General features: G+C 39.6%; 1 protein-coding gene across 4 annotated transcripts; it reads right to left on the reverse strand.

Moving 5' to 3' along the window:
• Window positions 1-18,099: 18,099 nt before the first annotated feature.
• Window positions 18,100-47,399, reverse strand: LOC104590678 (uncharacterized). 4 transcript variants are annotated; one of them, XM_010249401.3, is made up of 6 exons: window positions 47,073-47,399; window positions 19,697-20,981; window positions 19,462-19,512; window positions 19,286-19,384; window positions 18,907-19,065; window positions 18,100-18,518 (listed from the first exon to the last, which is right to left on the reverse strand). In XM_010249401.3, exons 2-6 carry the CDS (start codon window positions 20,957-20,959, stop codon window positions 18,387-18,389), a joined length of 1,704 nt encoding a protein of 567 aa, XP_010247703.1. In that variant the 5' UTR covers window positions 20,960-20,981; window positions 47,073-47,399; the 3' UTR covers window positions 18,100-18,386. The 4 variants fall into 4 exon arrangements, with proteins under 4 accessions (XP_010247703.1, XP_010247704.1, XP_088749140.1 ...); XM_010249402.3 differs by lacking the exon at window positions 47,073-47,399 and adding an exon at window positions 46,559-47,065; XM_088893014.1 differs by lacking the exon at window positions 47,073-47,399 and adding an exon at window positions 45,755-45,904.
• Window positions 47,400-72,089: the final 24,690 nt, after the last annotated feature.

A 72,089-nucleotide genomic window follows, 5' to 3' on the forward strand; every position in this document is an offset into this window, starting at 1 on the left:
AGAGTTCAGGGGTTAGGGGGAGATGTCCTACAAGCTCCAGAGATTAACCAACCTAGGAGATCTACCCAGGTATCTAGGCCTCCAGTTCATTACGGCTATGACCAAGAAAGTTACTTTGCAGAAGCCATGACCAATGAGGAGGATCCCGTGACTTATACGGAAACTATGTTAGACATAGATTCCTTGAAGTGAGTAGATGTCATGAGAGCTGAGATGGACTCAATGGAGACCAATGGAGTTTGGACTCTAGTAGATCCACCCCTTGGGGTAAAAGCAATTGGTTGCAAATGGATCTATAAGAGGAAGAAGGGCCCTGATGGTAAGGTTGAGACCTACAACCTTAGGGTTATACCTGATGGGCTTAGAGGTTGAGACCTACAATCTATAAGAGGAAGAAGGTCCTCTCTTGTCGGGCAGTGTTTGATCATTATGGGCTTAGAGGTTGAGTGTAAGGACATTTAGGGTTATACCTGATGGGATAATCTTGCATCTACCCACAGTCCCTGGGTTTTTATAAGATGGCTTGGCCCGGGGACCACTTAGTGTAAGTGTTGGGCCCATAGAGTCCATGTGATGGGCTCAAGGGGTTCACTGGGTTTTCTAGTAAATTCAACTAAGCCTTATAACAGAGGCTGGGCTGAACCCATGTGGCTGATGTGTAGATCAATGCTTGGGTCCCACGCCATACAAAGAAGCCCAATTGGGCAGCAGTTTGGAAGCCTATTGAGCACATAATATATATTGGGCTTAAAGCCCATTTCGAACTGGGCTGATTTGATCAGTCACTTAAAGGGGCGGATCTGAGATTAGGTTAAGCCAAAAGGATTGGGTCTTAACCCTATGCACTCATGGAGACAAAATTCAAATTAGGATTTGAATCTGGTAACCTCCTGATAAGATCAAGAGTGGGCAGATCTAATCTGCAGATAGGATTAAGAAGACTCCTTAGCCAAATACAGATTTGGATTAGGATAACTCCTAATGAGATTAGGAGGTTTCTTAATCACTAAGAAAAGAGGGGAGAAACCCTAATTCAAATTACAAGAATTCAAATAATAAGGGAATTTGTAGATTAGACTACATTCTTCAGATAAGATCTCAGAAACCCAAGAGAAGAAAAGTAGTTCGCCATCTTCTTCTCTAGTCTTCTCCTCCAGCAGCCGCCGCCATCTACTGCTAGTTCGAGTTCTCTGTGAAGGAAGATCAAGAAAAGTTCTTGATTGTGTGTGGTGCTCACTGTTTCCATCGAGTTCTTCAGAAGAACCTAGTTCATGGGACGAACACTGCTTGTTCTGTTCCATCATCACTGTGTCATTTTCAGTGGGAGCAGTTCTTGGGATTTTCTTTTGGCGTGAACACCAACGTTGGGAGATATTGCTTCTCTGGATTAGGTATATCCTTTCCCTTCTCTTTTGGTTCAGAACTGGTTCGGTTTTGATTGAAGATAAATCCTCGAAAATTCAGGGAATATGATTCCCAGTTGGAAGAATGACAAGAAATTTTTGAAATTCGCCCACCCATTCCGCAACCTTTTTGGCGTCCATATGATGGATCTTACCATTCTTTCAGTGGTATCAGAGCCACAGGTTTGAATCTTGAATCAAATAAAATCATATCTGAACTTGCACAAATGGGCAGAAGGTGTTCTACCTAGATTTGCACAGATTGTTTTTATTTCCAGAAAATTGTTTCTGGTTGTGGGGCGATTGATCTGAAATTAATTTTATAAATCTGAAATTAATTTTGAATTGTTCTTTATTTATTTCTTGATTTATTGGGTTGTTCGTATCTGGGGATTGAGATGCAGATTTAGCGCAGAATGTCTGCGCATTCTTTTAGCAATTTCTATTCATTCGGTCTGTAAATATTTTTTTTTTCTAGACTAAATGTATAAGATTCAATCAAGTTGTAATTAATTAATAGAAATTAGGTTTTTTGTTTTTTTTTTTATTTCTTGATTGAAGTTGGCGGCGGTGCTGGAGGTTCGCAAATATCGCTATCGCAATCTGCGTTTTGCAATTTATGAAACTGCAACCCTGCGTTCTAATCTCTGTTTTGCAAGTGGATTTAGTACGAAGAGCCCCTTGTCTGATTTGTGAATGTCTATAATCAGAATTATTAATTTTTTGAATTGATTCTTGAATTGAAAATTAGTTCCGGATCATTTCGAACCAGATTGGACCAAAACTGTTTGGACCGAATCTAGGGTTCGAAGGAGACTGTTTTCAGTCCCGTTTTCTCCCTCTTTCAGGTCTAAAACTAATGTTCAATTGTATAAGTCAATTCTGCCCAACCTATAAAGCCCAGTTTTAAAGAGTTAAAACTGCAAAAGCCCACTTTTGCGTGAAAGCTATATGGGCCGAACCGCTAACTGGCATTCAGCACATATAACTAGATAATGTTAATTGCTAACATTATGGACTTTTAATGGGCTTGTTAATGGGCTTTACAACAATTGATTGATTGGATCAATTCTTCCATTTCATGTGATGTGTGGATGTTTGATGTGTTGCGACCAAGGGCCAAAAGCACTTGGCCCGTGATGATACGATAGTGGCTCTTGCGCACACCATGGCTGAATCCATATCATTGCCATGGTGCCCCTTGCGGTCATTGGATGACCCCTCCCTTCAAGGTGGGACCCACAACCCTGAAAGGGGTCGCGAGCGGAAACCCTAGCTGAATTGGGCCACCAGAAATCTGACTTTATGAAAGTCAGTGGGAGCCACTTTATGAAAGTCGTGTGGAAGAAAAAGTTCCTTCACGAATTAGGAGTGGTTCCGTCTAGCACATCACCAATCCCGTTGTTGTGTGACAACAATGGAGCGATCATCCAGGCTAAGGCCTTGATCCCACTCGAAGTCAAAGCACATCGAGAGGAAGTACCATGAACTGCGGGAAATTGTTGGCAGAGGGGACGTCCTAATTCAGAAGGTAGCATCAGCGGATAATGTGGCAAACCCATTGACTAAGCCACTCACACAAAAAGTGTTTGAGAAACACGTGGAAAGCATGGGACTCCGTCTTGTACCAGATTGGACCTAAGTGCAAGTGGGAGTTGTTAGACAGTTTTGTATGCCCTTAGCTCCAATCAGTTTTGATGTACTTTTGACATTTAATGTAAATGAACAAAGTGCATGTTTTATTCATGTTGTGTGGTATGTTTCTGTGTAAGACCCTTAAACTAGACACTTAATGAAACTCGTGTTAGTTTAGAATGTTTACAGCCGTTGGATAAGTCTAGGGAGATTTATCCTGACAAGGCTGACACTGGTGTGCTGCCAAATATTGGGGTGGCCTGTCTCAGCCGCCAAGGTGAGACCCAAGGCACATGCAATGTAGGATTACTTGAATCTTTGAACTGGACCAGATTTTCAGTATTTCCCTAGACCTTGGAGATTGATGGGCAAAACTAGAAAGTTACACTGACCCCTAGACTCAATTATGATACAACACTAGGTGGTGGATTGGGTTGTCTTTCATGTTAGACAGTTTTGTATGCCCTTAGCTCCAATCAGTTTGATGTACTTATGACATTTATTGTAAATGAATAAAGTACATATTTGATTCACATTCCTGTGGTGTGTTTCTGTGTAATACCCTTAAACCAAACACTTATGAGACTTGTGTTGGTTTAGAACGTTCACAGTCAGTGGGTCAGTCTGGGGAGACCTATCCTAATAAGGTTGACACTGATGTGCCACCAAGTCGGTTGGGGTGGCCTGTCTCTGCCACCAGGGTGAGACCCGAGGTACATGCAGTGTAGGATTAATTGAATCTGTGAACTGGACCAGATTTCCAGTATTGCCCTGGACCTTGAAGATTGATAGGCAAAACTGGAAACTTACACCTGACCCCTACACTCAATTATGATACTTCACTAGGTGTCGGATTGGGCTGTCTTTGATATGCCAATCAGTGATATCCTTAGCGGGGTCAAAACCTGGGTATGTTGGGACAGTTTGAGAATTCATCTGAGTGGGTGATCAGAGTGACAGGATCAGCCCCTTTGTCGGACAAAGGTAATGATCGGGGATGCACTCTCTTTGATGGAAACCAAGACTGCCGGCAGCCGATTTCAATCGTTGAGATTTGTTTTACAATATATATATATATATATATAACGTTTGCAAAAGGTTTTAATTCCCGGGATCCATGTGAGTAGAGAGTCCAGCACAATTCCTTGCAGCCGAGGGAGAGGACCTCTCTTGTCGGGCAGTGTTTGATCATTAAGGGCTGAGAGGCTAAGTGTAAGACCATTGAGGGTAATGCCTGATGGGCTAATCTTGCATCTGCCCACAGTCCCTGGGTGTTACAAGGTGGCTTGGCCCAGGGACCACTTAGGGTAAGTGTTGGGCCCATAGAGCCCATGTGATGGGTTTCAGGGGGTGCACTATCCATAACAATGTATTCGGCCAGGCCTTGTAATAAAGGCTGGGCTGAACCCATGTGGCTGATGTGTAGATCAATGTTTGGGTCCCACACCATACAAGGAAGCCCAACTGGGCAGCAGTTTGGAAGGCTAAGTGAGGACATAACCTTATTGGGCCTAAAGCCCATTTCGAACTAGGCTGATTTGATTAGTTAAATAAGGGGCGAATTCTGAGATTTGATTAGCAGATAGGATTGAATCTCAACCCTACCCACTCAGAGAGTCCAGATCTGAATGTGATTCAGATATGGAAACCTCCTAATGGGATTAGGAAGGTGTTGATCTAATTTGCAGATAAGATAAGGGTTTACCCTTATCACTTAAAGGGAATTCTGATCCAAATATGATTTGGATTAGCAACTCCTAATGGGATTAGGAGCTGATCCCTTTAATCTTATAAAAGGAGGAGGGGGCGGTAGCCTTTAGTAGATACACATATTCACATCCTCTTCAGAGCTGAAATTACAGAAGAAAGAATTCAGTACCTCTGCGCAAATTCTTTCTTGCCGCCTCCTTCCTGCCGCCGCCACATCTACCAGTTCGATCTCCTCTTGTCAGTAGGAGTGATCAAGATTAGATCTTGATATCAGTCATTTGTGAAAGGGCTGATTAGAAGTAGTGCTCACGTGCCATCCAGCTGATTCTTGCGAAGGATTTGGTTCTTGTGAAGAACGCTGCTGATTCTGCTCCATCCAGCATTGCGCCATCTTCAGTGGGAGCATTATTTTGTTCCTTCCATGGGCGTGAACACCTTCATTGGGAGATACTATTTCTCCGTATCAGGTATATCCCTTTCCTACTGCTTCTGTTCAGATCTGGTTCGGTTCATGGTTCAAGATTGATCCTTGAAAAATATGATTTTTCTAAAATGAGGATTATGATTCCCAATAGGATGGAAAGAAATTTTTGAAATTCGCCCATTCTATTCCGCAAGATTCGGGCATCCATACGACGGATATCTCATCCCTTCATTGGTATCAGAGCCATGGTTCAAATCTTGAACCGAATTGGATCAAATCTGAACCTGCGCAAATGGGCAGAAGGCGTTCTACCCGATTTGCGTTGATATAAGGTTTTTCTGGAAAATTTGTTTCTAGTTGATGGGCGATTAATCTGAAATTAAATTTTATAAATCTGATTATTATTTAGAATTGTTCTTTATGATTTTCTTGATTTATGGGATGTTCGTACACATGGAGATCGAAATCTTGATTGGTGCAAGGAACTTGCGATTTTGCAATTTCTTGTTTATTTTATTACATTTCGTCTGTAAAATAATTTTTTATTTTTATTTTTTAGACTGAATGTATAGGCATTCGATCTGATGTAATTATAATAGAAATTAGTTTTCTATTTATTTTTATTTTGGATCGAAGATGGCGGCGCAAGGAAGGAGATTTCGTAGATGGAAAAATCGCTATCTGCGATTTACAGTTTATGAAACTGCAAACTGTGATCTAACCTCTGTTTTGTAGGATGGATTGCGCGAACAGCCCTATCTGAATGATTCTTGATTTTCTTTTATCAGTATTTAATTTTAGATTAATTTCTTGAATTAAATCTTTAATTAAAGATCAAACCCTAGACCCATTCGAACTAGATTGGTCAAAACTGGTTGGACCAAATCTAGGGTTCGATCAAGGCTGAATGTCAGCCCTAATTCTCCCACTAATGGGCCTAAGGATTCATAATTAATTGAATATTTAATTCGGCCTAACCTGAAAAATCCGGTTTTAATTTGTTAAAACTGCTAAAAGCCCACTTCGCAGATAAAGCTATATGATTCGATAGTGGCTCTTGTGCAAACCATGGCAGAATGCACATCATTGCCATGGTGTCCCTGTTGGTCATTGGATGACCTCCCTCAGTGGTGGGCCCCACACCTCCTGAAGAGGATACGTGCGGAACCCTACCCAATTTTGGCCCACCGAAATCTGGCTTTATGAAAGTCAGTGGGAGCCACTTTGGTTTGACCTAAATCAATCTAGGGCGTAATTTTTTCGTTCCCTTCTGCATATATGAGTGCATGTGATAGGGAGATTCATGTGATGAACTCTCTAAAGGCCTTCCATCATTAGCATGAGGATGGGTCCTTCAGTAATGAGGAAGCGCACCAGAAAATGGGTTGTTATCCATTTGCTGTTGGGCTTGTCTGAGTGTTTCATAAGATGATAGGGGCATCATAGACCAATGTGGGAGGGGCTTCACTAGAAAATGGAAACTCTCTCACGGTACCTTGGCGTTCACAAATATGATGGGTGAACACTCACTGGACAGGAAGGTTTACCTGAAAATGGCTCTGAACCTTGTCTGATAGAGGCCAAAGGGAAAACTCATATGATGAGTGGATATGATCCTTCACAGAAAGGTGGTGGGGTTTTGTAGCTTAAACAATTGGCCCCATGCACCCTATGTGATTTCCCACATTTCTAGAGACAAGTCGTTGTCTTCGTCACTGAGATAGGAGGGAAATCTTAGAGATGAACAAATGGGAATGGAACATAGATTAAAAGCCATATCTATGTAATGAACTTGAATCAAATTAGATTATGGACTAATGTTTGCTATTTTTACCAGAAAATGGCTAACGGACAATTCGCCAAGCTTCTTGATGACAACAAACTTAAGGGCCCTAATTATGCTGACTGGTACCGTAACCTCATGCTGGTACTGACTTCTGAAAAACTGGATAAAGTCGCCAAAAACCCCACCCCGGAGCGTCTAGGTGATCGAGCTTCTGAGGCCCGTAGAAGGGACTACCTGGAGTGGGAGGAGAAGAACTCTCTGGCCCGCTGCTATATCATAGATTCTCTGGACAATCCAATACAGAGGCAGTTCGATCAGATCGAACTGGCCAAGGACATATTGAACAGTCTAAAAACTATGTACGAAGAGAAGAATCATTCTACTCGGCAGAAGGTCTTGAAGCAGTTCATAACCGCTCAAATGACCAAGGGACAGCAAGTGCATGACCATTGTCTTTGGATGATGGGATACATAAACGAGCTGGAAGCCCTAGAGTCCATATCACCAAGGTAGACGCCATTCTGAATTCTTTTCCTCCGTCCTACAATCAGTTTGTCATGAATTATAACATGAATAAGCTGAACGTCAGCTTACAAGAGCTTAGCAATATGTTGCAACGAGCTGAGGAACTGATTCATAAGGATGAGCCCGTCGCCATGCTTATGGAAGTAGGCAAGCGTGGCAAGAAGAGATCTAAGAAGAGACCCCAGAAAAAAGGAAACAAATCCAAGAAACAGAAGAATGACAAGGCATCCGATGCCTGTCACCATTGTCACCAGACCGGCCACTGGAGAAGGAATTGTCCTGCCTACCTGGAATCCAAGAAAGGTAATCCCGAATCCTATGTCATAGAAACCAATTTGTTGGTTACTTCTGCATCCTGGTGTATTGATTCTAGGGCTTCGACTCATGCATGTAATACATTGCAGGGTTTCAGAATAAGCAGAAGACTGAGTGAGGGAGAGGTGACGCTCTTCTTGGGAACTTCTGCAAGCGTTGCAGCTATGGCCATCGGTAGTGTAGAATTGTTTTCTAGACAATGATCACTTGTACTTAAAGATTGTCTTTATGTACAGAATTTAAGAAGAAATTTGATTTCTGTCTCAAAATTGTGTGCTGATGGATATTCTGTTGTCTATAGTAATATGATTACTATTAAAAGAAACAACAAATTCATCGCATGCGGGGAATTCTCTATGGGCTATCTATTCTATGACCCAGGAGAACAGAAGGTGCTCTTTAGTCAGAATGCCCATTTCTTGGAGGAGGATTACATCCTAAACAATCATCATCAGGAAGTTGTTCTTGATTTGGAGAGCTCGGATGTAGTGGGAGGTGTCCCACAAGTTCCAGGTAGTAACCAACCTAGAAGATCTACCCGGGTTTCTAGGCCTCCAATTCGTTTCGGCTATGACCAGGATAGGTACCTGGGGGAAGCTACGACAAGTGAAGAAGATCCCGTGACTTATACGGAAGCTATGTTGGACATAGATTCCTTGAAGTGGGTAGATGGCATGAGAGATGAGATGGACTCAATGGAGGCCAATGGAGTCTGGATTCTAGTAGATCCGCCCCCCGGGGTAAAAGCAATTGGTTGCAAATGGACCTATAAGAGGAAAAAGGGCCCCGATGGTAAGGTTGAGACCTACAAGGCTTGTTTGGTAGCGAAAGGGTATACTCAGAAAAAGGGCATCGATTATGAGGAAACCTTTTCGCCGGTGGCCATGCTTAAATCTATTACGATCCTGCTAGTTGTAGCAGCATATCATGACTACGTGATTTGGCAAATGGATGTCAAAACTGCATTCCTGAATGGAGATCTTACTGAAGATATCCAAGTAGCAGCCGCAAGGCTTCATAGCTGCGGGTCAGGAACACATGGTATGTAAACTAAATAGATCCATATATGGACTTAAGCAAACTTCTAGGATTTGGAACATCCGATTTGACTCTACTGTCAAAACATTTGACTTTGAGCAGAATCCAGATGAGCCCTGTGTTTACAGGAAGACCAGGGGGGATAAGGTTACATTCTTGGTTCTGTATGTGGACGATATCCTACTCATTGGGAATGATGTGGGAATGTTGACCTCGGTCAAAATATGGCTCTCACAGCAATTCTCCACGAAAGATCTTGGAGAAGCGTCTTATATACTAGGTCTTCGACTCTATAGAGATAGATCGAAGCGGATAATAGGATTATCCCAATCTGCTTACATTGACAAAATCGTTAAAAGGTACAACAAGGAAAACTCCAAGAAGGGAAACATTCCTTTCAGGCACGGAGTTGCTCTCTCCAAGAAGATGTCTTTCAAGACATCTGAGGAGATCGAGGACATGAAGAATGTTCCCTATGCCTCTGTTGTGGGGAGCATCATGTATGCCATGTTGTGCACTCGCCCCGATATTGCTCACGCGGTGAGTGTAGTAAGCAGATTTTAGGCTAACCCAGGGAAAGAGCATTGGACCATTGTGAAATGCATACTTAAGTACTTTCGAATGACAAAAGAGTTTTGTCTAATATTCGATAGTGCATCACTACAGATCCATGGGTATACTGATGCCGAGTTCTGGTGCGTTTCCTCATTACTGAAGGACCCATCCTCATGTTAATGATGGAAGGCCTTTAGAGAGTTCATCATATGAATCTCTCTATCACATGCACTCATATGAGCTGGAGGAAACAATCAATTACGCCCTAGTTTGATCTAGGTCAAACCCAAGTGGCTCCCAATGACTTTCATAAAGTCAGATTTTGGTGGGCCCAAATCGGCTAGGGTCCCGCACGTAACCTCTCCATGAGGTGTGGGGCCCACCATTGAGGGAGGTCATCCAATGACAAAAAGGGACACCATGGCAATGATGTGCATTCAGCCATGGTGTGCGCAAGAGCCACTGTCGATTGAGCATGGACCAAGCACTTATAGCCCATGTACGTAGCACATCACACATCCATACATCACATGCAAGGAAAAATTGATCCAATCAATTAAATATCTGTAAGGCCCATTTGAAGCCCATTTTAAATCCATAATATTAACCATTAATATTACCTAGGTATATGGGCTGAATTAGGGTTGTTGGGTTCGACCCATATAGCTTTATCCGCAAAGTGGGCTTTTAGCAGTTTTAACCATTTAAAACTAGGCCTTTACAGGTTGGGCCGAATTAACCATTTAATTAAATATCAATCCTCATGCCCATTAGTGGGAAAATTAGGGCTGACTTTCAGCCTTGATCGAACCCTAGATTCGGTCCAAACAATTTGAACCAATCTTGGTTCGAATGGGTCTAGGGTTTGATCTTTAATTAAATCTTTAATTCAAGAAAATAATCTAAAATTAAATACTGATAAAAGAAAAGAAATAATCAGTCTCATAGGGCTGTTCGCACACTCCTTCCTGCAAAACAGAGGTTAGATCACAGGTTGCAGTTTCATAAACTACAAATCACAGATTGGGTAGAAATCCTAATTTATATTAATAATTACATCAGATCGAATACCTATACATTTAGTCTAAAAATAAAAAAAAAAATTTACAAACCAAATGTAACAAAATAATCCATAATCTGCAAAATCGCAGGTTCCCTGCGCAAATCAAGATTTTGATCTCCTCTTGTACGAACAGCCCAGAAATCAAGAAAAACATAAAGAACAATTCTAAACAATAATCAAATTTATATAAAAATTAATTTTAGGTTATTCGCCCATAATTTTGGGAACAAATTTCCCAAAACACATATCTGCGCAAATTGGGTAGAATGCCTTCTGCCCATTTGCACAGGTTCAGATCTGAAACAAATTGGTTCAAGATTTGAACCATGGCTCTGATACCACTGAAGGGATGAGAGATCCATCGTATGGACGGCCAACTTGCGGAATAAAGGGGCGAATTTCAAAAAAAATTTCTCTCCCTTTCAACTAGGAATCCCATTCCCTATTTAGAGAATCATATTTTCAATGATCAATCTTGAACCATAAACTGAACCAGATCTGAACCAAAAGGAGTAGGAGAAGATTATACCTGATACGGAGAAAAAGTATCACCCAACGAAGGTGTTCACGCCCAAGGAAGGATCCAAAGACTGCTCCCACTAAAGATGGCGCAGTGCGGGATGGAGCAGAATCAGCAGTATTCTTCTCCAAGAATTTTGTCCTTCGCAAGAAACAACAGGATGGCACGTGAGCACAGCTTCCTATCAATTCTTTCTCAAAGAACTGATATCAAGATCGAATCTTGACTTCTCCCACAACTGGAGATCGAACTCTATGTCTAGCGGCTGCAAGAAGGAGGTGGCAAGAAAGATCTTTGCAGGGATTGCAGAAATCTTTCTTCTGTAATTTCAGCTCTGAAGAGGATCTAATTATGTCATTCTTCTAAAGGCTGCCGCCTCCTCCTCCTTTTGTAACCCTAAGAGATCAGCTCCTAATCCAATTAGGAGCTACTGATCCAAATCATATTTGGATCAGACCTCTCTTTAGGTAATAAGGATAAGCCCTTATCTTATCTGTAGATTAGATCAGCCTTCTCCTAATCTCATTAGGAGGTTTCTAGATCTGAATCATATTCAGATCTGGACTCTCTGAGTGGATAGGGTTAAGACCCTATCCTATCTGCTAATCCATCTCAGAATTCGCCCATATTTAACTTATTAAATAAGTCCAGTTCGAAATGGACTTTAGGCCCATTAAGCATATGTGCTCACTTAACCTTCCTAACTGCTGCCCAGTTGGGCTTCCTTGTATGGCGTGGGACCCAAACATTGATCTACACATCAGCCACATGGGTTAGGCCCAGCCTTTGTTACAAGGCCTGGCCGAAAACACTGTTATGGACTGTGCACCCCCTAAAACCCATCAAATGGGCTCTATGGGCCTAACACTTACCCTAAGTGGTCCCTGGGCCAAGCCACCTTGTAACACCCAGGGACTGTGGGCAGATGCAAGATTAGCCCATTAGGTATTATCCTCAATGGTCTTACACTTAACCTCTCAGCCCATAATGATCATACACTGCCCGACAAGAGAGGACCTCTCCCTCGGCTGCAAGGAACAGTGTTGCACTCTCTACTTATATGGATCCCGGGAATTAAAACCTTTTTGCAAACATTTTAAAAACCATAATATATATACTTTCATATCTCATATAAAATATATTTTGCAAAACAAATCTCAACGTTTAAAATCGGCTGTCGGCAGTCTTGGTTTCCATCAGTGAGAGTGCATCCCCGATCATTACCTTTATCCGACAAAAGAGCTGATCCTGTCACTATGATCACCCACTCCAATGAATTCTCAAACTGTCCCAACATACCCAAGTTTTGACCCCCGCTAAGGATCTCACTGATTGATACATTAAAGACAGCCCAATCTGACACCTAGTGCAGTATCATAATCGAGTCTAGGGGTCGGGTGTAACTTTCCAGTTTTGCCCATCAATCTCCAAGGTCTAGGGCAATACTAGAAATCTGGTCCAGTTCAAAGATTTAATTAATCCTACACTGTATGTGCCTAGGGTCTCACCCTGGCAGCTGAGACAGGCCACCCCAACCGACTTGGTGGCACAACAGTGTCAGCCTTATCGAGTTCTCTGTGAAGGAAGATCAAGAAAAGTTCTTGATTGTGTGTGGTGCTCACTGCTTCCATCGAGTTCTTCAGAAGAACCTGGTTCGTGGGACGAACACTGCTGGTTTTGTTCCATCATCACTGTGTCATCTTCAGTGGGAGTAGTTCTTGGGATTTTCTTTGGGCGTGAACACCGACGTTGGGAGATACTACTTCTCCGGATCAGGTATATCCCTTCCCTTCTCTTTTGGTTCAGAACTGGTTCGGTTTTGATTCAAGATAAATCCTGGAAAATTCAGGATATATGATTACCAAATGGAAGAATGGCAAGAAATTTTTGAAATTCGCCCACCCATTCCGCAACCTTTTTGGCATCCATATGATGGATCTTACCATTCTTTCAATCCGTATATAAATATATTTTGCAAAACATATTTCAACGATTAAAATCGGCTACCGGCAGTCTTGGTTTCTATCAGAGAGAGTGCATCCCCGATCATTACCTTTGTCTGACAAAGGGGCTGATCCTGTCACTATGATCACCCACTCAGATGAATTCTCGGACTGTCCCAACATACCTAGGTATTGACCCCCTCTAAGGATCTCACTGATTGGAATATCAAAGACAGCCCAATCCGACACCTAGTGCAGTATCATAATCGAGTCTAGGGGTCAGGTGTAACTTTCTAGTTTTGCCCATCAATCTCCAAGGTCCAAGGCAATATTGGAAATCTGGTCCGGTTCTGGGTTTCAAGTAAACTTACACTGCATGTACCTCGGGTCTCACCCTGGCAGCTGAGACAGGCCACCCCAACACTTGGTGGCACATCAGTGTTAGCCTTGGCAGGATAAATCTCCCCAGACTTATCCAGGGGCTGTGAACATTCTAAACTAACACGAGTCTCATATGTGTCTAGTTTAAGGGTATTACACAGAAACACACTACAATAACATGAATCAAATATGTACTTTATTCATTTACAATAAATGTCATAATGTACATCATTCTGATTGGAGCTAAGGGCATACATTGTCTAACAGTAGGTGCTTTTGGCAGGCCACTGGCGCCTCGACATGTGGCCGAGGGAGCCAATTAGCGTGTCCGCAGGGCAGAAGTCGGTGCCTAGTGCAGGACCAATGGTGCATCCACATAAGGCGAGCTTGGATGGCCACCCGACTAGGGTCGTACCACATCCTGACCACGTGGTCCGCTGTCAGATGACCTCAAGTATAAATAGGGCATGCCACCCCCAAGGTAAGGGGTCTCTCTCTCTGGTCACCAAACTCTCCAAACTCTCTTGCTCTCTGGATTTCTAGCAACCTCGTCTGAGCCCCTCAGACCTTGACCGCCCTCTCTACTACGCCCTCACTAACTGAAGGGATGAGAGATCCATCATATGGATGGCTGAACCCTGTAGGAAGGTTGGGAAAAATTCAAAAATTTCTCTCTCTCCCATCTGGGAATCGCATTCCCTATTTTAGAAAACTGCATTTTCAATGATCAATCTTAAACCAAACCGGACTAGATCTGAAACCAAAAAGGGAGGAAAGGGATATACCTGATACGGAGTAGCAGCAACTCCCAATGAAGATGTTCACACCCAGGGAGAAAAACCAAAACCTGCTTCCACTGAAGATGACACAGTATGAGGTGAAGTTGGATCAGCAAGATAGCTCTTCAGCAAGAACTGAATTCTTCAACAAGAATGGAGTAGAGGGTTGGTGAACACAACTTCATATTGCTTCTTCTACAAAGAGCAATATCAAGAACAATTCTTGATCACTCCCACGAGTGGAGATCAAACTGGGTAAGGGCAGCAAGAACAGGGAATAACTCTGTAATTTGTTGTGTCTTGTCTGGTGTCTTTTGCATGTTCACCATATTCTCTTATTTATAGCCTTAAAGTGACAACCTCCTAATCTGATTAGGAGTTTCCTGATCCAAATCTTTATTTGGATTTGGACTCTTTAAGTGAGAAGGATAATCTTTTATTTTATCTGCAGTTTAAGATCAGCTTAATCCTAATCAAATTAGGAGTTTCCTAATCCAAATCTTTATTTGGATCTGGACTCTTTAACTGGATAAGACTTATCCTCTTATCTTTATCTCCTGATCCAAACCTAGATCCGCACCTATTTAATTAATTTAATTAACCCAGTTCGAAATTGGGCTTTAGGCCCATTAAGTTTATGTGCTCACTTAACCTCTTAACCTGCTGCCCAGTTGGCTCTCTTTGTATGGCATGAGACCCAAACATTGATCTACACATCAGACACATGAGTTCAGCCCAGCCTTTGTTACAAGGCCTGGCCGAATTCACTGTAGGAGATAGTGAACCCTTGAGTCCATCTCTATGAACTCTTAATGGGCCCAACATTTACACTAAATGGTCCTTGGGTCCAGCCACCTTATGAAAACCCAAGAACTGTAGGCAAATGCAAGATTAGCCCATCAGGTATTACCCCCCAATAGTCTTACACTTAACCTCTCAGCCCATAATGATCAATCAATGCCCAACAAGGGAGGACCTTTACCTCGGCTACAAGGTACAATGTTGCACTCTCTACTCACATGGATCCCGGGAATTAAAATATTTTGCAAATATTTTGAAACCATAATATATATATATATATATATATATATATATATATGTATGTATGTATGTATGTATGTATGTATGTATGTATGTATGTATGTATGTATGTATGTATGTATGTATGTATGTATGTATGTATGTATGTATGTATGTATGTATGTATGTATGTATGTATGTATGTATGTATGTATGTATGTATGTATATCTTAATATAAATATATTTTGCAAAAACAAATTTCAACGGTTGAAATCAACTGTCGACAATTTATGTTTCCATCAGAGAGAGTGCATCCCCGATCATTCACTTTGTCCGACAAAGGGGCTGATCCTGTCACTATAATCACCCACTCAGATGAATTCTTGGACTGTCCCAACATTCCCAGGTTTTGACCCCCTCTAAGGATCTCACTGATTGGCATATCAAAGACATCCGATCTGACACCTAGTGCAGTACCATAATCGAGTCTAGGGGTCAGGTGTAACATTCCAGTTTTGCCCATCTATCTCCAAGGTCCAGGGCAATACTTGAATTTTGGTCCAGTCCAGGGTTTCAAAAAAATCTACAATGCATGTACCTCAGGTCTCACCCTGGCAGCTAAGACAAGCCGCCCCAACCAACTTGGCAGTACATCAGTGTCAGCCTTAGTAGAATAAATCTCCCCAGATCTATCCAACGGTTGTGAAGATTATAAACTAACATGAGTCTCGTAAGTGTCCAGTTTAAGGGTATTACATAGAAAAACACCACAATGACATGAATCAATTATGTACTTTATTCATTTACAATAAATGTCAAAAGATACATTAATTTGATTCGAACTAAGGGCATAACTGTCTAACACTAGCTTGACTGTCAGTGTCCCCACCTTGGGTTATCACCTGTGGCCTCTGGCATTCTCTTCCTTGCAGGTACTCGGCATTAGCCCACCTCGGGCAGGCTTCACTAGCCCTCGACTGCAGTGTACCTTGAGCTCCTCTGGCCCTCAGCCTCAGCGTCCCTTGAATCCGTCCTCTAGCCATCTCGTACATGGAGCAAAGCAAATTTACTGTGTTATCCTCGGCCAATCTGAGTATCAACAGCTAAGTTAACGAATCATCTCTTTGATTTCTTCCTATTGATGTTCAGGATTGTCGATCTTCTCTACTCTCCGGAGGGCAACAACAACGTTTTCCAACTTGTTTTCAATGCGAGTTACCCAATCACTGAGGCTATGGACCGTGTCAACGAGGATCTCGACGCCTTTGCCATTGTCATATTCATAACGGAATTCTATGCCCTGGGAGTATTCTCCCATCGGTTCTTCAATGATGGGAGAGAGATTGGTTTCTATTGAGGTTATCGTTTTCCTGGATGCCATCTTTGTGATCAAACACAACCATCATTTTCCTGGATGCCATCTTCTATTTTTATAAAGTTCTTATTCGGTCATCTTATCCAACAACTATTCCTAGGAGTTTGGGATCACATCGATTTGCTACCTTTTATACCTCCCAAGGGGATTAACATTTACTACCATGTCGAGGTGGGGGTTTTTCACCACGTGTTCTCAAAGGAACTATAGTACTTAGGGTATTCCCTTTCTCAACACGCGTCCTTTAAGTGTTAGTTACCGATTCATCGTCCCTACTTTCATTGTCCTATTTCTCAAACCATTGTGCCCTTGGCTTTGCCGTGACATGCTTTTGGGGTCCCAATCGCTGTTTGTGTACATTGTTTGGCACGTTCTTAAGGCTATTCTGACAATTTAGCGGATATGGATTTAAATAGAATGGATTAGTAAAACAGAATTCATGTAGCCGACCTAATATAAAATTACAGAAATGTATTTATTATTTATTAATTATTATTTAATGATCTAATAACTCTTATTTATTACTTGTTAATCATTTTTTCAGAATTCTTAAACTTAAAATCAAAACTCAAAAGAAAAACTTAAAACGTCAAAACCCATAAACCTTGTAAGATTATAAAACTACTGTTATCATTAGATGCCATTTTGCAAAAAAAAATCTTCACCCCAACTTACCCCAGCCGCAAGTCATAACCACGACCCACTTCCCTCAAATTCAAAAATACCTCAACCTTGACCTTCGAAGTTGAAAGGAACCCGAGCCTCCGCCTTTCAGTCCTCTATCTCTAACCAACTTCACCTACTGTGATGCTGATGTGCTGCATCCCACCTCCCACAAATTGGGGCGACCATGATAGAGATAGAATTCAGGAACTGGCACGGGACAGTCCCACTCCTCCCTCTGTTCAATAGCATTGCAGCAGATCCCCAGACAGGTTAAATCTTCTCCTTTGTTTCTAGGACAAAATAAGTTTATTATTGGAAAAAAATATGAGGGATTGGATCCCCATCAGAGACGGGTATGGGAGATAATTTTTCACACTGTCAAGAACCGGACTGAGACGGTCATTCAGCAACAAGGGACGGGAGGAGGGAGTTCACATCTGCGCCCCACAGGCACCCCACAGCACATCCAAACTGTGCATTGGGAACATCTTCCAATGACAAGTACGGGAGATGTTCCCAATACACACTCAGAAGTGCATGCAGGGTAGGGTGCAGATGTGAATTCGGAGTGGTCTCCACCCAAACCCGACCCGTTTCCATTCCTACCTGGTTCAAGTTTGCACGCATGAAACATAGAGATATTTTTACCCCGGTACTAGTGAAAATTTGCAACACTGGTTCTTTCACATCACTAACCACTGCAAATTTTGCACTCCAGGTTAAAACAAGACAAAAGTCTGTCACTATTAATTAGATTTTTAATTTTTGAAAGCCATAAAGGCTGACTCCATTCAACACAAAGGAATACAAGGATTTTTCCACATCAACTATATAACCAATACATTCAGGGGGTTCAACTTTATTAATTAGAAATGAATCAATGATCTTATCATAGCAATAGTTAAAAATGTGAAGCGGAAGTATATACGATTTTAAAACCCACAGAAAATTGCAGCAAGATTTTTAAAATCAATGATCATAATTTATCAACAGTGAAAAGTTGTAAGGAAATGCAAACTTTTCAGGAACATTCTTACTGAATTTGATATCTGGATGGTTTTCCCACTTTTGAGCCAGGACCAAATGGCATACAAGGTTCTCAAAGCTGTGGTTTATTTGGTGATGATGAAAGAGAATTATAATATGTACAAATTGAAGAACAAGTAGAATAGAAAGAGAAACGAAGGCTGTGCACAAGATTTGTACAAAAGGGGATGTTGGCCACAGGATCAATTATTGCAAGGGAATTAGGAGGGTGCTGCCGGAGCCTTGCAGATAGGGCACCAATTTTTCTGTCGCAACCACTGGTGGATGCATACCACGTGATACCAATGTTCACAACCTAGCTTCCCCACCTCATCTCTCATAACATATTCTTCCTGCAACCATCAAATGCTCCAAATGTTAGTATGGTCTTCTCTATAACATATGGCATACATTTCAGTAAAGGCACTGAGAACCACCACAATGAAGTTAACAGACAAGTTGAGTAGCACAGGCAAGGGCTGAGAGACTGGACAGAGTGGAGAGAAGAAAATGGACTAAAATTTTGGAATGGTCATGTTGATGTAAAACATAGGCAAGTATCGGCATTCCAAGTTATGGTACGATGATAAACATCTAGTCAAAGATCTGAGCATCTTTATCTTTAGTCCCGCTGTGACAGGAACTCTCTCTCTCTCTCTCTCTCTCTCTCTCTCACGCTAAGAAGTTGGTATTATCCCATCGTGCATCATATCATCGGAGTTCAATGGTAACAAGGAATACCTGACAAATACTACATTTAATATCATCATCTGCAATGCCCATACTCCCTGCACCTGGAACTGCAGGCTCATAGAAGCTTCTCTTAAGGCATTTTGACAATTCTTCTTCTGTAAGAGCTGTACTGACTGTTCCCATCTTCTCTTCTAGAGCTAACAACTCCTGTTAAGAAAGTCAATGCTAATGATGAATTAGTGTGAATAGAACTTGGTGATTTCAAAATTCAAGCACTGGAAATCTCAATTTGTGCCTACATTATATTTTATTATTTCTAACATGACATTAATGAACAAGATATTGAGCAATCCATTATACATTGGTCACTCAAGAAACAAAAGGCAGAAAGAAGATTTTTGAAAAAATAGCGAAAGGAATAGCAAACCTCATATGACATGTTATCTATATCCAGTCTCATATCTCTATGCTGATCATGGAAGCCAAGGCCACCCAGGTATAAATTTGTCTCCAGGATCAACAATTGCTACATGAGATGAAAAAGGGAAAAATTTTCAGTGAAAATTTATCAAAACGAAAAATTCAAGCATAAAGATGAACAACCTCATATGTTAGCTCCTCATCTTGTTCAATCCTCTCGAGTGCCAGCAATACCTGCAGAATGTCCAAATCATTTCAGTTTGGAACACCTCATTCCAGCCATAATTTTCCAGTTGAAGTCTAAGAAGTGAACTATTCACAAACAAGTAACAAGTATCTTAAACAAATTATAAATACAGTATAACAAAATGCTCATAAATGCTTTAACATGCTCTAAATATTCCATGAACATTGATACCTCCGCAATTCCATCCATGTTGAACCATCTCAAACCATCCTGATCCAAAGAAAAACCACGGAAAGCCCGGGCATTACCATCATCTGGATGAGAAATCTGTCTACCGTGTATGTTCTCACTGCTGATACCTGATCGCCCATTAGTACTCTGGCAAATGGAAGGAAGTTCTGCTTGGGATTGTTGTGGTGAATGAGTGATCCCACTGATTGGCATTTCAATTTGTGGTGACTGTGATATCACAATGGAATGATCAGGCAGGGATAATCTATTTCTACTGCCATGTTCAGAGAGCCTTGGCCTATTCTCACCACTGGTTGTCCTTCGGGCTCTAACTGATGCAACACTATCCCTGCTCAGGTGCAAATTTCTACTCCTCCTTGAAGCTTGTTGAGAAGGACGTTCAGAAAGAGAGAGGCTAGGACTGGACAAGGAATTCTTCTGAAAGCTTGTATTTACTCCAGTTGATGACCCCCTCACATTCTTACCTCTATCAGCAGAACTCTCCCCATCAGTGTTTCTCTTTTTTACTGAACCAGGCCTACTTCGGTTCAGGTCTGAAGAAGAACCTGATGGGAGGATAGCAGTTACAGATGTGCATCCTAGGTTTCTGAGTCCATATCTACTTTGGTTAGAACAATGACCATGGGAAACAGGTTTTGCAAATTTGCTTGTATTTCTAGAATTAACAGCACGCTGAACAGAGGGACCCAAAGAAGAATCCAGATTGCTTGAACCAGATTGTTGATGAGTTTGCTTTTGAAATATTGGATTTGATGCTATACTACAGTTTCTCCCTTCCTCTGGTACATCTGTAGAAATGCCAGTGGGAACTCCAGATTCTGCACCCTCAGGTTCAAGAAGCCCAGTTTGATCCTCTGAAGTTGAAGGGATGGATTCAGATGCTTTCACTTCTACCAGCTCACTAGTAGTTTCATCAAGAACTGTTTCTTTATGAGAAGAAAGTTTCTTGGGTTCCTGGTGAGACTTTCTAGGGCCACTAACAACAGTAGAGAATGTCTTAGAGGAGCTTCCCACTAATGTCTTGCCACTTGCAGAACGGAGTGAGTGCCTTGAATATTTAGGCATATCAGAACTGCCAATTTGGCTGCCTTTTATGGATTCAAGTCTGCTGCTGCACCCTAGTCGATTGCAGTACTGAACATTTCGACTTTCATGGTTTGATGCATCTCTAAAAGTGATGCCAGACCCTCTTCTCGAAATACCAGGCCCACTAACAGGTTTTTTTCCAGTGTATTCATCCATTTGAAATGCAACTTGTTAACTTCTGCAACAATGATATAAAACAATGTACCACTCAGTACTAAAATCATTGTCATGATCCATTGAACAAAATATAGTTAACAAGGTAACAGGAAAAAAATAACATCAAAGGTACAACAAATAAGAAGTTGCCAAAACCATAAATGGAAGCAAGGGATAGACATAAATGTTAGATGTGGATTTCTTAATGACAAACCATGGTAACTAGTAAGCAACATGTCAGAAAGAAACATCTTAAAATAAAATAGTGTAAAGGTCAATTTCAGAATGATGAATTTTGGAAGTACTTGACAAAAAGCAGGACAAAAGTACTGAAACAGTAGAACTATACATCATCATGAATTTGTGTTGGAGAATACCAAAATATCCAGACATTAAGATGAGATGTGAACCTCATGGAAGCCACACCATGAACAAAAATCAAGAGTGCAAAGAAACTAATTTCTTAAAACAATAGCTTCTGGAAGCAATACTTGACAAAAGCAGGATGAAAAGGTTAATAAGTGAATGATCTTTAGATTTGTATTGGAAGAGAACTCAAACTTCCTGAATGATGAAAAGAAATATATCAATATACTCCTAAAACACAATACTATACAAAATGCTGAATACAGATATAGAAAAGAAACTCTGACATGTTCATATAGTTTTCTCTTAGTACCATGAGATATTTTTCACTGAGCACATGCAAGAATACAGAATTACAGATACAGAAAACAATATACATTTTTTACCCATAACAGTCAAAATTCATAAGTATATAAAAAAATGCTGTACAAATGAGATAAGCCCAGGTTCCCTTTCATTGGCCCAACCCCTGCTGTCCATCCTTTTCCTATCTCATATTACAAATTTGGACCACTACCTACCACCTGTCTTGCAAGTGTATCATCCATGATATGATCTTGAGATCCACTTGTAACTGATCCCCAATTCTTTAACCATCTTTTTTATGTTGGGGATTTTTTTGGTAATAAATAAAAAATTATTAATCAAAAAATAAAAGAGAACATCCAAGAGGTGATGAGGAATCACCACAAATAATAAACAAAAAAAACAAGGTTTTCATCTCCCAAAACCAAATAAGCCCAAAAATTACAACCAAAATCTTCCTTTGTGATCCCCCTCAAATTCTGGTAGAACCAAAATCTGGTCCCTAAATCCCTTTCTGCTCAAGAAAGACAACTAGTTCCCAACATTTTGACTGGTCTTCAAAGATTCTTCTGCTTCTTTCTAGCAAAAGGGATGAAACTCCACACAATCTTTGCCCTTCTATTCCCCTTCAAACAGGCCAACAACCAAAAATTTCTTTAAGCGACATTGGATTCCACATATCATGGCTAAAAGGTTAAAATAGTACCCCGAGAAATATTTTGAAAACAGCATCTAAAAAACAAGTGCATCACAGTCTCCTCTTCAGCCAGACAAATATAACACCTCCCCGCCATCTGTATTTCCCTACTTTTAATATGGTCTTGAGTAAAAATGCTGTCTAAAGACACCAACTATGCAAAAGCTTCCACTCTTTGAGGTACAGGATTCCCCCCCCCCAGAATGCCCTTAACATCCAATTTCTCCACCTGACTACTCGTCGAAGCATTATAAAAAGATTTTACTGAGAAAACACCATTCCTATGGGTTTCCACTGATTGTAATTTTGTCAATAGTTCCACACTCAATCTCCCAATCAAAAAGGAGTCTTCTGAATCTATAAGATTAGACCACTCTTCCTAGGTTCAGGTTATAGCATTCAGCAATGCACATTTTGCCTACTGACTACTGAGCATGTAAAATCTTATGTTCATTTCATCTCCCAACTTAAAATAGATCAAAAATACTGATTGGAAGCTCATGATTTCATTTCTATACTGGCATGCCCATTGTCCTTTGTAAGCCATGGTTCAGGTTAGACCACTCTTCCTAGGTTCAGGTTATAGCATTCAGCAATGGATGCACATTTTGCCTACTGACTACTGAGCATGTAAAATCTTATGTTCATTTCATCTCCCAACTTAAAATAGATCAAAAATACTGATTGGAAGCTCATGGTTTCATTTCTATACTGGCATGCCCATTGTCCTTTGTAAGCCATGGAAATCTCCTTCCACTAATAAGTTCCTAAAGTTTTAGACTTTTAGACAGCTTCAAGCCCTGTTGGACTGCCAAAAGTGCTGCCTTTATGGAGTCACCATGCCCAATGGTTTAGAAAACGCTGCCAAGATATGTCCATTGTTTCTAGAAAAACATTCCATCCTGATTCCCATGTTACCTATGCCACAGCCATTAAAATTCATTTTGGTTAGATTGAAAGGCAGTGGTGTCCATAATAAGTTTGATGCTCTCCTAGGGAGCGAGGAGTTGACCACAGTTTGCCAATTCTAGATGATGTCAAGAGTGATAAAAGCAGGGAAGGCATCCAATACCTTTGCCCAATCTTATGACTTAACAGAAATGTTTTCTACGATAGCTTCCTTTGATTGTAGCTTCTCTTTAAAAGTCCTAGTGTTCCCACTTGCACAAAAGAATAGCAGTTGTAGTACATCTCCAAAACCACTTACCCCTCTTCTGTCAGATCATGAATATCAATACAACACAGGTGCCTTGCACATTTATGACAAATAAATGGGACTTCTTTGTTACCTAGGCATGCCAGGAAATAAATCAAGTTTGAATGCATCATAAGGTTCTCACACATGGCCAAGAGAACCATTTCCAACATGCCATTCATATTCTTCCGTAGGAAAAGTAAAAACCAAATATTTGAAATCATTCTCATCACTATAAATTACTAAGATGGAAATATGTGCATTATGCAGAAAACAGAATTGGATGCTAGTAAATATTTCAGTAGTAGTATCATTGAATGAACACTTCTACCAGTAATGATTTACTCCATGTGGATTGGTTTTTTTCTAAGGGATAAGGCAGATTTTGGCATATTTTTTAACTAAGAATCTATCCAAGGAATAAAGAATAATGGAAAGGAAACACTATCTTTTCTCTATTGTTAACCTGGTGGATGAATTATTGAACCCTATCCTCAATTTGGCTGATCAGAGGGAATGCCATTATTCATTCTTACCTGCCTGCTTGTAGAGGTACTTCCCTCTAAGGCAGAACATCCTCTACCAATACAGTTTGACATCACACAGCTTTGGCAGAACACTTTAGCTCCATTCATTTTTGGGACAAGAGTGCTCAATCAGTGAGCTATTACACACTGTATCAAGGGTGGCTACTTCTAGGCAAACCTCCAGAGTTTCTCTACACCTTTACCCTCTTTATCACTGAGCAATTCTTTAGGGTCCTTAGCTAGTGATCCTGGTTGTTCCCCTTTCAAATATGAAGCTTACCTCCTATTGTCCCACTGGCTGGCCATGACCCTTATTATTTTGGGGTTGTATCTGTATTCAGGATTTTCCTCAAATTGGCACTCCCATGGCCCACACCAAAACAGTGTAGGGGCTCCAGGGTGGGGAGGGGCAGTAAAGTGGTTTCTCATCTACAATTTGCAGATAACATTATCGCCCTGTGTGAGTTTAGAGGTGAGGAGGATCAGTGATTTAAAAGGTGCATTTTAGGGTATGTGCCTCGCCTAGGTCCTAGACGCATCCCTTTCAAAAGGCGCATGCCTGGTGCGCCTTGCGCCTCAGCCCAGGCGTGCGCCTTTTGAAAATTTAACACTTTTTTGCTTTTTTTGAACATAGCGACTGGCCCCTCAAGGCAAGCCCAAACAAGTCCATGTTAGGTGTTAAATTCTTAGTTCTCACACAAAAAATAATGAATTTATAATTTTAATTGTTTTTTAAGAAAATATTTTATTAAAAAGAATGAATGAACCCCCTATTTGCTAATGCTGTTCATTCAGGTTTCTCATCTACAATTTGCAGATAACATTATCGCCCTGTGTGAGTTTAGAGGTGAGGAGGATCAGTGATTTAAAAGGTGCATTTTAGGGTATGTGCCTCGCCTAGGTCCTAGACGCATCCCTTTCACCTTTTGAAAATTTAACACTTTTTTGCTTTTTTTGAACATAGCGACTGGCCCCTCAAGGCAAGCCCAAACAAGTCCATGTTAGGTGTTAAATTCTTAGTTCTCACACAAAAAATAATGAATTTATAATTTTAATTGTTTTTTAAGAAAGTATTTTATTAAAAAGAATGAATGAACCCCCTATTTGCTAATGCTATTCATTCATTCATTCATCCTAGTAAAATATTTTCTTAAAAAGCAATTAAATTTATAAATTCATTATATTTTGTGTGAGAACTAAGAATTTAACACCTAACATGGACTTCTTTGGTCTTGCCTCGAGGGGTGTGGCACAAAGGTGGCTCGTAGAATCAGGAATGTAATATGTTTTACATTACATTAGCTACTTGAAGTAATGCAATTGAGTGAAAGAAGAGATTAGAGGTTTTACATGCTTGAAAATGTTTTATATGTTTGATTTTATTTTTAAATTCTCATTTGAATATGATTTACATCTTATGTTTATGTATTTTAATTTTAGATAATAGTTATTTTAAAACATTTACTTAAAATTTAAGTTTATATTTTTTATTAATATTATGTTTAATATTTTTACTTTTTTATTTTTTTCGCATTTTTTTGAATTTTCTGACTTTTTTATTTTTTAGCTTTTTTTTTGTATTTTTGCGACTTGCTTCAAAAAGGCGCGCACCTCGCCTTGCACCTTAGGCGCAAATTGACCTCTGCTTCTTTTTTGCGCCTTGCGCTTTTAAAACACTGAGGAGGATACAAGTAACTAGAAGATCATCTTAAAGACCATGGAAAAGGTTTCAAGCTTAAAGTTAACTTGTCCAAGTATAACTAGTATTAACATGGAGTAGGGAGAGGTGGACAACTATGCTAGAATTATGAAGGCCTTAATACTCAAGACTCCAACCACCAGAGCAGTATCTTAAACTTAGCATCTTTTATGAGATGACACGAGGCCCTTGGAAAACCATCTCATCAACTCAAATAGAACCAGACAATCCCCAACAATCATCACCTCTCATATCCAAGGGATAAAATTTTACCCCTTGGAAGATGTTAGGTGCACAACTTCTGGAATCACCACCATTCATTAGCCTAGAAAAGCCAGGACCAAACCAACAACACTACTTCCAAAGGATTCTTCAAAATCATACCAATAAGTCACTCTATTAGCACAAAGATCAATGGTTAGCTGAGTTCAGTAAGTGTTCCCTTCAAGATCAAGAAGTTTCTCCTTTGAAATGCTTGAAAGCACCTTCACAAGAATACACTTCCACAAAATCCTTCTTTTGATGAAAGGAAAAGTTCCAACTTTAATGAAGATCAAGCTTGATATACTCGAGGCAAATCTAATAGTTCCTTCTCAGCATACATATCCAATAGAGATTAAAGAGGCAAAAAAAAAATTCTTGATTGTAGAAGCAAAATCAACAAAAATCAAAATGTCTTTGAGAAAATTCTCTATTTGCTGAAAATAAGGGACATGATGCATAACTAGAAATCTTCCAAGTTTCTGGCCTCCTCTTTATATATTACAAGTCTTGATCTCTTTTTACCAGTATTATGAATCTTGATCTAGGGCTTCCTGCCAAAAGAATGCCCTAGCTTTCATGAGAGTCTGTGACAACTCTGTGAAGAATGACAAGCAATTCACATGAAACACTAAAACGTTGAAAAAATGACAAAACATGAGAGGGAACTCTAGCATGGATGGCATACCTTCATGAGCTATGAGAAAATCTTTCAGGTAAGCAACCAAGTAAATCACATCATTATACCCATGATCTCTCAACCCTTTGTGAAAACCAAGATTCTAGGAGAAACCCGATTGAAGCCATGGTTAAAAATGTCCCTAAATTCCCTAATATATCCACAACATATTTCCACTTTCATTGGTAGCAACACAAAATTTTACCAGAATCAACATATTCCCCAGTGAACACTACCAGCACTATGGATTACAAGAGATAGTTTCTATTTCCATTTCCACTTCCATGGGTAGCAATATGAAATTTTACTAGAATCGACATATTCCCCAGTAAACACTACCAGCACTATACGGAGTAGAAGAGATAGTATTATAACATAAATTGGGGACAATATTGTAGATATGTGGAGTAACAATGTTATTATCCACGAAACTTACATGATTACCAATTTGAGCTAGCTCATATTCATTTTTATTTTCAAATACTAAATTAAATATCAGTTTTTTTTATGTAATAGATTATTTGGTTGATCTATTACAACCATTTGCATTTTCTATGAGTTCAAATTTTGCTTTAACTCATTCTATCATGAAGTTTTGAATCTTAAGGTTTACAAGACAACTTCAGAACGTGTTATTTTATCTATAACCTTAGTTTCTTAGCATTGTTTAATGATTTGGAACAAGATAATAATTTAAAAAGGTTTGTCTATGCTTTTTTTATCATTTCCATAAAATATCATTCTATATTTTTGCATATTTTACAATGTTTCCACCATATACGTAATTTACAATATTTCCATGTGATATTTCCAACAATGTTTAAAAACGCGGTGGCGTGATGCAAGGCGTTCCACTACCTAGAGGCGTGAGGCGTAGTTCAGAACGTAAGAGGCGTAAGCCTCCTTAAGAGGAGGGGCGATGAGGAAGAAAAATCTTATTTTTCTTTATTTTTAATAAAAATCTTTTATATATTAAGAAAAATGAAGAGGCATAGCACTAGTTGTAAAGGGGGGTTCTTGTCAACAAGTGTTATGCATCTTCATTTTTCTTAGTATAAAAGATTTTTATTAAAAATAAAGAAAAACGAAATTTTTCTTCCTCTTCTTCCTCCTCATCCCCCCCCCCCCCCCCCTTGTGTTTAGGAGGCTTATGCCTCTTATGTTCTGAACTATGCCTCACGCTTTTAGGTAGTAGAATGTCTCATGTCATGCCTCAACATTTTAAAACATTGCCTAGAACTGCTTCAAATCATTGCCCAATCAAAATTTCCAAGAGAGAGTGGAAGGAGGACCATCCCCTTTTCAGTTTGAGAACATGTGGCTTCTACATCCTGACTTCAAGACAAAAGTAAAAGAATGGTGGGAGGAAGATCAGGTGGAGTTTAGGAGGAAGGGCTAAAGATTTTATAAGAAACTTTAGCGGTTGAAAAGTAGAATTAAAGAGTGGAATATGGAGGTGTTTGGGTTTCTTGAAGAAAGAAAGGCTTACATTTCACATAGAATTGAGGAGTTAGATGGGCTTGAAGGGGATAAGACATTAAGGGTGGATGAGAGAGCTGAAAGGCGGCGGTTAAAGCAAGAGTTTGAAGATATCCTGAAAAAAGAGGAGATAAGTTAGAGATAAAAATATAGATGTCAGTGGTTAAGGGAAGGTGATGGTCACACAAGCTTTTTGCACTTGGTAGCAAATGGAAGGAAAAGAAGGAATATTGTCTCTCATCTAGAATGGAATGGGCAATCAATAACAAGGGAGGAGGATATTGCACAAGCCTTTGTGGATCATTTCAAAGGTATCTTTGCTGGACAGGGGAGACCTAGAGAATCTCTAGAAAACTTGAATTAAAGGAGAGGTTCTAGGGATCTGATGGAAGCCTTAGAGAAGAATTTTGATATTCAAGAGATTAAGGAAGTGTTAGGGACTGCCTAACTCAGGGACTCTTTCGAGGGAGCCTACCTCCTGAATGAGAGAGAGAGAGAGAGAGAGATTGTATTCCCAAATCGATAATCCCCTCCTAGCTTCCTTTCCTTATTTATATACTACTGTTACAATTTTGTTATACCCGTCTCTCCACTTGTCCAGTTTGTTAGTTAGTTTGTTCTAGTGGTTGACCGTTAGTTACATTCTTTAAAGGCTGGCGTGGCCTTTTCTTATACACTTGTATTCCCTTTATTTGTGTCTCAACAGGAAGTAGCCTTTTCTATGGAGAGGTCGAAACCCCTAGGCCCGGATGGTTTCACAACGGCTTTTTTTCAGGATTACTGGGAGGTTGTAGGTATTGACTTGATCAAAGTCTTTGAGGAATTCTTTGAAAGGGGTAAATTCAACTTAGGGGCAAATGCAACTTTTATTGCCTTGATATCTAAGAAAGCAAATGCAAAACACCCAAAGGACTTTAGACCCATAAGCCTAGTGGGAAATATGTATAAAATTGTCTCCAAGGTGCTGGTTGAGAGGATCAAGAAAGTTCTTCCCTCTTTGATCTCTCAAAATCAAGGGGCCTTTGTGTTCGGAAGACAAATAATTGACCAAATCCTCATTGCTAATGAATGTGTGGATTTCAAAAAAAAAAAAAAAGGAGAAAGAAAAAAAAGGCCTAATGTGTAAACTGGACTTGGAGAAAGCATGTGATTTGGTAGACTGGGATTTCCTTCTAAAGGTGTGAAGGCTAAGAGGTTTTGGAGAGAGATAGTACAAATGGATAAAGGGTTATATTTTCTCCTATCAGCTATCACTACTCCATTTTGGTCAATGGAGTAGCTAGGGATTTCTTTATAGCCAAAAGGGGTCTTAGACAAGGAGATGCCCTATCCCCCTTCCAATTTACTCTAGTAGCAGATGTGTTGAGTCATTTGATCTCAAGGGTTGATGCAAATAACTCTCTTAGAAGTTGGAGAGTTGGGGGAAATAATGTGGTGGTCACTCATTTACAATTGCAGATGATATTATTATTTTTTGTGAAGGGGAAAGGGAGGAAATAATTGATCTCAAAAGGTTAGTAACGCACTTGGAAAGGATCTCCAATCTCTAGACGGAGGAAATAATTGGCTCAGAGAGACGGGACTCCCCTAGGTTATGTGAAAGTAGATTGAGAAGGGAGATGTAGATACAAGGTCGCTCCTAATAAGATCAGAAGGGGTTGTCAATCTAACCCAAACCACTTCTCCAGCTTGTCCAACCAAGGGGAACTCCTCGGCCTCATCTGTTTTGTCCCATCCCAAAGGCCATTGGTGTGCTACCTTGTCTGCTCTTCAACCAGGTATGTGTGTCCCTTTGGTTTATGGTACTGACCTGTGTGTTGAGCCTTTTGCAGATACCCCAGCTGCCCAGCATCCTTTCAAGAAGGGGTGGTGACAAGTTAGAGGGTGGAAAGGAAGGTCCTAGAGAGTAAAATAAAGATATGGTGGGTTGTGTTGTTAGAAAAGGTGGGGAGGAAGAGATAGAAAGAATTTGGGCGTGGATTTGTTTGGATGTTGAGGAATGTAGAATTAGAGAGAGCTGTGGAAGGAAGTTCGGGACTGGACTGGGCTAGGAAGGAGGTAGGGGTTGAAGAAGACAAAAAGGGGGAAGGGGTAGGGCTGAGGTAGATGAGTGACAAGAAATTGAAAGGGGGTGATTTTAATGGGGGGAAGGAGGAGATAAAGAAATATTGTAGGAAAAATGAAAAAATGAAGGAAAATAAAAAGAAAAAAAGGTTCGAGGTGGAAAGGTTACTTTCGGATATCGAGGGGGATATAGAGTTTAGTGGAAGGGGAGATAGGAAGAAGAAGTCTAGGTAAGGAAAGGAGGTTGGCAAAAGAAAGGTTATGGAAAAAGCATTGATGAAGATATTAGTAGAAGATCAAGACTGTAATCAGTCTTGAATCCTAATAGGTTTTAGGTTTACAAAACAGAAGAAAGGTGAGAGAAAGGAGAGAGAATAGAAGAGAAACAGGAGAACACAAGTGGTTGAAAGGAGGGACAGATTCTAACTGATCTGCCGCCGCCACTTTCTTATTATTTATAGGTTATGTTTAGCACATAATGGAAAGGACACATCTGCCCTTGTTACTTGCATAATAAATAAAGTAAATAAAAGCTGAAATAAATAACAACTGAATTAACAAACTGACACTACTATAACTGGAACAAATAACTACACATGCTGTCCTACGAACACAGTGGGGACCACTGCAGTGGGGCCCACATCAGTGTTCTCTACACTCCCCCTCAAGTTGGGAGTAGATGTCTATCATTCCCAACTTGGATAGGTCTGTCTCTAACTTCTTCCTTGGTACAGCCTTAGTGAGGATATCTGCGAGCTGCATATTAGATGTGATGTACGGAAGACACACTTCTTATGATGTGACCCTTTCTCGCACAAAATGTCGATCAACTTCGATATGTTTAGTTCTGTCATGCTGCACTGGGTTGTGGGCTATATTAATACCTGCCTGATTATCACAATACAGCATTAAGGGCTTTTCATAGTCAATACCCAACTCTTCAAGTAGTGACCTCAGCCACAAGATTTCAGCCACTCCATTAGCCATTGACCTGTATTCCGCTTCAGCACTGGAGCGGGAAACAACACTCTGCTTCTTACTCCTCCAAGAGACAAGGTTACCTCCCACAAGGGCACAATATCCAGAGGTAGACCTTCTGTCATCAACACTCCCAGCCCAATCGGCATCTGTATAGACTTCCACCCTCATGTGATTATTGTTCTTGAGCAGTATACCTCTACCTGGGCATCTCTTCAAGTATGCTAATATTCTCTCTGCCGCAAGAATATGAGAAGCTCTAGGGGAGTGCATGTACTGGCTAACAACACTAACTGCATAGCTGATATCCGATCGAGTGAGGCAGAGATATAGGAGCTTTCCAACCAATCGTTGGAACATAACTTTGTCTTCAAGAGGCTCCCCGCCCTCTGCAATAATCTTGTGATTTTGTTCGATGGGTGTATCAGCCGGCTTAACACCCAACTTTCCAGTTTCCGCCAATAGATCTAGAACATATTTTCTCTGAGAGATAAAAATCCCCTGCTTGGATCTTGTAACCTCAATACCCAAAAAGTACCGTAGTGCACCAAGATCTTTCACCTCAAACTCTTGATGAAGGAACTGTTTGAAGGACTCAATCTCATGACTGTCATTTCCTGTCACCACAATATCATCAACATATACTGCAAGTAGTGTCAGAGAGGACTCCACCCTCTTGATGAATAGTGTATGATATGACTGGGCCTATACATAACCAAACTTTTCAAAGGCTAATCTGAACCTATCAAACCAGGCTCTAGGTGACTGTTTCAAACCATACAATGCCTTGTTCAGTTGGCAAACCTTCTTACCTGTCTCTGTATCATAGAATCCAGGAGGCAACTGCATGTAAACCTCTTCCTGTAAGTCTCCATTCAGAAAGGCATTTTTAACATCCATCTGAAACAGGGGCCAAGAATGATTTGCTACAAGGGATAACAGAACTCGGATGGTGGTCATCTTGGCTACTGGGGCAAAGGTCTCCAAGTAGTCTATACCATAAGTCTGGGTGAACCCCTTTGCAACTAGTCGGGCTTTGTACCTCTCAATAGAGCCATCAGCATTATGCTTCACAGTGAACACCCATCTGCATCCCACCGGTTTCTTTCCTTTTGGTGGGTCAACCAGTGCCCAAGTATTATTCTTCAACAGGGCATCCATTTCGACTTGCATTGCATCTTTCCATTCTGGAACTGATAAGGCTTCTTGCATTGTTCTTGGAATAGGGACATCGGTAATGGAAGTGAGATAGGACCGGTAAGATGAAGACAAACAATCATAGGATAAGAACTATGAGATGATGTGAGCTGTAGAAGTGGTGCAATGTCGTTTCCCTTTGCGAATGGCAATAGGGAGATCAAGGTCATCCACAAGAGGGGAAGTGGCAACAGTGAGAGGTATCTCAGTAGGCTCTGGATCTGGAGCCGCAGAAGGAACTGGAACTGGCCGAGACTGCCGATGACTAGGATCAACCTGCCTGCATCGCCTGTGATAGACTCTCAACTCTGGCTCCCTCTGACCACCCTCACCACTACAGCCTTCATTATCCAGTGGAATACGTAAAGGAACAGCCCCACTTCCACTCTCACTGCTCTCCCCCTAAGGAAAGAAACTCAAAACAGCCCCACTCTCACTGCTCTCCCCCTGAGGAGAAACCCTAGGATAATAGGGTGTCTCCTCAAAGAAGGTGACATCCATGGAGACAAACCATTTCCCTAAAACCGGATCATAGCAGCAATAACCCTTTTGAGTTTGTGCATAACCAAGGAAAATGCATTTGAGGCCTTAGGTTCAAACTTGGAATGATGAGGCCCGAGAAGCTGAACGAAACATGTACAACCAAAGGTTTTAAGGGGAACAATGAACAATTCCTCGTCTGGGTATAGAAGGGAAAAGGGGGTTCTCATATCAAGAACCCGGGAAGGAACTCGATTAATGAGATAAACTGCCGTGAGGATAGCATCACCCCAGAAGTGAATAGGTACATTGGAGGTAAACATAATGCTTCTAGCCACTTCCAAGATATGCCTATTCTTCCTTTCGGCAACACCGTTCTGCTGTGGTGTATAAGAGCAAGTGCTCTGGTGAATAACTCCATGGCTAAGAAGGTAGGAGGTCAATGGCTGAGCAAAGTATTCATTTGCATTATCAAATCTAAGGATTTTGATTTTGGTCCCAAACTGAGTGAGAACCATCTGATGGAAGTTTTGGGTCAGAGCAGGAACATCATCTCGAGAACGCATAAGATAGACCCAAGAAAAACGGGTATGGTCATCAACGAACAGTAGAAAATATTTGTACCCACCCATAAAAGAGATATGATATGGCCCCCAAACATCAGTATGCACAATATCAAAAGAGGAAATTCTCATTTTATTACTTAAAGAATAAGAGGTTCTACAATGTTTGGCAAACTCACAACTCTCACACCTCAACTTTGATAACTCAACAGACTCAAATAAAGCAGGAAACAGACTCTTCAAAGACTTAAAAGACAAATGACCTAATCGGTTATGCCAAAGCATATCCGAACTCACAGACTGAGAAACAAAAGACTTCTTATCCACTGACTCCTCCTGACGAGAACTCTCTCCAAGCAGATAGATCCCGTTCGTCTCACGGCCAGTCCCAATCAACTTCCTCGTCTCCAAATCCTGAAAAACACATCGGTCAGGGAAAAATGTTACTGAACAGTTCATGTGTTTGGTAATACTACTAACTGAAAGCAGGTTAGTATCAAGCTTAGGAACATGCAAGACAGAAGATAAAGAGATAGTATTCGATAGCTTGATGTCCCCCTTGCCCGAAACGAGAACAAGAGAGCCATCAACAATGGATACTCTATCTCGGCCAGAGGACAAGTGATAAGAAGTGAACAAAGATGGCAAGCTAGTCATATGGTCAGATGCACCTGAATCTATTACCCAGTAGTGGTCAGTATTACTTGGAGCTAAAGCATGGTAAGCTGAGGCTTGAGTACCTGAATGTGCAAATGCAGATGTGGCAGGAGCTGATGGTGACTGAGATGGCTGAGCTGAACTCCCAACTTCCTTTTCCAACTATATGAGGGCAGCTCGAACAGCAGCTAAAGTCTCTAGGGATGTGCCTGATGAGGATGCCGAATCAGTGTTCACGGCCACATGAGCATTACCCTTCTTATTTCTTAGTTTTGCTGGGACCAAGTGAGGATGTAGCTTCCAACAAGTATCTTTTGTGTGCTTGGGTTTCTTGCAATGTTCACATACCAGATCCCGTTTATCTTCCTTCTTCCGGTCCCTTTCTGAGTCACCCCCTGGCTTAGGTTTAATAGCTGTCAAGGCTGGGAAAGAGGGTTGAGGCTGCACATGACTTTCCTCCTGGTCTCTTCACTATGCACCAGGGAGTATGCTTGAGAAAGGGTCACACTATCTCTTGTCAATATCTGTTGTCGCACAATGTCATTCTGAATTCAAACCAGCCAGAAACTCAAATACCCTATTTGTCTCGACTTGCTTTCTGTGAGTCTGTGCATCTTTGGGACTCTCCCACTCAAGGGTCTCTAGATGGTCAATCTCATGCCACAAGGATTTCAAGGTAGAGAAGTAGACAGAAACTGGCTTCTCTCCTTGTTTAAGGCTGTTCACCTCACACTTCAGTTCATAGGCACTGGCAACATTAAGGGGTTGGGAATAGGTTTCTTTCACAACATCCCATATCTCTTTGGCTATCTTTGCCCACAAGTAATTTCGGCTGATATGTGGCTGCATAGAATTACACAGCCACGCCATAACCAAATAGTTCTCTTGAACCAACTTGGTGTATGTTGGGTCCTCCTTGGAAGGTTCTTTCACATCTCCCAAGAGGTAACCCAGTTTTCCCCTTCCTCCAATAGCCATCATGACTGATTGAGCCCACTCCAAATAATTCGACCCATCAAATCTCATAGTTGTAATCTGAAACCCGGTTTCAGATACACTACTACCATTCCCTGACCCTTAAACTCCATCTTTGATCAAGATTCAGTGGCTACAAACTGTTAGAGTCACTATACCAGAAAACATAGTCAAACAAGCAGGTCTGAAAACTGATCCGAAACCAACACAAATCTGATCTGATCTGAAATCTGATCTGATCCGAAATCTGATCTGAAATCAATCGCCTATCACAGTATAGGCAAGGAATCAACTCAAATCTGATCTGAAATCAATCGGCATGCACAGTAGCAGGCAGCCTGTCAATCTGAGATGCTATTTTCTGAAATCACTACTGTGGGGCCCACTACTGTGAGAGCAAAATTAGGGTTTCAACTGTGGGTCTGAAATAAGTGCTCAGCTGCACTCTCCAAGCAGTCCGCACAAGTGGGACTTGTCGTAGGGCAATATGAAACCCTAAAAACTAATCACCTCTGAGAGGGAAGGGGTTCGGCCCAACAATCAAACCCTAGAAACAAACTTAAACACAGTTCGGCAAGTCAAACCCTAGAAACAAACTTGAACACAGTTCGGCCCCTACTTCTAGATAGGTCCAACCTATCTCGACTGATTGCAGTCTCTGAAACTCAATAAAAAAAAAACTTACTTATGTACTTCGGTTTACTGTCTTCTAGGGTTACCTGAACCCTAACCTTCGCTGCTTCTTCCTGATTACCAACTCTCTGCAAGCCACAGCAAGTCTTCAACTGCTGCGAACCTCTCCTGGTAATCTCCAAGATTCAGCCACCAAATACTTCTTCAAAGCTTCCAGCCCTAGCTAGTCCTCATGTGGTCGGCTGGACTAGACACACATGAGAAGCCCTAGATAGGCTCTAATACCAAGTAGAAGATCAAGACTGTAATCAGTCTTGAATCCTAATAGGTTTTAGGTTTACAAAACAAAAGAAAGGTGAGAGAAAGGAGAGAGAATAGAAGAGAAACAGGAGAACACAAGTGGTTGAAAGGAGGGACAGATTCTAACTGATCTGCCGCCGCCACTTTCTTATTATTTATAGGTTATGTTTAGTACATAATGGAAAGGACACATCTGACCTTAGTACTTACATAATAAATAAAGTAAATAAAAGCTGAAATAAATAACAACTGAATTAACAAACTGACTCAAACTGACACTACTATAACTGGAACAAATAACTACACATGTTGTCCTACGAACACAGTGGGGACCACTGCAGTGGGGCCCACATCAGTGTTCTCTACAATATTCAGTTGGAATGTGAGAAGCTTGGGAAGTGCAAGGAAGATAAGAGTAATAAAGGATCTTCTTAGGAAGGAAAATCCAGATATCATGATGCTACAAGAGACAAAATTGTCTAAGATAAATGCAAGATGGGTTAGAAGCTTTTGGAGGTCCAGGGGAGTGAGTTAGCCTTTTGCTCCGTCTTGCAAAGCCTCAAGGGGAATTGTGACGATTTGGAGATATGAGATAATGGAACCTGTGGAGGAATTGATAGAAAGATTCTCTATATCTATCAAATTTAGGAATGTAGAGGATGGCTTCATGTGGGTAGTAACTAATGTGTATGGTCCCAACTCCTATAGAGAGAGGAATGAAATGTGTGAGGAATTGTTTGCAATAAAAGGCTTATGGGATGGCCCATGGTGTGTGGGAGGGGACTTTAATGTAATAAGATTTTCAGATTAAACAAATAACCCTCGTTAGTCAATCACAAGAATGAGAAGATTTAATGAATTTGTAGAAGATTGTGAATTGAAGGAGATTCCACTACTACAACATAGATTCACTTGGTCTAACCTCCAGGAATAGGAAAACCCTTTGAGCTCGAAATTGGATAGGTTCCTCTTGAATCTAACTTGGGAAAACTATTGGAGCAACTTGGTCTCTAAAGCTTTGCCTAGGGTCACTTCAGACCATTGTCCTATTAAGATAGGTGTAGAATCCTTTAGTGTTGCCCTAGACCTTTCAGATTTGAAAACATGTAGTTAACACATCCGGAGTTTCAGGATAAAGTGAAGGAATGGTGGGATGAAGAGCTAAGCGAGGTAAAATGGAAGGGCATGAAATTCCACAATAAGCTGCTAAGGTTAAGATCAAAACTGAAAGAGTGGAATAGAGATCATTTTGGAAGAGTGGAGGAGCAAAAGTCAAATATTATCACTCAAATTGAGCTCTAGATGAAGAGTCCTAAGGGGTTCTGATTGAACAGGAGAGAAAGCAGAGGAGACTGTTAAAGAAGGATCTAGATGATGTGTTGCTAAGGGAAGAGACTTGTTGGAGACAAAAATCAAGGCATCAATGGATTAAGGAAGGAGATGGGAATACCAAATTTTTCCATGATTTGGCAAGTGGACATCAAAGGAGAAACTTTATAGCCAAACTAGAAGTAGAAGGGGAGGCAATTACAGACCAAGAGGATATAGCTAGAACCTTTGTAAACCTTTTCAAAAATTTGTTTGGAAGACCTTTGGATGAGAGGCTACCTCTAGAAGGACTGGATTGGCCAAGGTTGGGCAATGAAAAAGCTTGCTGGTTGGAAAGAGGCTTTGAAGAAGAGGAGATTAAAAGGGTAGTGTTCTCAATGAACAGGTCTAAGGCGCTGGGTCTAGATGGTTTTACAATGGCTTTTTATCAAGATTGTTGGGAGATCCCAAAAGAAGATCTTTGTGAGGTATTCAAAGAATTTGTAGACAATCATGTAGTAAGTCCAAGAATAAATGCTACCTTTTTGGCCTTAGTCCCGAAGAAGGCTGATGTTATCCTCCCTAAGGATTTTAGACCTATAAACTTGGTGACCAGTATCTACAAAATCCTAGCTAAGGTGTTGTCCTTGAGGATTAAAGAGGTCCTTCCTTACCTAATCAGAAAATACCAAGGGGCTTTTGTGCAAGGGAGACAAATTACAGACCAAATCCTAATAGGTAATGAATGCCTGGGAGAAATGAGGAGATCCAAAAAGAAGGGCTTTGTTTGCAAGCTTGATCCGGAAAAGACCTATGATTTTGTGGATTGGCAATTCCTCCTACAAGTCTTGAGGCAGTGTAGGTTTGGAGAAAGGTGGTCTAAGTGGATTTTTGGCAGTGTGAGCTCCAGTCACTTCTCTATCCTGATTAATGGAGTGGTAAAGGATTTTTTCCCAACTTGTAGGGGTCTAAGGCAAGGGGATCCTCTCTCACCATTCCTTTTCACCTTATTAGTTGATGTGTTGAGTAGAATGATCTCAAAGGCTGATAGGGAGAACTTAGTAAATGGATGGAAAATAGGTAGGGCTGGAGTGTCAATCACCCATCTTCAATTTGCAGATGACATATTAGTTTTCAGTGAAGGAGGGAACCTTGAGCAGGTAAGGAATCTAAAGACGTTAGTGAAAAGGTTTGAAAGTATGTCCAACCTGAAAGTTAACCTTGAGAAGAGTGTTGTGGCAGAGGTAAATTTGAATGATAGAAAGTTGGAGGCAATTGCAAGGTGTTTAGAGTGTTCTATAGCTTCTTGGCCTTTAACTTACCTGGGTCTTCCGTTAGGGGCAAACCCTAGGGAGAGCAGTTTCTGGTGTTTGGGAAGATGTTTGGGTTGAAGAGGTTCCATTGAAGAACCTCTTTCCATCCTCTTTCTCTATCTCTTTGTATAAGAAAGAGCTTGGTTCTTCTTTTTGTTCCCCTTTGGAATCTCCTTTAACTCCAGTTTGGGACTTTGGGTTCCGAAGTGGTCTAAGGGACAAGGAAATTGTGAGTCTAACTGGGCTATTGAATTCTCTTGAAAAAAGTGTGTTTGGATCCCACGGAACCAGATAAAAGGTTCTGGACTCTTGTGCCTTCAAGGAATTTTTCTTGTGCTTCTTTCTTCAAGGCCTTGTGTTGTCCTCTATATTCTCTTTCTTTCCCTTTTAAGGAGGTTTGGTGTAAGCCTACTCCCCCAAGGTCTTGGCTTTCTGTTGGGAAGTGTTTCATGGGAATGTAAATACCTTGGATAATCTACAAAGGAGAAGTCTCTGCCTCTCACCCAATTGGTGTACTCTTTGCAAATCCTTTGGTGAGGACTGCAACCATTTACTAATTTCCTGTACTGTTACAGCAGATTTGTGGGATTGGCTCTTCTTGATTTTTGGATGCAGGTGGAATAGGCCAACATATGTAAGCAGGCTTTTTGACCCTTCTACCTTTGTTTGGCACCATCGAAGAGAAAGAATAATGTGGAGGGTTGCAAGAGCAGCTTTGCTTTAGACAGTGTGGGAAGAAAGGAATGCCAGAATATTCCAAGAGAAGGTGCAAAGCCAACAAGATCTGAAGGAATGTATCCTATACAGGGCTATAGTGTGGTTAAAATCTCTAGATTTATTCGGTAGTTCTCTTTCAATGACCTATGGAGGCCTTGGGCAGAAGTGCCAAGCAGTTCCTCTCTGAAGACAAAGATGCACATGAGCTGGGTACCCCCACCTGAAGGTTTCATGAAGTTAAATTTTGATGGTAGTAGTCTGGGCAATTCAGGTCTTTATGGGATGGGAGGGGTACCATAAGGAATGTAAGTGGTTCTGTAGTTTTTCTGTTTCTGGTCCTTTAGGTGAAGGGGACTCCACGAGGGCAGAACTATTAGCTGCACTACAAGGGGTACAGTTTGCAGTACAGCTAGGAGTGGAGCAGCTACTAATAGAAGGTGATTCTCAAGTGGTTGTGGGGTGGTTACAAAAACCAGAGACTACAATATGGTGCTTCAAAAATGAACTTAAAAGATTCAAATGCTTGACAAGGAATTTGGATGTTAGAATACAATGGGTAGGGCGATCTGCCAATGCTATGGCTGATTGTTTAGCCAAAAAAGGGGCTAATAGGGAAAATCTGTATTGGGCTCAATTGTAATACTTTTTAGTTCTTGATGGGTTGGAGAGGTTGCATCTCATACCTCTCCAAGTGTATTCTATATCAGTGGTTTATTAATAAATTCTTCATTTATCAAAAAAAGTGAACTAGAACAAAAGTTGTGTAGCAGGAATTAATAAAGAGAAAGGGGATGTAGAAAACCTTGCTAAGTTGTTAGGATGTGAGGTAGGGGATTAGCCACTGCAGTACTTGGGACTACCTTTGGGAGTCCGTTCCAAATTCCAATAGCTTTTGGTACCCAGTAGTGGAAAGATTCACAAAAAGACTCGCGGGGTGGAAGAGAAGCTACATTTCTTTAAGGGGTAGAATAACTCTAATAAAGTCAATCATGACTAATTTGCCAGTTTACTAGTAAAGTAGCTTACCAACTAGAGAAACTAATGAGGGACTTTTTATGGGAGTCAGGAGATACAAAGAATGATCATTTGGTGAAGTGGGAAGTAGTGTCTAGGAGCAGGGATAATGGAGATTTAGGGATAGGAAATATCAAATTAAGGAACTCGGCTTTGTTAGGGAAATGGCTTTGGAGGTTGCCTTTGGAACAAGAAAACTTGTGGCATAAAGTGATTGTAAGCATTAATGGCATGGTAGACTATGGATGGGATGTTGGTCTTGATCCTAGGGCATCATGGTCGTCTCCTTGGAAAGTAATTCACAGCTTGATACCCTCCTTCCTCTTGAATATCAGGTATGATGCTTGTGTAGGTAATGAAGTGTGTTTATGGTAAGATGTCTAGTTTGGGGATACTCCTCTTAAAAACAGATTGTTGTCTATTTATTCCCTATCTCCCAACAAAGGGAGAGTAATATCCTCAATGTATGGCAATGACAATTCTTGGGACTTGGGTTTGAGGAGAGGCCTGAGAGAGTCCGAAATGGGGTTGGTAGATGAGCTTATTTCCCATCTCAGCACTGTCTTTCTAGATCCCACTTGTTCAGATGGTAGAATTTGGCTAGTATCCCCATCTAGTTATTTCACCTGCGCTTCCTTTTTCACTGCTCTCCTCCATTCTTCTCATCTAATAAGGTCCTTCCCCACAAAAGAAGTTTGGTGTAACCCGGTACCCCCAAAAATAAGTCTTTTGTTGGGAAGTGGTACTTTAAAAAATCAACACTTTGGATAAGTTACAAAGAAGAAGGAGAAATTGTTGCCTCTCCCCTCATGTTTGTTGCCTTTGCTTGAGCTATGGAAAGACAAGTACACATCTTTTACTATCATGTCCTCTTGCTTCGTTTGTGTGGAATTGGTTTTCTTCTCTGTTTGGTTGCAAGTGGACTCCTTCGGATGTGGCCACTCTTTTTTATCTGAGTTTTTTCACATTACCAAAGAAAAGGGGCAAAATAATGTGGAGGGCAACAAGAGCTGTTATCCTTTGGAGTTTGGTCTTTATGGAAAGACAAGTACACATCTTTTACTATCATGTCCTCTTGCTTCGTTTGTGTGGAATTGGTTTTCTTCTCTGTTTGGTTGCAAGTGGACTCCTTCGGATGTGGCCACTCTTTTTTATCTGAGTTTTTTCACATTACCAAAGAAAAGGGGCAAAATAATGTGGAGGGCAACAAGAGCTGTTATCCTTTGGAGTTTGGTCTTTATGGGAAGAAAGGACTAACAGGTTATTCCAAGGAATGGAAAGAACCAAGGAGCAAGTCATTGACCCCATAGTTGTTAAGATCATGCATTAGCTGAAAGCAACTGAACTGTTCAAAAATTTCTCAGCTGAGGATATCCCAAGGGGATGGCCAGTGGTGACTAACTCTTCAGCTGCACAAAGTGTGGTTCAACCCCCACAACAAAGAGTAAAATTGAATTTCAATGGAAGCTCATTAGGAAACCCGGGGTCCTCTGGAATTGGGGGAGTTTTCAGGGATGGGGAGGGCAGAATGTAAGCACTTTATACTGGTACAGTAGGCATGGGAGACACTTTAAGGGCTGAAGTTATGTCTCTGCTTCAAGGTATGAGATTGGCCAAGCAATGGGGATATCAAAACCTTGAGGTAGAGGGAGATTCTAAACTTCTAATAGGATAGCTGCAGACAAAAAACTTGGGTGTATGGACACTAAGACAATAGATGAGGGAAATACTTTGCCTAGCAAGAGAAGTGGGAGTAATCTTCAAATGGTAAGGAGATCAGCCAATTCTGTGGCTGATAACTTGGCAAAGCAGGGGACTCTCAAGGAAAGCTTGTTTTGGGCTGTATTGTAAGATTTGAGATTTGTATGGCATCAACACTCATGCTATGAGTAGTTGACACTTTTGTATCTAACTGTTATTTTAATGAAATTTACCGTTTCCAATAAAAAAAAATCATAGGAATGTTGATTGATATGTTAAAAGTAAAATTAGGGAAATAACCCTAATTAATCAATAGTTTTTTTTTTTTTTTTTTTTTGCAACAACTAAATGAAGCACTAACTCAAGTCCTTGATTTTGTTCAATAGAAATTTGTCAACATCAAGACATTCAATAGTAGCAAGGCCACAAACATTTGATACATTTGATCATAACACAATCTCCTAACTAATGAAGATCAAGGTGATGAGGTCTCACCAAACCTCCTACATCCTGATAAGAGAATTAATTTTAAGCTCAAAAACCAAATGATGCAAATGGACCTCAAAAACCTAAAGATGCATGCCTATAGAACAAGAACACACTAGACGGAGCCAAGATAGGACCACCAACTATGGTCCACATGATGAAGTTGATCATACTACTAACAGGGTCAATCTCATAGTTGTCAAGGTGACACCTAGGCAACTAAGCACTTTTTATTGCTCGCCTCGCCCAAACGCCAACCAGTATTTATATTATACTTTACATTATTTTACAATATTTTTATATTTTTATACTTTGAGCTCTTAATATTAAAATAGATGGCGATACACCGTAACATTCTTTGTCCAAATGATACAAAGGAGTTCAAAGACTTCGAACTCTTGAAGAGCAAACATCTAGAGCAACCAGAATCAATGAGATAATTGCAAGTATTTTCCTCTGTCAGCACCTTCTTCTTCATTCCATCAGGACCTTCTTCTTCTTCTTGCCTTCAACACCTTCTTTTCTTGAGATAGAAAATAACCCTCTCTGCTTCTTAAACATTTTATTCTTTTTCTTCCATTTATGGAGCAAAAACCAGGGATATGCCCCATCTTCTCCTTTTTCATTTGATTTTTTTTCTTATCTTTTTCCTAAAACAAGAACAGGGGCTCCACCCCATCATCATTTTCAATGCTTTTTCTTTCAATCCTTTTTTTTTTTTTTTGAGACAAGAACAGTGGCTTTGCCCCTTCTCTTTCATTGTTTTTGCTTTCTCTTTTCTGAGACAAAAAACAGGTGCTTTGGCTTTCCTTTTCCTTATTTTTCTGATTTTTTTCTTCTTTTTTCTATGACAAAAACAAAGTTTTAGCCCCTTGAAACACTAAGAAAGGCAAGGTTATATTTCCTTATATTTCTTAGACATTAGCCATGAAACATTAGGAAGAGAAGGATTATTTCTGAGAAACAAAGCTTGAAGCACTAGGACACAAACCTTGAAACACTAGGAAAAGCAAGGTTATATTTGATACACTAGGTGACACCTAGGCAGGGGCACCTAAGCGACTAGGCAACTAAGCACTCCGGTCGCCTTGCCACCTTGAAAACTATAGTCAAGCTAGAACCTTTAGAAGATTCATAGTTACCAAAATCTTCATGTTCATTACTGAAATTGCATTATTTTACAAGTTCATAAGTGTGGATTAAAAATAATATCCACATTTCATTAAATGAGATTTTTTTATGGATATCATTAAGTGAGAAAACTTAGCATTATCAAAAGCTATAAAGAGTTAAGTCAATATACCCGCATCACCCCCTTTCATCTAGATGTTTCATCTGGTTAACCAGATGAACAACTCCAAGGAATGTTCTAAAATAATCATGTTTCCAATTAACATATTTAGATAGTCTCTTCTAAAATTGAATATTTTATTGATAAAGCTATGTTAGTAATCTATTTATAAAAATAATTATATTTTACCTTAATCTTTTGTATCTTACTTGCAACTCAGTACCCATATACCACAAGGAAATACAAAACAGAAATTAAAATGAACAATAAACTATGAAATATTAATTAAGTTTGTCCTTTGTCTTTTAATGTGGACTGCTTCTACTATAATTTATGAACATTACAGCTGTTTCCATTCTCTAGGAATACTCCTTGAAGTGTTCAATGTACAAATTAAGAAAAGATCTAAGCTTTCTTTGGAACTTAATGAAATTCTAGAAGCATTACTTTTCTCCTATGGTAGAGATGAGACTCAACCGTGGCATATTACTAAAGATTGCAAAACTGTTTACTTAGGTGATAGTGTCACTCTACCTCTTATCTTTTTCGTTGCCTCTTTTTCAAGCTGTGACTCTATCTCTGCTTTAGTTCATGAATTGTTACCACCATAAGATCTAGAGAAAGACATTTCCTGTCAGCATGAATCACCTTAATTATGTCAATATGGTCCAAAAGGAGGCCACATTAATATGTCAGCATCCTCAGCAAGCTGAGCAAAATGCTTGAAATCTTCAGTGTCGATTCTGAATTTCTAATGCTTGCAGCAGAGGACCAATTCTACAAAAAGTTGTCCCATCTCATTATTCGCTAGTAGCAGTTACAAAATCCAATTCCTAAACCATATCTGGAGTTAAACAAATCTTATTTCCTTCAATAATCAAACCCAAGGAATATGTTTACAATCTCTCTGAGATGGCATTATAACAGTCTAAAGCCTACTTGCATTTCTACTAAGAATTAGATTCCTTCTTCCAAAAAGCTCTAAAGGGCATTTACTAGTGTTGCTTTGCATCTTCAGGACCTGAATTGTGGCCCCTGTGGACAGGCTTTGGAATCAGCTGATCAGCTGAGTATTCTTGTTTGATCTCTGCAAAAAAACTGGGATTATTTGCTCAAGGCAGCTGGCCTAGGTTGGGTAATGCCTCTATCAGTTAAAGATCTAATCTGGTGCTGGAAGCTCCCTGGCCTGAGCAAAACAGCAAACCTAGTGTGATAGTCTATTCCTACTGTGGTCATAGCAACTATTTGGACTGAAAGGAATAACCATATCTTCTGTAATAGAAGGAAAAGTGTAGATGAGTTAATTAGAATTGCTGACAGTAGGCTGTCGTCCTAGGTTTCTGTTAAAGAGTTTAAGCATCAGTCCATCCTGCGAGGTCTGTTGTTCCACCAGGACCCTGTTGTACCATGTTTTGTTCTATCAAAAAATTTCATTACTTTACCTTTTCAAAAAGAAAATGTTGGTCCCAGCTATCTGGGGCCTTGGGAAGGGTAGAGCGGACACAATCCTAACATTTGGCATTTTTGTGCAGATAGTCGGTTGCTCTCAGCATTGAAAATGCATTCTCAAACTTACCAGCCTGAGATTTTACCATTATACCAAATACTTGTAGCACTGAAAAATAGCATAGAAAAACAAGCACATAATAGTAGAAAGAGCATATGCAATTTCCATATAAGTATACAACAGGAGGCCGCATACATACTGGATAAATATTCACACTCGGAAGTGAATAGAACCATACTGCATACTTCCATAAAGTACACATGCCATGATATCATATACATGTGTCTTGTATACATTTGATTACTCTAGCCAACAATATACACAGCACAAGCCAGACCTCCTAAAGAATTAGGTAGTTCAAACCAGTAGAACAACATTGGCAAGGAGGATTATCTTACTAACCAAAAAGATTAATAACTTTGAGCTCAACATCATCATCATCATCCAAGCCTTATCCAACTATATGGGGTTGGTTACATGAATCCTGTTTCACCATTCCGTTTTGTTTAATGCCATATCCATTATTAAATTATGAGCGCTTAAATCATGTCTTACTACTCCCATTGATTTCCCTTTTTATCTTCCCCTAGCCCTTCTAGCCCCTTCAACCTGCAAAGATCACTTCTTTAAACAGGTGTTAATTGTCTTCTATGCACATGACCAACCATTACCATGAGCTCAACATGCTTTGTATTTTTTTCCTTTTGAAGCTGATTTTAAACAAGAATACTCAAAGAGTTAGAAAAATCAACAAGCGGGAAAAGCAAATAATCAAGATGATTAAAGAAAAGAACAAACAACAGTTCCCTCCAGTTCCCCTTCCTAAATAAGTAAGAAACTTTCCACGGTAATTAAGATTACTATTGTACGGGACCCATAGAAAAAGAAAGAAAATCCATTGATAAACAGAGAAAGCAAAATATCGGTGAACTCAGCAAATAACATGTAACAAATGGAGCCACCAACACATACATAAAAAAAAAAAAAAAAGACAAAAGAAAAAACTAAATCTCATGAAGCAAAGAAGAAGAGAAAGGCTATACATTCCAGTTTTCCTTCTATTTAGGATGTTATGTTTGAGCAAATTCTGGAGCAAACTTAATTACAAACAACAACAAGGCTCGAATTTTCATTGAAAACATATAAAAAAAAAAAACACGTCCAGTCAATAAAGGAGAAAAACAGAGGAAGATCATGCAAAAATACCACGGAAATACCGGATAAGACCCTTTTCTTCAATCACCCACCAAAGAGAATCAAACCTTCCATCTTCACAACGCAGAAGATTACGAACCCAGTAGAGAAAAAACGAGACCCATATAGCTAATTTCATCCAAAAAGTCGACTCCTTTTATTTGAAAGAGAACTTCATCCTTTTTTCTCTCTTTCCATCCGAGATATTCCTTCCCAACTCGGACAAATCTTTTCCTCTTATTCTAAATATAAAGCTGTTCCTCCGCAATCCATGGCGCCAAAAAAGCCCAATCCCTCCAAAGCAAACCACCCCGGCTTTCAAGTTTCTCAAGAAACCCAAAAAGGAAACAAAAAGCAATGAAACCCAAAAGCAAATCCAAATAAACAATAACAAAAACTAACAACAACAACAATAACAACCCATCTCCTGATTCTTATCAAATTCACTAACTAGAAAATCACAGAGTTCTGCCATACAACACAATTCAAATAAAATCGAGGAATGACTTATCGGATTTTCTCATACCTTTTCTCGTTGGAATATCTATTTGACCTTCTGCGAGGAGAGGAGAATTTCAACTGTGGAACTGGCGTGTTGGGCACTACAAAGAGAGAAGGGACCAAGCACCAAATACCTAAAAATATTCTTTTAGGATCCGAAGCCCAGTAAAACTAAAAAACTCGGGTTTCTGGTAGGTTGGCTACGCTTGGAAATATAAAAATAGTTAAATAGAAAATAAAATAAAGATATAAATAAAATAACAATTAACAAACAATCGTGTTCCAGCAAAGAGAGCGGATTTGGTCTTCACAAATTTGCGCTTATTCAATTGTTACTGACCTTTTCACTCGTACATTGGGAACATCTCTATGATTTTATTCTTTTATTCATAGAAAATGTTTCTAATACACGGCTGTAAGGGTGTAAAGAGTATGAGAACGATGTGTGATAAATTTGTGAGCCAAATCCAATTCCATTAAACACACGTGCAAATGATTGTAGCCGTTGGATCTGTTTTGTCAGATAGTCAAAGAATGACGAGTGTCCCCGACCTTTACGTCATCGTCAAGAACCAATTCTTTCGTCCACGCACAGTGCAACAGTTCAGCCGCCTGACGCGAATCACCGCACCCAATTGACCGACCACTCCGCACTACGGCAGTCCGGCTCTCCTTTTTCACTATTTTATGGTTTGAGCCCGGTCTCAGAATATGCCACGTGCCACGTATTCTAATACAAGATGCATAGATGTAAAATTCTCGTTATCATGCTTTGTATTCATACTCTATTTTGGATTTTTCCATATCAGCCCCACATAACGACCCAAGAGAGGGTGTGTAACCCTCTTCTCTCTCCCATATGAATCTTATTCGAATTGGTTTAATGGGTGCCTTAATTTGGAGTAACTATAAAATAAAATGTTTTTTTTTCTGAAAATAACTTTCAAAGGTTTCATCACCACCATTTCACTTAACTGATGGATGGCGATTCCAAATCAGCCCACGTAAGTTATTTTATAACACTCACAAATTGTATGCTTATTGACCCCTTCTAGAGCCATGTAAAATAATGACATAAAATCAAAAAATAAAAAGTCAAAAGTCCAATGAAACAAAATAAAATAAAACATAAAATAAAAAATAAAAAAGTAAAAGTTAAAAAACATAAAATAAAACATTAAAAAATATAGTAATAAATTATAAAAATCAAAATAAAAAATAAAATAAAATGAGAAGGAAAGGTTAACAATATTTTTGGATAATTAATATGAAAAGGTAATAATAACATAAATATGTTATGGGTACACCATCCGGCAGCGCACTGCGAAGCAGTCATAGGCAGCAGCACGCATGATAGGCCGCACAGCAGCAGGCACCGCCAGGCAGCAGTGCGCACTGCATGCACCGCACGGCGACACGCACCGCGCACCCACCCGGCACCGCACGACAGCGGCACCATGGCGCGCAGCACGCATCGCCAAGCAGCAGCGCGCACCGCACGCACTGCACGGCAGCAAGCACTGCACACACACCCGGCACCACACGGCAGCGGCACCATGAGCTGCGTGCACGCACTGCGCGGCAGCAGCACTGTGCGCAAGCACCGCGCGGCAGCGGCACCATGAGCCGCGCGCATGCACCCGGTAGTAGCAGCAGAGCGGGGCCCACACGACAGCTCATAGGGGTGGGCCCACCCTTATCTGGACACGTCAAGCCAGCTCGTTGCCAGCCTACCTTATCCTTATCTCATCCCTTATCCCTTTCTAATCTTATCTTTATCTTTATTTTAAGTAAGAGTGAGTTACCATTAGGAGTAGGTAATTAGAAGTTTGAGTTCAAATTGGAGTTTGAGTTTAATTAGGAATTCTCTTCTGTACTCTCCTATTTAAGGAGCTACGAATTGAAATAAAAGATTCAGTTTTTCCAACCAAGAAAATAGTGAGGAGAGTTCGGGTGGTTGCTTGGACAAATCACCCCAAGGGAGAGTTCGGGTGGTCTCTTGGACAAATCACTCATTCAGTCCCGCAATAGGGTCTGCACGCAAGGGAAGGCAAGGCATTCGCACCGTGGACCGACCCGTGACGGGATCCTACGCGCGGGACCATAACAAAATACACATCATCATCATAATAATAATAATAATGATGATGATGATGATGATGAAAATAAATAGAAACTGTAAAATAATCAAAGAGAGAGAAAATATAACAATTAAAGGGGGCTATTAAAAAGGGAAGAAGAAAAGAAGAGGAAAAAGAAAAAGGGGAAAGTCACTTTTGTTCCGATAGGGTCAACTAAGAAACATCACTCTATCCAATCTATAAGGAAGTTAGAGAAGAGTTATACTACCATAAAAACTCAAATTAAATAAATAAATAAATCAAAAACAAAAAAGAGAAAAAGGTGAGTAAAACAGAAAAACTTTGATTTTCTTCTTTTATGTACCAGTTTGGTGCGAGTTAGTTCAGGTTCAACCCTAAACTGGTAGCAGAAGTCTCCTAACTCTTTTTTAGAGTTAGATTTTTCTTTCTTAATTTGCCTCTTTAAGCATATGTCATTGCACAAATCTAATCCTACTTGTTTTATGATTTGAACCAAATACCCAAATGTTAAAGTGGTAACTACGTCGTGGATTGGATGGCCTTGACTTAAGACCACTTCTCCATCCTCATCCTTTTTTACTGAATTAAGGATGTAATCTCTTTCTTCTTGAATAAGGTAATTATTCTACCAACCTTTGAGTTGTCCAGTAAAGGAATCGGTTATTACCATAGCAATTATTTTTTTCTTCATTTCAAGCTAATTTACTAGCACTAGCATACATATCCATATGATGGATCATTCAATGGATTTGGTATTCTGATTTTCCATCTAGATTTCATTCATATAAAGTATTTCCATCATAGCTAACTTGAGATTTAGCTAGTTCCTCAAATAATAAGTATACCAGTGTATTAGGAAAATAAGGCTTTTTACTTTTATACGAGAGCTTATTTAGCTCTATAGAGGGATTTTCTACCGGTTCTATTTCTGACTCGATTCCCTTCTCTGATTCTTCATTTAATAGATTTATTGAATAAGAGCCAAATGACTTTTCTTCTGATACTTGTTTTTTAGAGGATTCTCCTTGTTCCCATTTAGAGTTTTATAATGAAATCATTTTTGTTGCTCGTTCCTTATAGTCTATTTTAGACAAATCTAGCGGGGCTTTCTTAATTCTCATGTTTAACGGGAATTCTCGCACCATTCCCATGGGTTTTTCTCTTTTACTATTGTTGTTTTCTAATTAGAGATTTCTAATGAACTCAATAATGTTTCTATCTGGTTTGTCTGTTTGCCTAGAACATTCAGATATATGTTTGTATTCTTATTTTGTTTTATTATTTGAGAACAATGTTCTAGGATTACCGTTTTAGCTTCTTTAATTATCATAGAGTTTTTTATTGGGCTTGCAATTATCTCTTCTTTTCCCATCTTGATGGATTCTAGAGGATAATGTACTGATTCTATGGTTTTACCAATAGAATCAGTTTTCCATGCTCTAGATAATCTTTTAGGATCACAAAGATCTAGATCCTCTTATGGGGGTTTTGCATTTCTAAACTACTTCTGATTTACGAATCAGTCCCAAAAGGGAATGTTTTCTCGTGATTCTATCATATTTTCATACCAAAGCTCTCTAGTACAATCCCTTTCTTTTTTTAGAGAAATTTTCAAAAATCCATCCATATACTTTAGACCATATATAAACAGCACCACGTAAAGCTTGAACCTACAAGAATTAGAACTATTAATGTACCAAACACTACCTAGAACCTTTGGCTATAACCCAAAGCCTACAACCTTCTTGGAAAGATCACTTGGCTAGAACCCAAGTTGCTTAGGCTAGTTGCCTAATTGTTTCACCAAGGCTAGAACCCTTGAACCCAGGGGTGAAGTCATGTTTAGGTCGTGAAGATTTGTGAAGAAAGGCCATTGAAGTTGACTACCTATTAATGGTGAAGTGGAAGAATAAGATGAGGAGATTGTTTAGGACAGGATCTAATAATGAAGAGAGTTATGAAGAATGTAGTACAAGTTCTTCCCTTACCAAATCTATGTCCATAAAAAAATATAAAGTAAATTATAGTAACATAGAGAAGTCACTCCAAAATTGGAATATTCCCAAGATTACACCATCAGAGATCTATAAGAAAGGAATCTTAATCTAAAAATAGACTTTAATATAAGAACTATGGAAAGGACAATCACCTTAGGTAACAAGTCAAAAGATTACCACCTTATAGATAAAAGAACAATAGAAGCTTATAGGAAAAAAGCTGATTATAACTTTATCCACTTTGGCTTAATACAAATAGCCATAAAACCCTTAACAAGACTAGGTCTTTAGACAATAGCTTTAGCCTATTTAAGTGATTCTAGGCATTATAGATGTAGTGACTCCTTAAAAGGAGTAATTGTTATGTTTGTGCCTTGAATTCTTTGTGGCAACCTGCTTCATGAATCCACTCCAAATTAATTTGAGAAAAACCTAAAGGGAAATTTTCATAGTGGTTTATGGTGGATGCATAGCCCGTAGCCCACCACAAATCACCATTGGGTGTGTGGGGGTGCGGCCTTCATCTTATGGGTCTGAACCGAGTATGAAGAGTTATGTATTTTCGGGGGTTTTCTCTATTGTATATAGAGAGTCTTAGTCTTGTGAGAGATGAGTGAGACATTGGGTGTATTTGGGGCTTAGGGTTTTCTTTTGTGAGGGCACAACTCTGTATTTTTCTCCATTGCCAACTTTATGATGGATTTTCTATTCCTCCTTTGCCCGTGGACGTACGCTATAAGCCGAACCATGTAAATCTGTGTGTTCTCTGATTTTGTTTCTCTTTATCTCTACTTTTACTTTCAGGTTGGGTGCCATTCGAATATGTTTTCTTGGGTTCTTTTTTTTTTGCAACAAACTGGTATCAGAGCCCTATTTTTCGTTTGCCACTTATAATACCATCAATGAAGTTTGATGGTAACATCGGTTTCAGTATTTGGCAAGTCAAGATGTGTTCCATCTTGAGACAAGACAGACTGCACAAAGCTTTGTACGGGAAGAAGAAACCTGCAACCATGAGTGATGAAGAACGAGACAAGTTAGATTTTAAAACCCTAATCATGATTCAGTTGCTATTATCAAATGAAGTTTTGCAGGAAGTCGTTCATGAGAATGTTAAATAATGTATGCCCTTAACTCCAATCAGATTGATGTATAGATGCATTTATTATAAATGAATAAAAGTACAATATTGTTTCATATTGACATTGGTATGTTTCTATGAATTTACCCCTTAGTAGAAGAAGCAATCTGAAGTCGTGCTCACCAGCCCTTGCTCGATTCTTGTTGAAGAATTCAGGTTCTTGCTGAATAACCATCCTGCTGATTTTGCTTCACTACACACTGTGTCATCTTCAGTGGAAGCGGGTTTTGGTCTTCTCTTTAGGCATGAACACCTACGTTGGGAGTTACTGTTACTTCGTATCAGGTACTTCCTTCACTTTCTTTTGGTTTTAGATCTGGTCTGGTTTTGGATTCAAGAATGAACATTGAAAATGCAGTTTTCTAAGTATGGGAATCGGATTCCCAGGAAGGGAGAGAGAAATTTTTTGAAATTTTGCCTAACCTTTCTGCATGGTTTGGCCATCCATTCGATGGATCTCCCTTCCCTTCATAAATGCCCATCAAAATTCATTAAATTCTCTTGCTTCGTGTGATCTGCCTTTGGGCATAATCAAATACCCATAAAAAATCATCGATATCTCTTGTTTCATGTGATCCGCGTTCAGGCATAATCAAATACCCATCCAAATTCTTCAAAATCTTTTGCTTCGTGCGATCCACCTTTGGGCATAACCAAATACCCATCCAAATTCATCAAAATATGTGTGATCTGCCTTTGGGCATAATCGAATACCCATCGAAATTTATCAATATTTCTCACTCCGTGCAATCCACCTTTAGGCATAATCGAATACCCATCGAAATTCATCAAAATCTCTTGCTTTATGCGATTTACCTTCGGGAATAATCAAACACCGATCAGAATCCATCAAAATCTATCACTTTGTGTGGCTTGCCTTCGTGCAAAATCTTGGAATCAATCAAAAGCATTCACTTGGTAATAAAAAAAAATCTCATGTGAGATACCTTCGGGCAAATCACTCAAAGAAAAAAAAACTTTCAATTTGATCATTTCTAAAATTAATTGTAGAGTTCAAAATCTTTTGCCCCCGATGCATGGCAATATGTCTAGAAGCACAAAAAGCTTAATAAGTTGTGCCATTCAAAATCCATATTAAACTTCCATCAAATATTTTCAAAAATCAAAACCTATAAAAACTCAGAAAAAAATCAAATCCGTATTCAATTACTAAACTTCCATCAAATACTTAAATTAAAAAATAAATTTCAAAAATCAAAACCCATAAAAACTCAAAACAAAAATCAAAATCCATATTAAACTTCCATCAAATATTTCAAAAATTAAAGACCATAAATCAAATAACTAATCAAAACCCATAAAAATTCAAATCAACAGTCAAAATCCATCAAATATTCAAATCAAATAACCAACTTCAAAAATCAAAACCCATAAAAATCCAAATCAAAAGTCAAAATCCATCAAATGTTCAAATCAAATAACCAATTTCAAAAATCAAACCCATAAAAATTTAAATCGAAAGCTAAAGTCATTTAAATCAAATAACTAAAACCCACAAAAATTCAAATATTTGAATCAAATAACTAATTTCAAAAATCAAAACTTGTGAAAATTCAAACCAAATTTAAAAATCCATCAAATATCTAAATCAAAATCACGACCTATAAAAAAATTCAAGTCAAATGCCAAAATCCATATTAACTTAGTAAAAATTCCATTAAGCATTTGAATCAAATAACAAATTCGAACTTCATAACATCAACTATCAAAAACCTAAATCCATAAAATCTCAACAATCTTTTAAATCAAAATTTATAAGCCTTCATCATATCACAAATTCGAACTTCACAATATATAAAAATCAAACCCAACCAATAAGCATCCAACAAATAATAAATTTGAAATCCATAAAAAAAAAGCTTAGCAAGCTTCAACCAATACCAAAACATATCAAATCTTTTGAATCATCAATCACAAATGCATGCATCAAAAAATCAAACATCAACTAATGCTAGCTATTTTTTGGATAGAACCACTATGTTTTTCCCGTGTTTGTTTGACAGTTGCAATTGCCTTCCAAGGCTTGGGATGGTACAACACCTTCCAAACAAAGGTTTTGCACTACATCAACTTCAACCTTGATTAGAATTCTAGCAGTGAAATCTCTTCCTCCAAACTCTTGGCCCTCACAAAAATCTTTGTGTGCTTCTCTTTCTTTGTTGTTTAGAAACTTGCTACCTCCAACAAAGAGGGGTAGTTGTTAGCACCCAATTTTTGCTCAGTCCCTTCACCCTATGACAACCAACCACAATTTTTGCCTGGTCCCTCCAACTAGCAAATCCCAACACGAATCTATGACAACCAACCACAAAGACATCAAGATCCTATTCTGGTGGCCCTGAATGATTACCAAGATTGACCAAATCTTTCTCAGATCAGAACCATCCACTTGACTCCTCACCCAAATCCATACCTGCCTACCAAATTATAGCTCAAAATTCCTTCATTTAATCTCCTCATCAAGCGTAGATCCTATTTCAACAAATCTCATTAATTAGATCATATTTCAACAAATCTCACCCTAATCCATGCCTACCCTCTAATCAAAGATTCATCATTCCATTAGATTCAAGATGTTCAAGACTGCCAACCCACCAAATTTCATCCCAAAATTCCCCTATTTGACCTTTCATCAAATAAAGGTTTTATTTCAGCAAATCTTGTTGATCCAAACTTGTCAGCCTTAGATCTCAATCATCCTAACCCTATTTTTCTGATCAGACCTCATCACTGTGTCTAGAGACCCAAAAAATCCTAGCATGCCAAATTTCACGACTAGACTCATCTGTTTGACCGTTAAACTAGAAAGATACCATTTCAATGCACTAAATTAAATTACCACATCATCTGTCCCAACCTGAAGCCTCAAAAGGGTGATAGCTGATGTCAAACCCATTCTTGACTCATTAGAACACTTGGACCAATGAAATAGAGCTTAATAGGCTTAAAAAGCTTAAAATACCAAATAGACCCCACTTGAAACCAAGAAAAAACAAAATAGCATTTAAAAGTTCATCAAATTTACATTTTTTGCCACTAATAGTCCCAAATACGAGACTCCATGACAGGCACGCCCTAAGCTCCCATTGGACATACAAAACCCATGAAAATCACCCCCAAATTGAATAAAATGTTTCACCAAATAGGAAAGCTTGATTGGACATCTATTTCTTTGAAGAATCTTTGCCTATTTGTATGAAAACTTCTGTTGAATCCCAAGCACTGTAGTTGAACGATTTCAAACCTGACCCCCTCCCTTTCTCTATAAATATTGATATAATTTGAGTTCAAAAAGGGGGACTAAAGAGATGAAACCTAAGGAAGGACCCTAGAGAGAAAAAGAGAGAGAAGTGAGCTTTTTCATAGCCCATATACTACCTCATATTCACCCAAAATTCAAAGGTACTCTAAACCTTAGATTCTGAACTCGTCTCCTCCATTTTCAAACATAAGTTGTTGCAACCAGAAACATTCATTAGCTTAAGAACCCATTTGAACTTCATTTTATCTCATCCTAGTTGTTGGAAAACTTTTGACAAGGTATATATGAAAGGTAAGTTTTTTTTTAGTTTTTTTTTTGCTTGTTTGAGGTTCTGAAATATTGGAGAACCATCATTTGCAATTTCTTCTTGACTGAGAATAAAGGTAGAGAGGCGAGGGTCTTAGGGAAATCAGTACCTAAGACCCGATAACATCACCTCAAAATCGATTTTAGAAGAAGTTAAAAGCATGTTCCTCCAGATTTAAGAAATTCCTACAACTATTTCTGTTTTCCTCCAAAAGAAACTGAGCTTGAACAACTCCTGTATTGGGCTACTACATCATCTTGGAGAGAGGGGTGCCTAATATCTTCCCTCTCCCAATCCTTAGGATCCAAAATCTCTTGGTTGTGTTCCTTTTTGATGGAGAACGGAATCACTATCAAAGACTTAAATCGAATATTTTCAAATCTGAAAATGAGGGCCCATTTCCTCTAAAAAATGGGTGGCAACTCCATCTCTTTGAACCGGCCATGAGCTTCCCAAAGCTCACACCTGGGTCCGTTAGTGACTGTAAAATTAGGGAAAGCATTGAAATATATAGGTCATTGATGAAGGCTTCCTTCTATTAATGTTGTGAAAAAACCCAAAAAAACAGGTTTGAATGGCACCTAACCTGAAAGTAAAAGTAAAGATAAAGAGAAACAAGCATAGAGAACACACACAAATTTACATGGTTCAACTTATAGCCTACGTCCACGGGCGAAGGAGGAATAGAAAATCCATTATAAAGTTGGCAGGAGAAGAAATATAGAGTTGTGCCTTCACAGGAGAAAAAAAAAGAAAACCTAAGCCCCAAATACACCCAATGTCTCACTCGTCTCTTACAAGATTATGACTCTCTGTATACAAGAGAGAAAACCCCTGAAAACACATAACTGTTCATATTTGATTCAGACCTATAAGATGAATATGGATTGGGTCCATACTGCCACGGTGCACCCGCACACTCCAAAAGGTGATTTGTGGTGGGCTAAGGGCTACGCATCCAACACAAACCATTATGAAAATTTGCCTTTGGGTTTTTCTCAAATTAATTTAGAGCTGATTCATGAAGCGGATTGCCACAAAGAATTCAAGGCACAAACATAACAAATCTCCATTTTAGCTTGAATTCTCTCAATCATCACAGAATAGTAATCTCCCTCCATCTTCTCCAACAAAAGCCCCAATGGGCAAACTCAAATGTTTCAAATACCAGTCAAGTCCAAGCAATGCTTGAACTTATCCACAAGAAGAAGCTTTGTTAATATATTAGTTGGGCTATCTGCAGTACCAGTCTTCTTCACAACGATATCTCCTTGTTCTACAACATCATGGACAAAAGGGTACCACACATCAATGTGTTTCATCCTCTCATGGTACACGATCCTTAGTTAGATAAATAGCACTCTAACTATCATAGTAGACAACAGTCACCTTTGGACCCAAACTGAGTTCACTAAACAAACATCTCAACGAAATAGCTTCTTTAACTTCCCCAGTCACTACCATATAGTCTGGTTCAGTAGTAGATAAAGCAGCTGTAGACTGTAAAGTAACTTTCCAACTAATAGCACAACCGCCAATAGAAAATACATAACCTGTGAGTATATGATGTTCCTACATAATCTGAATCAACATAACCCATCAAACTATCACTACTCCTCCCAAACTCTAAACAAGCATATGATGTTCCTTTCAAGTATTTGAGAATCCATTTCACTACTTGCCAGTGTGTCTTGTTAGGACATGACATGTATATCTGCTCACCACACTAACTGCATGTGAAATGTTAGGTCATGTGCAATCCATGGCATACATAATACTCCCAACTGCACTAGAATAAGGGACACATGACATATATCTTTCTTCTTCATCTGTCTATAGCGGTAAATTTGCTGAAATTCTAAAGTGGGATGCAAGAGGAGTACTTATTGGTTTAGCATCTTTCATGCTAAAATGCTTTAAGACCTTTCCAACATATTTCTGTTGTGTCAGATACGGCTTCCCTACTTTTCGGTCCCTCTAAATCTCCATGCCAAGAATTTTCTTTGTTGCATCCAAATCTTTCATTTCAAACTTACCACTCAAAATTCATTGTACTTGATTGTAGCCTTTTGGTGAGAAAACATTATTAAAATGAACACATTGTACTTGATTGTAGCCTTTTGCAACCAATCGTGTCTTATATCTAGCATCCTCTACACCTGGAGTACCTTCTTTTCTTTTGAAAACCCATTTGCATCCAACAATCTTCTTTCCTTTAGGTGGTCTTACCAACTCCCAAGTCTAGTTCCTATGCAAGGATTCAATCTCTAAATGCATTGTTGTCAACAACTTAGAAGAATCAACAAATGAGATAGCTTCTGCACACGTATTAGGTTTTGCAACGGACAATGCATAGGCAACCAGATCAGCACAACCATATCTCTGAGGTGGTCTAACCTCTCTCCCTGTTCTACCACTATCAAAAAAATACTGCTCCTCCTCTTCTTCCTCTTGTGCAAGTTCTTCTATCTCAATAAAAAAGGGCACCTAGACTGATGTAAACTAAGGTGAAGAAGAACTTCTAACTTCACACTCCACATTCTTTCCTTAACCTAGTTTTTATTTGCATCACAAGAAATTAAAGACTCATTTCTTGGGTGAAGCATAGCAAATTCATCAAAAGTAACATCTCTACTAACTATGAATTTTGGTGATTTAGGATCAGGACACTACAATTTGTATCCCTTCACACCTGAAACATAACCAAGAAATATGCATTTCTTAATCTTAGGTTCAAGATTGGCTTCATTAACATGTGCATATGCTGGACAACCAAATATTTTTAGAGTTGAATAATCAGGAGGGTTGCCAGACCATACCTCTTTTGGAGTCTTACACTCAATGGTAGTAGATGGAGATTGATTTACCAGGTAACAAGCCATATGAACTGCTTCCGCCCAAAAATCCTTGGAGAGACCAACATTTGACAACATCCACCTTACTCTCTTTAGTAGAGTTTTGTTCATATGTTCTACAACTCCATTCTGTTGTGGTGTTTTGAAACAATACGATGCCTTAAAATGCCTTCATTTTCGCAAAACTCATTAAACTCATTTTCACAAAACTCTAAAAAATTATTTGTTCTTAATCGCTTGAATTGCTTTCCTGTTTTCTTTTCAAGCAAAGTTTTCCACTATTTAAAAGTCACAAATACATCATTCTTATGCTACGAGTGGGCTCTTGGCTCCTTAGCCTGAGCAATGACTCTAGTGTTGTCGCACAACAGTGGAATAGGTGATGTGCTAGATGGAACAACTCCTAACTTGTGGATGAATTTCTTCATCCATACTGCTTCCTAGGCAGCCTCATTTGTAGTAACGTATTCGGCCTCGATCGTGGAATCTTCTGTGGACCCTTGCTTGCAGTTTTTCTAACTATCTGTATAGGACCTAATTGTGAAGATGTGTCCAGATGTAGACTTTCTATCATCTGGGTTAGACTGGAAGGCGGCATCAGTATACCCGACCATCTGTAGTGACCTACCATCGAAGACAAGATAATAATCTTTAGTCCTTCATAGGTATTTTATTATGATTTTCACAACAGTCCAATGCTCCTATCTAAAGGTTAGATTGGTATCTACTTACTACACTGATGGCCTAAGGAATGTCTGGCCGAGTGTACACATGACATACATGATGCTCCTAACGGCTGAGGCATAGGGAACCTCTCTCATGCCCTCTATCTCCTCTGGGGTCTTAGGTGACATGCCTTTAGAGAGAGTGACTCCATCCCTAAAAGGAATGAATACATTCTTAGAGTCTCCATGTTGTACCTGTTGACAATCTTGTCAATGTAACTGTGAGAGAGAGTCTTATCAGATCTAAAGTCTTGAATGTAATCCTATAAAGATAAGAAGATTGGATTAGATCACTAGATAAGAGATAGGATAGGATTAGTTCAAAAACAGCTTACGACTTTCTAATTTGAAGTTAATCTCCTAAAAGGAGTTGGAAAGCAACCCTCTCCCTCTGCTATATAAAGAGGGGGGTGGACCAGCTCTAGCATCACTCACTCCAAGATCCAAGAGATCACCAAGCAACTCAAGAAACTCAAGAGAGTAGTTCGGCCATGGAGAAGTAGCAATTAGTTCGATTGTGCCATTGTGAGGTTCTGTAGTTAATTTATTTTCTTGCTTTTAATTTCAAGTATTCATTGGTTCTTGTGCACATTTTTATTGGATGTTAATGTTAATTAGTCTGACAAACTGAATTAATGTTGATTTTCCTACTACTATCCATGATTTCAGTGATCCGTAATTGTCACGAATAGTGGTACAAGTAGCAATTAGGCTAATATCTTTCTGGGTCAATTATTCGTGACAGCCTTTGACCAATGTATTGACATGTTTTAACCTAAAGGGAATCGATGGAACAAGATTCAATAATTGCAGCTATCTCAATTATTGTTATTTTGGTTTAACTATTTTCACAAAGCTTAATGTTATTATTAATTAATATGGAGCGCTATTGTACCTAGTTGATTAAAGATAAGTGTTGATCGAATGCTGGGTTTGGTCAATTGATTTAGGAAAACATAAGGTTTATTATGGCTATCCTAATAAATCTAAGGTTAAATGCTTGAATCGCAAGAAGGTTGAAATTTACCCAGGATCGATGGCCAATCGATTCAACCCGAACCCTTGAACCAGAATTCGGTAAGACTGATTTTCTCTTGTTTGTTTAGTTGCTTTCTTATTCTTTTAATTTTAGTTATTAAATTTTCCCACTCAATTATAGTATCCATTCGGCTAAGAGATTATTGTTTAGCTCCCTGTGGGATTCGACCTAGAACCACTTTTACTACAAATATTTTATTGTGGGACTAGTATTAATTTTGAGGGCTTCGACAACCCGTCAAAATTTTGGCGTCGTTGCCGGGGAGCAACTTTAATTTCTTAGCCATTACCTTCCTCTTGTTAACCTCTTTTGTTTTATGACGCGTGCTTCTCAACGAGGTGAACTTGAGTACAACCCCGAAAATGAGAAGACTACCCATCGTTTAAGGAAGGAGGCGAAACAAAGGAAGGATCGTTCACCTAAAAGGGTGAATTCAGATTTTGATCTACCAGCTTGTGATCTACCCATTTTCGAAGGAGAAAAAATGGCTGACAGAGAGAGGACATTGAGGGAGTTGGCTGCACCGATTATGAACCAACAACCCTTATGCATAACGTATCCCACTCTTGAGGTTGCTTTTGAATTGAAATTTGGTTTGATACAATTATTGCCTCTATTTCATGGTTTTCCAGGTGAGGACCCTCATAAACATCTAAAGGAATTCCATGTCGTCTGTTCAAGCACGAAACCCCACGGTATGACCGAAGACCAGGTAAAACTCATAGCCTTTCCATTTACTTTACGTGATAAAGCGAATGATTGGTTGTATATTCTTCCTCCCGGTTCAAGACGCACATGGGATGAGATGAATAGAATATTTTTAGACAAATATTTTCCTGCATCCCTGGCTGCAAATATAAAAAAGAAATATGTGGAGTTCGGAAATTTGATGGTGAGACGCTATATGAATATTGGGAAAGATTTAAACAACTTGTTGCTAGCTGTCCACACCACCAAATACCAAAACAACTTTTGATCCAATACTTCTATGAAGGGCTTCAGCCCATGGATAGAAGTATGGTAGATGCAGCCAGTGGCAGAGCCTTAGTGAACAAAACACCCGAAGCGGCCAAGGAATTAATTTCCAACATGGCCGAAAATTCACAACAGTTTGGCGCAAGAACAGAGAGCAATATTAGGCGTGTTAATGAGGTATGTCATGTTAATTTAGAAAATCAAATCTTAGGTCTAACTGCCTTGATAAGACAATTGGCTGCAGGACAATTGCAAACAACTAGGGTATGTAGTGTCTGTTCGATTCCTGGGCATCCTACGGACATGTGCCCATCATTGCAAGATGGTTCAATGCAGGAAGTCAATGCCGTAGGAGGATTCCCGGGCAGCCCCAACGAAATTATGACCCCTACTCCAATTACTACAATTCGGGGTGGAGGGATCATCCAAATCTAAGCTACGGGAACCAAGGAGGACAGCAGAGATATCAGCCCCAATATTTCAATCGACAGCCCCAATATTCAGTACCTATCATAGCGCAAAGTCAACCCTCAAGTTCATGTATGTCATTAGAGGAAATCGTTAAGGCTCTTGCTACTAACACTCATCAATTTCAGCAGGAAACAAGAGCCAGCATTCAGAATTTGGGGAACCAAATCAGCCAACTTGCCACTTCCATTAGCAAGTTGGAGGCACAGAGATCTGGGAAACTACCATCACAAACGGTAGTCAACCCCAAGGAGAATGTAAGTGCAGTGGTGCTCAAAAGCGGGAAGGAACTGCAGCTAGAACCTACCTCACCAAGGAAGGCGGATAAAGGACAGGAAGAAGAGGAAGTACAGGACTCAAACGAGAGTCCCTTTAAGGTGAGAGTTGGAGAGAACGTTTCAGCCGTGATCAAGAGGACCTTACCAGAAAAACATGCTGATCTAGGTATGTTCACCCTACCTTGTGTGATTGGCAATAAGCGAATCGAGCATGTCATGCTAGACTTAGGTGCATCTATCAATGTCATGCCATACTCGATTTACTATGCTTTGAGATTAGGTCCTTTAAAGGAAACTAGAGTTGTTATCCAATTAGCTGATCGTTCTAACGCCTACCCTACCTGTTACGGATTCTTGCTTGTTCTTTAATCAGTAAATTTAATTTCAGATCATTTCTTGAATTAATTCTTTAATTAAAAATCGAACCTTAGACCCATTCGAACCAGATTGGTCCAAACTGGTTGGACCAAATCTATGGTTCGATGGAGGCTGATGTCATCTCTAATTTCCCACTTTTGGGCTGAGGGATTGATATTTAATTGAGAGGTTTAATTCAGCCCACACTTGTAAGGCCCAGTTTTAAAGAGTTAAAACTGCTAAAAGCCCACTAATTGCAGATGAGCTATAGGGGCCGAACTGCTTTACCCTATTCGGCCCATTTACCTAGATAATATTAATTAGTAATATTATGGATTAAAATGGGCTTTAATAATGGGCTTTACAGATATTAATTGATTGGATCAATTTTATCCTTGCATGTGATGTATGGATGTGTGATGTGCATCGTACATGGGCCATAAGTAGTTGGCCCATGCAGATTCGATAGTGGCTCTTGCACACACCATGACTGAATGTACATCATTGCCATGGTGTCCCTAAAGATCATCGGATGATCTCCCTCAGTGGTGGGCCCCACACCTCTGAAAAGGATACGTGCAGAATCCTAGTCATTTAGGGCTCACCAGAAATTTGGCTTTATGAAAGTCAGTGGTAGTCACTTTGGTTTGACCTAAATTAAACTAGGGCGTAACTTTTGTTCCCTCCTGCAACATGAGTGAATGTGATAGGGAGATTCATATGATGAACTCTCTAAAGGCCTTCCATCATTAGCATGAAGATGGGTCCTTTAGTAATGAGGAAACAAACTGAAAAATTGGGGTATCCATTTGCTGTTAGATCTGTTGGAATGTTTTATAAGATGATAGACCGATGTGGGAGGGGCTTACCAGAAAATGGAAGACTCTCTCACGGTACCTTTGCGTTCACAAATATGATGGGTGAGCACTCACTGGATAGAAAGGTTTAACCTAAAATGTCAATGAACTTTGTCTGACAGAGGCCAATGGGAAAGCTCATATGATGAGTGGATATGATCCTTCACAGAAAGGTGGTAGGGTTATGCAGCTGAAACAGTTGGCTCCATGCACCCTATGTGATCTCCCACATTTCCAGAGACATAAGTCGCTGTCTCCATCACTAAGATGGGAGGGAAATCTCAGAGATGAATAAATGGGAATGGAACATAGATTAAAAGCCATATCTATGTAATTAACATGAATCAAATTAGGTTGTGGACTAATGTTTGCTTTTATCATAAATGGCAAACGGGCAATTTGCAAAGTTGTTGGACGACAACAAACTTAAAGGACCAAACTATGCTGACTAGTACTGAAACCTTATGCTGGTCCTGACTTCTAAGAAGTTGGACAAAGTGACTAAAAATCTTGCCCCAGAGCGTCCGGGTGATGGGCTTCCGGGGCCCGTAGGAGGGACTATCAGGAATGGGAGGAGAAAAACTCCTTGGCCCGGTGTTATATCATTGCCTCACTAGACAGTCCGATACAGAGGCAGTTTGATCAGATCGAACTTGCCAAGGACATATTAGATAGTTTAAAGACAATGTATGAAGAGCATAATCGTTCTACTCGATAAAAGGTCCTGAAGCAGTTCATGACTGCATAGATGTCTAAGGGCCAACAAGGTCATGACCATTGTCTTCGGATGATGGGTTATATCAATGAGCTTGAGACTCTTGGATCCGAGCTGGACCATGCGACCCAGATAGATGCCATCGTGAATTCTTTGCTTCCTTCCTTCATCCGTTCATCATGAATTACAACATGAATAAGCTGAATGTCAGTGTTCAGGAACTCAACAATATGTTGTAGAGGGCCGAGGAACTGATTAAAGAATGATGAACCTATTGCTATGCTTGTTGAAGCTAGCAAGTCAGGCAAGAAAAAGATGAAGGAAAAGAAGAAGCCTCAGAAGAAAGCCACCAAGTCCAAGAAGTACAAGAAGGACAGGCATCTGATGCATGTCACTTCTGCAAACAGATTGGCCACTGGAAGAGGAACTGACCTCAATACCTGGAATCCAAGAAAGGTAATTTCGAATCCTGTCATAGACACCATCTGTTGGTAACTTCTGCGTCCTGGTGTATTGTCTCCGGGGCTTTAACTCATGCGTGTAACTCACTACAGGGGCTTAAAGTAAGCAGAAGGTTGAGTGACAGAGAAGTAATTCTTTATTTGGGGACTTCTGCAAGTGTTGCATTTGCGGCTATAGGAACCGTAAAGTTAATTTTTAGAGAATGAACTATTGTACTAAAAGATTGTCTTTATGTACAGAATTTGAGAAGAAATCTAATTTCTATTTCAAAATTGTGTGCAGATGGATATTCTATTTCTTTTTGGTAATATGATTACTGCTAAAAGAAATAACAAATTCAATGGAGAATGTAGCGGACCCATTGACTAAGCCATTGACACAGAAAGTGTTGAGAAACATGTGGAAAGTATGGAACTCTGGCTTATACCAGATTGGACCTAAGTGCAAGTGGGAGCTGTTAGACAATGTATGCCCTTAGCTCCAATCAGATTGATGTACTTTATGACATTTATTATAAATGAGTAAAGTAAATATTTGATTCGTGTTATTGTGGTATGTTTCTGTGTAATACCCTTAACTGGACACATATGAGACTCGTGTTAGTTTAAAATGTTCACAGCCGTTGGATAAGTCTGGGAGATTTATCCTGCCAAGGTTGATACTGATGTGCCACCAAGTGTTAGGGTGGCCTGTCTCAGCTGCCAGGGTGAGACCCGAGGTACATGCAGTGTAGGTTTACATGAAACCATGAACCAGACCAGATTTCTAGTATTGCCCTGGACCTTGGAGATTGATGGGCAAAACTGAAAAGTTACACCTGACCCTTTGACTTGATTATGATACTGCACTAAGTGTCAGATTGGGCTGTCTTTGATATGCCAATCAGTGAGATCCATAGAGGGGGTCAAAACCTGGGTATGTTGGGACAGTCTGAGAATTCATCCGAGTGGGTGATCATAGTGATAGGATCAGCCCCTTTGTCGGACAAAGGTAATGATCGTGGATGCACTCTCTCTAATGGAAACCAAGACTGCTGGCAACCGATTTCAATCGTTGAAATTTGTTTTGCAAAATATATTTATATACGGATCCATGTGAGTAGAGAGTGCAACACTGTTCCTTGCAGCCGAGGGAGAGGTTCTCTCTTATCGGGCAGTGTTTGATCATTATGGGCTAAGTGGTTAAGTGTAAGACCATTGAGGGTAATACCTGATGGGCTAATCTTGCATCTGCCCACAGTCCCTGGGTTTTTATAAGGTGGCTTGGCCCAGGGACCACTTAATGTAAGTGTTGGGCCCATTAAGAGCCCATGTGATGGGCTCAGGGGGTTCACTGTCCATAATAGTATATTCGATCAGGCCTTGTAACAGAGGCTGGGTTGAATCCATGTGGCTGATGTGTAGATAAATGTTTGGGTCCCACTCCATACAAAGAAGCCCAACTGGGAGAAGAGCTGATCTAATATGTAGATTAGATAAGGACTTATCCTTATCACTTAAAGAGAGTCCATATTCAAATAAGGATTTGAATAAGGAAACTCTTAATGGGATTAGGAGCTGATCTCTTTAAGTCTATAAAAGGAGGAGGGGGTGGACCATTCAGCCCATCCAAAAACATCTCATCTCCAGAGATTAGATCTCAGATCACAAAGAGAGAAGACAACAACAGTGTGACTGTGCCCATCTTCTCCCTGCATTCTCCTCCAATTGCCGCCTACTGCCAGTTCGATCTCTAGTTTTGTAGGAGCAATCTAGAATAGTTATTGATATCAGCCATTGGAGAAAGGCTGATCTAAAGTCGTGCTCACAACCTCCATCAAATTCTTGCTGAAGGATTCGGTTCTTGGGAAGAATACTACTGATTCTGCTCCACCCTACACCTTCATTGGAGGATACAGTTTCTTCGTATCATGTATCATATCACCCTCTCCTGCCTTTTGGTTTTAGATCTGGTTCGGTTCTTGGTTCAAGATTGATCATTGAAAATGCAGATTTTCTAGGAATGTGATTGCCAGATGGGAGAGAGAAATTTTTTAAATTTCGCCCAACCTACCTACAGGGTTCAGCCATCCATATGATGGATCTCTTATCCCTTCATAGGGGTGGGTCTATGAGAATCTAGACTTTGGTGGTTTTCATCGAGTCCATCTAAACTTTCATGGCATCTACCCATTTCAAGGAGTCTATGTCCAACATAACTTCTGTATAAGTCACGGGATCTTCATCCCTGTTCGTAGTTTTGATCAAGTAACTTTCTTAATCATAGCCGTAATGATTTGGAGGTCTAGAAACACAGGTAGATTTTCTAAGTTAGGTGTTATCTAGAATCTGTGGGTTATCTTCCACTACTCTAAGCTTTTTCATCAAGAACAATTTGTAATGATGATCGTTCAGGATATAGTCTTCTTCTTAGAAGTAGGCATTTTGTCTAACAAACATTCTTTGTTCTCTCATGTTATAGAAAAGATACCCTATGGAGCCCTTGGGGTAGCCTATAAATAGGCAACGACTGATTTTGGATTCCAATGTGTCCATACTTGTCCTTTTGATGTGTGTTGGACAACCCGTTCAAGTGTCTTACACTTGGTTTCTTGTCAGTCCATAGCTCATAAGGAGTCTTAGGAACCGACTTGGTTGGAACCCGGTTCAACATGTATATTGCAGTCTCCAATGCATGCCCCCAAAAAGATATGGGTAACTCTGAATGGATGAGGAGTGATCAGACCATATCTAAAAGAGTTTGATTTCTTCTCTTTGACACATCGTTTAATTGAGGTGTAGCAGGAAAATACAACTGTGATATAATCCCATTGTTCTTTAAGTAGTCCCTGAATTCGTCGGAGAGATATTTACCTCCTTAATCTAGTCGAAGGGGTTTGATCTGTCTCCTCAACTATTTCTCGACTTCTTGTCTGAACTCCCTAAACTTTTCAAAGGATTCAAACTTAATTTCTCATTAGATACAAATAACTATACTGAGAATAATCCTTGGCGAAAATTATGAAATAACAGTGTTGGTTTCGTGTCCCAACATTCTTGGGACCACATACATCTATATGTATAAGGTTAAGTGTGCCTGTAGATCTTTAGGCTTACCTGTAAATGGCCATTTTGTCATCTTACCATAGAGGCAAGGCTTACAAGTTGGTAGATCTTTCACTGTGAGAAAATCTAGACGACCATCTTTCACCAATCTTGTGATATGCTCTATATTTATATGGCCAAGTTGGTAATGCCACAGGCACGTGCGATTAACTATATCACGTGTTCTTTTCTTGGGGATGTGCTCTGACATAGTTTCGGTTATATTTATTTCTAAAGAAGGATGGGGGACATAAATACCATTCTCAAGTTCTCCATGAGTGAGGAATTTGTTATTCAATTTGATTGTAATTTTCTTACTAAATAATATAGAATAACTATCATTACATAACTTAAAAAATGAAATCAAATTTCTTCTAAGTAATGGTACACAAAGACAATCTTTTAATGTAACAATTCCTTCTCTAAAAATCAAATCTACTGTTCCTATAGTAGCGACTGAAATAGTTGCAGTTGTTCCCATGTAAAGCACAACCTCATCATCATTCAGCCTTATGCTTTCCTTGAACCCCTACAATGTGTTACATGAATGAGTGGAAGCCCTAAAGTCAATACACCAAGTGACCAACATATTGGTCTCTATGACAAGAGATTCGAAATTACCTTCTTTGTTCTTGTGGGATTCCAGATATTGAGGACAATTCCTCTTCCAGTGCCAAGTCTTCTTACAGAAGTGACATTCATCTGATAACTTGTCTCTCTTCTGCTCTTTCGGTTTGCCTCCCTTTTTCTGAGGCCTCTTGTTACCCTTTCTTTTCTTCTTGCCAGATTTTCCACCTTCAACAAGTATGCCTACTGGCTTGTCATTCTTTATCAGTTCCTCAGCTCTTTGCAACATATTGCTGAGCTCCTACAAGCTAAATTTTAGCATGTTCATATTGTAATTCATGACAAATTGATTGAAGAACGATGGTAGATAGTTCAGGACGACATCAGTTTTGGTGTCATCATCAAGTTGGGAGCCAAGAGGCTTCAATTCATTTATATAACCTATCATCCACATGACATGGTCATGAATTGGTTAGCGTTTGGTCATCTTCATGGTCATTTATAGCTTAAGGACCTTCTATCTTGTAGAACGATTCTGCTCCTCATACATCGTCTTTAGACTATCCAAGATATCTTTGCAGATATCAATTTTATCAAATTGTATTCCCCCCTTCGTGCTTTAAAAGCCCTGCCACCTGGATGTTTCGGTGTTGGGTTTTTGGCAACCTTGTCCAATTTCTTGGATGTGAGCACTAGATTTAGGTTACAATACCAGTCTGTATAGTTAGGTCCTTTCAGTTTGTTGTCATCTAACAATTTAGCGAATTGTCTGTATGTCGTTTCTAATAAAAGGCATGAATAATTTAGTCAGTGACCAAAAAGTTTTTTCATGTTAACTTTCATAGAATGGACTTTTATCTATGTTCCATCTCTATTTGTTCATCTCTGAGATTTCCCTCTATCTCAGTGACAAGGGCACTGTTCATGTCCCTGGAAATGTGGGAAATCACATAAGTGCATGGGGCCAACTGTTTCAGTTGCATAACCCCACCACTTTCTGTGAAGGATTACATATCCACTCATTCAATGAGCTTTCCCTTTGGCCTCCATTAGACAAGGTTCATTGTCATTTTAGATTAAACCTTTCTGTCTAATAAGTGCAGATCTGTCATATCGTGAGCCCTAAGGTACCATGAAAGAGTCTTCCATTTTAGGATAAGCCCCCTCCCACTAGTCTATGTCACCCCTATTATCTCATGAAGCAATCCCACCGACTACATCGATGAAATGGATAGCCCAATTTTATGGTGCATCTCTACCCACCAATTTAGCCTATTTTCATGCTAATGATGGAAGGCCTTTAGAGAAATAATCCAATGATATTCCCTATCTCATTGCACTTATATTAATCATAAGGGAACATATATATCAGTCCCTAGGTCAGATTTAGGTCATACCATAGTGGCTCCCACTAACTTTCATAAAGTCAGATTAAAATGGGCCTATAATGGGCTAGGGTTCCGCGAGGTTCCTCTTGGAGAGGAATCTGATTAGAGGGCCCATAAAAAAGGGAGAACATTGTCAACACCCAATTTTTGCTCAGTCCGCTGCTTGAACCTCTAATTCACCCCAAAACACTCGATCAGGCCCTTTCGACCTCTTTGAAACACCCAAAAACCTAGAAAACCCAAATTTCACCCCAAGAGCCCTCAGATCCATTGTTAAACCTATTCGATACCAATCCGGTGGCCCCAATCAACCCCTACTTACATCTTAACCACTAGATCTGACCCAACCATCAGACCCATGACCTCCCAAAACACCCACTTATAAAATTTCATCCCAAAACACCTTTGCTTACCCCTCCATCGCACAAAGACTTCATTTTAAGGCTCCAGATTGATTGGCTTCCAAACTTGCCCAATCTGAGCCCAATTGGCCCAATTTAACCTTACCAATCACATCAGATTGACCAAAAACCCTTCCCCATGTAATTTCATTCAAAACTACCCCCGTTTGCCTCTTTATTTAAAAAAAATTCCATTTTGAGGCTCTAAATTAGCCGAATCGAGCCCTGTTCAGCTCTGAATAATCCGAGCCCCGTTAGGCCAATCTGGCCCCACCAATCAACATAGAATGTCCAAAAACCCCTTCCCATGAAATTTCATTCAAAACTACCCCCATTTGCCTCTTCATCTAAAAAGATTCCATTTTGGCTAATCTTACTAGTCCTCACACATAGAATCCCCATCTACAGTCAGACCCATCTCAACTCTCCATTCTTGACCCAAAGTCTTATCCATTCATCTAAAACCCCGGTTTGACCACCCTATGACCCAGAATAGCCTAGCTTACTAAAAATTACCAAAATACCCCTCAGATCCCCTAAAATCATAGAATTGCCCCTACCCCATTATAAAACCAATTTGAAGCTCTCGGTTAACCTAATCCGAAAATTTCAAAGGAAGGCTTCTTTACTTGCCCGTTTGAACGAAGACGTACAACGACAGATCAGAGCAGCGACAATAACCCCCTCTAACTTCTCATGTTCTCTTTGATCTCTCTCTCTCTTCCTCCTCCTTCTTTTTCTTCCCTGTCGTTGCTTTTCCTTTTTTTTTTCTTTCCTCTATTCCGCCACTGCCGCTGCAAGGATCCAAACTTGGCAACAACCTATCTCCTCCTCTCATTTTCTTCTCTTCCTTTCTTCTTTTCATTCCTCATCTTCGAAATCCCATTGTTACTCACTATTCACTCTCTCCCTCCTTCAAGTCAAACCAACAGTAATTGAATAATGGCGACGGTGATCTCTCATCACTCCGGTTGGTCCAATCATTCCGTCCTCTTGACTGCTATCCATAGAGATCATCTCTATCCAAAGCTGAGAAATCCAAAATTGTAATAGATCGAAGCTCCCTTGTTTTGTCGGTTGTACTCAAGAAGAATTTAGATTAGGATGCCCTCAATTCTCGCCAAGCTTCTGCTGCCAAGAATCAACTATCATTTCCATTCTAAGAAGAAAGCTAGGAACAGAAGATCTTCGGTTCCCCGTTCCAGTATCTAGTATCTTTTTCGGCCAACATACATCCGATAAACTTCTACGTGTTTTTCCTTAGAATTCATTTTCTCTTATTATTATTATTATTTATTATTATTATTATTATTATTATTATTATTATTATTATTATTATATTTTTGATTTCGTAAAACAATTGGGATCTGGGGAAAAGAGGAATGACAGACAGAGCCGGTGATGAGGTTTTACCGAACCGACTCCCGTTAGCTCTTGCTATCAACCCTAATCTACACATTAATTATTTAAAAATAAGGTCATGTTACCGATCATTGTTCTATGTGAAGTCGATTTTCCTTCTGTGATGATGTTATCTATCATTGTTTTATGCGAAGTTGATTTTCCTTCTGTGATGATGTTATCGATCATTGTTCTATGCGAAGTCAATTTTCCTTCTATGATGATTACCACCAATGAGATGGATTCTCGCGAAGTTAAAACTGATGCGATTCGATCCATTGTCTATTATTTCTACCATGTTTAAACTGGAATCGACATGAGATTTGTCTTGTTTTTCCATTAATTGTTAATCTATTTAGTTTAGTTCATCTTTTTGTTCATTTATGATAAATGATCTGCGGTTTGATGTCTTTTTTAGTTGAGATCCCATGTGGGCCCCACCTTTGGACCTGAGAGAGGGGTGCCTAACCCCTTCCCTCTCCCATCCGAGACCTACCCAGATTGGTTTAACCGGTGCCTTGGGCTATTGGTCACTATTGAACCAAAACAATTTTGATACCATTCTCGGGGATCCCATCACTTCCATTTCCTAATCTGATACCAATTTTGATACCATTTAGCACATCACATACACACACAAA

The sequence above is a fragment of the Nelumbo nucifera genome, chromosome 8 (genome assembly GCF_055504915.1).
Source record: "Nelumbo nucifera cultivar China Antique chromosome 8, China Antique-T2T, whole genome shotgun sequence".
Taxonomy (NCBI): domain Eukaryota; kingdom Viridiplantae; phylum Streptophyta; class Magnoliopsida; order Proteales; family Nelumbonaceae; genus Nelumbo; species Nelumbo nucifera.

What these genes read in the sequence shown, in the direction of transcription:
- LOC104590678 (XM_010249401.3), bottom strand. Translation starts at nt 20,959, where the DNA reads ATGGATGAATACACTGGAAAAAAACCTGTTAGTGGGCCTGGTATTTCG. An exon ending in ACATGGATGGAATTGCGGAG is followed by an intron (nt 19,513 to 19,696) that starts GTATCAATGTTC and finishes GACATTCTGCAG; the next exon opens with GTATTGCTGGCACTCGAGAG. An exon ending in ATGAGGAGCTAACATATGAG is followed by an intron (nt 19,385 to 19,461) that starts GTTGTTCATCTT and finishes CATCTCATGTAG; the next exon opens with CAATTGTTGATCCTGGAGAC.